Below are 70818 nucleotides of genomic sequence, written 5' to 3' on the forward strand. Positions count from 1 at the left end.
GGTGTGTGGTGAGGGGCTTGGGTGGCTTCAGGGGCCTTGTTCTGCCCGTGGGTCGGAGGCTGAGGGACGCGGAGGGGCCGGAGCTCCCAGCGTCAGCAGAAGGCGGTGCCGGCCCCGGGGCGGGGTGCCAGGAGCTCCCCGAGGGACTCCCAGGTGTCGGGAGGAGGCGGTGGGGGCCGCACGCCCACGGCAGCCAGAGCCGCGGGGGGCGATGCCGGGGCGGCCGAGGGGCGTCCCGCAGGCCGCCTGCGAAGCGGCTCCCCGCCAGGCCGCCGCACGGCCCGGCCCCGCCACGGCGCTCGGCCCCGCCCCGCCAACCGCGCCTCCCGGCGGGCAGCGGGGCAGCGCCAGGCAGGCGCATGCGCCCGCGGGGCGGCAGAGGGGCTGCGCGGACGGTTCCGGTGCCCGGTACCGGTGCCCCTTGCCCCCGCCGCTCCGCAGGTGAGCCCTACGGCGGCCCCCCGCCTTCCCTCGCCCCGCCTCGCCGCGGCCTGGCGGCCTTCCCTTCGCCTTCCCTCGGGCCGGGCCCGGTCGCCGCCTCGGCGTGTCCCCGGGACGGGGGTGGGGGGGGTGCCTGGGGCCGTGGCGGTCTCTGCGGAGCCGCCTGATGGCCGGCCGGCCGGAGGGCCGCTGGAACGCCGCGCTCCACCGGATTTTGTTGTGTTTTTGAGGTACCACAGGCTGAGGGAGTCGCGCGGAACCGGCCCGAACGGCTGCCGGGGCGGCGGGGAGCCCTCCCCTCCCCTTCCCTCCCCAGCCCGCCTCGTCGCTCCTGTTGGAAAGCACGAGTGGCCGCCTGATCGTTCCTTCTTCCCCCGTCCCTCTCGGATCCCGCTCTCCCGGGGCAGCTGAGAGAGGGCGATGGGAGTTCAGGGGCTGTGGAAGCTGCTCGAGTGCGCGGGGAGACCCATCAACCCGGAGACGCTGGAAGGAAAAATCCTCGCCGTTGGTATCCTTGGAAAGTAAAGCGGGGGAACTAAATCCGCGAGGGAGATTCTGTTAACTATTCCTCTTATTTCAAAGTGATTAGCGCTTCCCCCCCCCCCCCCCCCCTTTTTAAGTCATGACAGCGTTTAGATAAGTAGATTTTATGCTTTATAATATGTAGAATACTAAGCTCTCTATTTTTTTAGTATTTTAAAAAAAGGACTTTTAAAATAGGTTCCTTACACAAGTGTAGGGCTACAGGATTTTGTGCTTTGTAAATAAATCCGCTGTTCTCAATAGGGCCATAAGATGAAAAAGTTTAAATATTTTTATGTCAACTTCCCTATCATGCATACTTGGTTAAATGCTGAAAAGCTGTGGAAAGAAGTTACCCTTCTTTTATTCGTAAAAAGAACCGGGCGGGTTACTGCTTGCTGCACACTTGTTTCAACCCTGCTTTTTTGTCCAGGGTGGCAGGGGCAAGAATTTATTCTTGGAAGCTCACAAGTATTTGGATAACCTTGGCTTTGATAAGTCGAGCCTGGGACAGTGGGCAAAAGCCACTCGGTCACATACGTACACTTTAAAGAAACTATTAATATGGTATGTGTGTAGGCTGGCATGTTTTTTTCCTCTTAATGATGCTTTAAGATATCAGTATTTGGTTGAACCAAGCAATAAAAGGAGCCAGAGATCGTGGTGGTAATTCAATACAAAATGCTCACCTCCTCACTCTGTTTCATCGACTCTGCAAGTTGCTGTTTTTCCGAATTCGGCCGGTCTTTGTTTTTGATGGAGAGGCACCGCTTCTGAAGAGACAAACCTTGGTAAGAACCTTTGCTGAGTCATTGCAGTGCAAAACAGGGTGTCTGTCTGCTGATGCCAGTTAGTCCTTTTTGATTTCCTTCTTATTCTGCTTATGATTCTGAGCCATGAGGATGAAGGGCTTGAAGTGCAGTGCTGTGCAGGTGTTCTTTGCAATCCCAGTCTTGGTTAGCTGTTGGAGCATGCAGCTCCCTTTTGAAATACTCGGTGTTGATTTGCATAGAAACCAGATTGCAGAGAGGTAGGTGACCGTGTAAGCCTGAGTCCTGCTCCAGAATGGACCTGAACGTAACTCTTGCAAGCATTTGTACCCAGAACTGAAAACTGTTCCAGAGTCCCATGGAGGGAGCCGTCAGAGAGAGATTTAGAGGACCTGAAGGCTATGTCCCCATTGATGTAGGAGGAGTTGGGAGCTGCTTGTAGACTCGATGTACAGATTTGCAACAAGTATTCACTGGCTGTGTATCTTCAGCATCCAGAAAAATGTAGCTGGTGTTAATCTTCTCTTCACAGGCTAAGCGAAGGCATAGAAAGGAAGTTGCAGCCAGTGATTCCAGGAGAACTACAGAGAAGCTCTTGAAAACATTTTTGAAGAGACAAGTTATCAAAACTGCTCTTACAGGCAAAAGGCAAGAACAAAAATAATTTTCCATTGTTTAGAAGTGGCAGGTAAGTTTTTATGTAGCTATTAATCACTGTTGTGTGATTGGGTTTTTTTTGTTTCCCTAAGCAATGAAGCTTTGCCCAGTATTACACAAGTTCGAAGAGAAGAAATTGATGATATGTATGTGTTGCCTTCTTTACAGGACGAAGAGAAGAACAGGTAGGTAGAATCAAGAAAAATAGCTTAAATGGCTATAATAAACTCAGATAAAACTATAAAACACATTTTTTGACACTGATGAAAGGCCTTTGACACATGAGACCCTATAATATATGAAGTATATTTCTTTAATTTGTATTTTATTTCAGTGTCTCTTTGGAGAGTGAAAAAGTTACAGAAGCAGCTTGCAACTCACGGATTAAATTTCTACACTGGGTTTACATTTAAGGATGAAAATACTACCTCAGTCTCTGTGGCCATATCTATACGGCTAAATGAAACTGATTGTCCAAGCTGGGGTGGCTGATGTGTGGCAGCCTGATTCCGTTTTGCGTCCCCTCATTTAGTAGTGTAGATGTGTTCGGCAGAAGTAGGCTTTGTATTTACTTGTCAAACTTGTGACATCTTCTTAAATAACACTAAGTGCGAATGTGGAGCTGTCAGTTAGATTACTCTTTGCACATCTTCTGTGTACTTTTATTTACTTTAAATGCTGACCAAAGAAGAATTGGGTAATGGTTTAAGCAGCAACAGTTGTCTCAGTCTGGTTTTAACTGCGATAAGTCTGCCTGCTTGCTTTCTGTTCGGATCTTTTTGACTTGTGTGAATATACACGTGTGTGTTTGTATGTATATGCATATGTATGTGTGTACTTTGTTGTGTGTGAATTTTTGTACTTATCAGTGAAGGGGTGACTAATGTCCTTTTGCTTAAAATAGGAATTTTATTTTCCTCAGTAAATATCTACATCTTTTTTTCTGTTTGTGATTTTTAGCTCCGAGGAGGAAGATGAAAAAGAATGGGAAGTGAGAATGAGCCAAAAAAAGATGTTGCAGGTAAGTGCATCCTAATTGGCCTGTTACTGTGAACAATCCCATCATTAATGTGCTATACTTAAAAAAACAACAAAGAGGTTAAAAAAGCCACCCTGTTTGGGAGGTATAGGTCTTACTATAGCATTACTTACCAAGCAAACAAGTTAATTTTAAGTACTCTATGAATGCCTACTAATGAGGAAATGTAAGTGTAATTTTCTCCACTAGAGTACAGCAGAATAGGAATTGCTTAATGTTTTGTTGGGGTTTTTTTTCCCCCCTTCTCTGGAGACATGGAGAACAAATTATTTTTTGTAGTGATACAAGTGGAATGTATGCATTTGTGCACATGTGTATGCACGTGTAAGCATATTGAAACAAAATTCCTGTGCTTCTCCAAATATGAATTGATGTTGAAGCACTTAAGTCCTTGAGTTTTCACAGATAAATTCTGTGTTCCCTTCTGATGTGCTGATCTCATGGGAAGACGAGAAAAGAAATATATAACCTAAGAAGAAGGCGTAATGAATAATAAAATAATCTCTGCTTTTGTCAAAGTATAAATAAAAAAAAAACACCCACAAAAAACCCTCTTGGAAATACTGTTTATCTTTGAAGTAGTTCACATTCAGAAGGAGAACCGCTTTGGAATGATAGTATCAGACTAGCTGAGGCTGTAGGACCTGCTTCTGTGATTTATACTAAACATCTTTTTGAAGAAAGCATAAAACCAAGTTTCTTATATAGTGTACGTCAAGAATTATGTACTTTATTAGGTAGTAGTTACCTCTTTTTTCTTAACTTTTCTTTACAGTATAGGAAGTAACAACAAATATGTTTGTTGTTGTTTGAAATTATTCTCTAAATATTTCATTTTTCTTGCTGTGCTGTAATATAAAATACATGTTTGTTGTTTTCCATTTTTGTAGGAAGAGTTATGTGAAAATCCTCATTCTGTAGATATTGAATCGGAAGATTTCAACAAGCTGCCTCCAGAAATAAAACATGAGATCTTGACTGATATGAAAGAATTCACAAAGCGCAAAAGAACATTATTTGAAGCAATGCCAGAGGTAATACTTAAAACAGTTTACAAGCCATCAGAGTGGAGCTATTGCCATTAATGCAGATGAAGACTATGTAAGAGTAGCTCATCTGGAAAGCTTTGCCCTCTGGCCTATTTAATAAGAGATGTTATCTTGAGGGGAAAAAAACCTAACAAGATAACGGCCCTTAACAGATCCTTCCCATGTGTGTATTCAGAATCCTAGCTCTTGATTTCCACTAAAATTGGTAGAGCTAATTTGTTTCAGCAAGAATGGAAAAAATCATGCTCTGTCATGCCTCATCAGCATTACGCCCAGGACGTCAATTACAAGAACATACTGCTGATGTGGATAAACCAGGCAGAATGAGCGCAGTGTGAATTCCAGACCCTCAGGTTGTTAGGGGAGTTGGCAGCTGGGAAAAGGCTTTTGTAACGTAGGCAGATGTGTTACTAAAGCCTTTTGGAGACAATCAGGCAATCATAAAATGCTTTGGGTTGGAGGGTACCTTTAGAGGTCATCTAGCCCAACCCCACTGCAGTGAGCAGGAACATCTTCAACCAGACCAGGTTGCTCAGAGCCCCGTCCAACCTAGCCTTGAATGTTTCCAGGGATGGAGCCTCCACTACCTCTCTGGACAACCTATGCCAGTGTTTCACCACCCTCGTTGTAAAGAATTTCTTCCTTTTATCTAATACAAATCTAACCTCCCTCAGTTTAAAGCCGTGACTCCTTGTCCTGTCACAACAGGCCCTGGTAAAAACTTTGTCCCCATCTTTCTTGTGAGCCCCCTTTAAGTACTGAAAGGCTGCAATAAGGTCTCCCCAGAGCCTTCTCTTCTCCAGGCTGAACGGCCCCAACTCAGCCTTTCCTTATAGGAGAGGTGTTCCAGCCCTCAGATCACTTTTGTGGCCCTCCTCTGGACCCACTCCAACAGGTCCATGTCTTTCCTGTGCTGAGGGCTCCAGAGTTGGACGCAGGACTCCAGGTGGGGTCTCACCAGAGCAGAGTAGAGGGGCAAAATCCCCTCCCATGACCTGCTGGCCACGCTTCTCTTGATGCAGCCCAGAATACAGTTGGCCTTCTGGGCTGCGAGCACACATTGGTGACTCGTGTCCAGCTTTTCATCCACCGGTCCCCCCAAGTCCTTCTCAGCTGGGCTGTTCTCAATCCTTTCATCCCCCAGCCTGTACTGATAGCGGGGGTTGCCCTGACCTGTGTGCAGGACCCTGCACTTGGCCTTGTTGAACCTCATGAGGTTCACGCAGGCTCCCTTCTCAAGTTTGTCCAGGTCCCTCTGGAAGGCATCCCATCCTTCTGGTGTGTCAACTGCACCACTCAGCTTGGTGTCGTCTACAAACTTGCTGAGGGTGCACAATCCTATAGTGCCACTTCTACAATATGTTTTCAGAGCATAGTTGGATTTTTTTGAAGTGCAATATATGTAAGATCAAATGATACCTTGTGCCCAAGTTTAAGCTAACAACTGTCATCTTAAAACCATCCACATGTGGATGCTAACTGCACTGTTTTTAAGATGGGGACCAGCTCCTTTAGCCAGATAAGTTTTGTTGTTCATATCATTGAGATCTTGTTGTGTTTAGCCAACATTCAGAACTACTTAATGGTACCTTTTAGAATTGTTGTGTGTTACCAGGCTATGCTCAAAGGAAACTATTAAAAGGCTCTCCAGAGGATGGTAAATGAACTTGCTTAAAAAGTGCAGCTAGTGGCATTTTATTTAAATTGACTTGGTTGATTGTATTTTGTTTGTTTGTTTTTTTAAGGAGTCAGATGACTTTTCCCAGTACCAGCTTAGGGGTTTGCTTAAGAAAAGCAACCTCAATCGATGCATAGAAAATGTACAAAAAGAAATGAATCAACAGCACTCGGGTGAAATCCAAACACAGTATGAAAATGAAGGTGGCTTTGTGAAAGAAGTGGAATCTAGGAGGGTAGTCTCTGAAGATACTTCTCACTATATCCTAATAAAAGGTATGTCAGGTCTTAATTTTGTGAAACCTCTTGTTCAGTGTGTGCAATCTGCAGCTGTCAGTTTTAAGAAAAACCTGCAAATTGTTTACAGGTGCACGTAGCTGATACTGTGTATGAAATGTGCATTAGTGTTAGGCATAGTGAACTGATCTGTAAATGTGTAGAAACTCAGTTTATTAACCTTTAAATAACGATGTTCATTATGTAAAATGGAATGTTAGTATAAAGCAGTTTTCTACCAACCAAAAAAAAATAATCAACGCACAAAAACCTTTCAGGTATTCAAGCAAAAGAATCTACAATTAGAGACGTGGAAACTACTGCAGGACCCTCATCAAAGTTGCTTGAACTTATTAAGTTGGATAAAATCAGTGAATCTCCTGCTAATGCAAAGCCGGCTGCATCTGATGGGCTGCAGACAGAGAAAGACAGCGATGTGGTGACAGCACCACCCTCTCCTCGGACTTTGCTTGCTATCCAGGCAGCTATGGCAGAAAGCAGTTCAGAAGAAGAACTAGGGGATGAGGGTACAGGACAATTGGACGTGGACCGCTCTGTAACTGAGGAAGGCGGCATGTCTCCAAGAACAGTGCAGGCAATTCAGCAAGCTCTGAGTGCTGATGATAAAAGGGAGGAAGTTGTTACTGTTAGACCTGATGGAGTGCGACCAGCAAGATCGGAAGTGAAGGATTTTCTGCTTAGTAGCTCAGATGAGGAAGATCAGAATCCTGAAGTTAAGGAAGGAAAAAAAATACCTACAGCTACAATTCATTCGTCAAACCGAGTGATAATGCAAGACACTGAATTTGAACAGAAGAGTCAGGAGTTGGAAAAAAATTGTATTACACACAAAGACACCAGTGTATCCAGAGCTGAAAATTGTTCTTATGTTGACAATATTGGCAATAGCAAAGAAGATGTTGGCAAAGAAGATGTAGACAAAGAAGAAAAAGGTTCCAAAATTGACTTAAATTCTTTGGGAGATAGGGATATAAACTTGTGCATGCAGAAGCCAAGCTGTTCACCTGTACAAATTAGTATAGGGGCTATGATTTGTGCTGAAACAACAGACCTTTCTAAAAATGAGGAAAACTTGAAAATTTCTGAAAATACGGAAGACGTAGTTTCACAGACAGAAGAGGATATGTCTGACGTACAAAAGGATGCTATGTTTTTTCCAGAAGTAAAAAGCGCTGAAGAGGAAATAGAAGGGATATCAGAGTCTGAAGACAGTGATTCTGATGGTATGTGCTTTTTAATTGTGTGAAAAGATAAGAAAATAGGACCTTATTGTATTTGCAGTCAGTTGAAGTTAACCTGTTCTCCTAGTAAGAAATGCTTTAAAATACATCTATTCCTACGTATGTAGGAGGTGGAAAGAAAATCTGATCTGTTTTTCCCCTTGGTGTTATGTTTTATCATTGAAACCTGAGTATACAATGCAGTGTATAAATGGTTAACCGTTTGTTTTCTGTAATTTCACAATCCACCTACCTATTTACTGCATATAGCAAAAAAAAAAAAAAAAAGACTGCCCAAGTTAAAAACGCATAAAAATACTTCAAACAAGGAGCAGGAAGTTGAAATCTTTATTTTCCTTTCAATAGGAAGCTTTATTGAAGTGGCTCCTGAAATCAGTAATGAGGCTGAGCTTCCTACCAAATATGATGAAAAAACGTGTGATGAAACAGCACTTCCAGAAATTGAGACAGACAGATGCGATATTGTCACACAGGACTTGCTGAAGGAGTCTGATGACGTGCAGTTGGCAAACGATCAGGGTGTTGAAAGGGAAGATGATGGTAAAGATGCAGCAGATGAGTGGCAAGACATCAGTTTGGTAACTCCTTGTTATTTGTTTTGTGCTAGTAATGAAGGGCTCTGTCCACAGATAGTTTTTAAGGAAAACTGTTGGACAGCTTCTTACTGTTTCATTGCTTTTCTCATATATGTATTTAATTCTACGGGAACTGATTTTTCATTAATGACAATGGTTAACCATGATCTCTCTGAAATCAGAGGAAAACTTTAATCTTTTAGCACACTAATGAATAGACCTCTTTCTGGTCTTATAATTTACTGCATTAGGGAAGCAATGGCAACTTCCAAGTGTGAATTAAAGGAGCATATACGACTAGAATAATTATAGTTGGAGACTTGGTGCTTTGCTTAACTAAGTATACCTGAATTGTTGAAATGATGAAAATCTTGTTTTATTTTTCAGGAAGAACTAGAAGGATTAGAAAATGACCTTTCTGCTGAGCAGAATATGCTTCAGGCTCGAAAACAGCAGCAGGAACGCGTTGCTGCTTCTGTAACAGGACAGATGTTCTTGGAAAGCCAGGTAGTAATTGTTGAATCATTTTGATTTGCTATAGGATGATGTGGTGTTCCCCCTTCCACCCCAGTCAAATATTTTCTCAAAAGCTGTTAGTAATTTTGCTTAATTGTAGGTAGAGGATATTTAACTGAGGTTAAATAATGTATTCCATAAAAGCGAATTGTGTAAAAATGCATCAAAATACATGTATATTGAAACACCACCCAAACAATGACTGGTCTGCCCACGGTTCCCTGCTTGATGTGAATGTTTCTCATATGCTTTCATAGTATTTTCTGGGCTGAGGTGATGACGGATTTTTATTGTTTGGTTGTGTTTTTTTGTTTGTTTTTAACCTGCATCTGTGTTTCATGGAGCCCACATAGTTGTAGTGCATGGACTTTTCTCCGTGTTAAAGTAGTGATTATGGAAAGCACAATGCTTAAGTATGCTTGTGTAATTAAGATAACAGTTTCTCAAACTGTGTATTAAAAATGTGATCAAGTAGTGCTTGACTTACGTGGTACTATCTGCCTGAGACGAGTAAGTGGGATTTTCCCCTTCACTTAACTATGCTTGGCGTTTTTTAGCGGAAATTAAGATCTGCTATGAAATATTAAATACCTCCCAAGTGTGCATCTGGCAGTTCTGAGTCAAGCAGAAGTATAATAGAAGTTCGTGTTCCAGAAGAAGTAGTAACTGATTTCTCTCTGTCCTACAGGAGCTTCTGCGTCTGTTTGGCATTCCATATATTGAAGCTCCGATGGAGGCAGAGGCGCAGTGTGCTATCTTGGACCTTACTGATCAGACCTCTGGGACAATCACTGATGATAGTGATGTCTGGTTATTTGGCGCACGACACGTTTATAAAAATTTCTTCAGTCAAAACAAATATGTGGAATATTACCAGTATATTGATTTTCAAAACCAGCTAGGTAAGCCTCTGGTATTGATTTGTTAGGTGCAGTCTTTAAGAAGATACTGCTGCCATGTATCTTTTTGAAGTTGTATTTCCAACAGAATTTTGTGTGTGTTATTGCAATGCTTGTTCTTTGGAGAGTCTCTAAAGACTACTATTTGCTGGGTGAACATCAGCATGATTTTTCTGGCATGGTAGGAAAATTATATTCTGATGTCATCAGACTTACAGTCTTCTGGAAATGGAATTTACTTTTGTATGTATTGACACATATTAGAAGAGGATCCAGTGTAGGTATATGGTCTGTTAAAGTTTTTTGATTTAGTTAATACAGCTTTTTTTTCTTCTTTCGGATTGCTCTTGTACCAGTCTAATCAAATTGTTTGTAATTATGTTGAGCTATTGAATTTGTGTCAAGTAGTGCATTAAGGGAAATATGAGCCAGTTTTAACTTTTTCTTAAGCTTTGTTTAAGCAGAGCTCTGTTAAAAGACAGTTTTGACATTTTCAAAGTTGGGAGAGGCTACGGACTTTGAAATAATACATTAATGTCTTCAGCATGTAAAATTTCACATCATTTTTATGTGGCAAAAAATGTCTTTAGTTTCTTCTCCCAGCAAATTGAATGAAATATTTTTTTCCCCTACTTATACCTGTTTAGGTATGCTACTGTAGCTTACTTTGAAAGGATCTCTGTAAAAGCAAGTGTGTGATTTTTTAGCTGTTATTAATATAATAGACCAGATCTTTTATTTTTTTTATTGGGGAAAAATAGTTACTATTGGCCTTCCTGTCGCATTCCTCAGTGACAGTTGATAGATATCCTGAGTGGCATACCAATGGTCTTGATTTGTGTGCTTAGACACACATCCCTCCTCCACTGATTTCTTTTATTTTTTTATTCTTACATTTTAGATCTAAACTCCTAAGGCTAGTCACTGAAAATCAGTCTGGTTGCCTCAGATCTTATAGTGTACCAAGTAGAAGTGGCCAGCTGAGTTCTTCTTTCTAGCTGTTTCAGAGGCTCCTATGGTCTGCTTCTTAACTGCACGGGCACAGATCAAATGGCTTCCACCTTGGGAACACTTTCAAATAGCAGAGGCATTGATATTACGGACTGGCATTCAAAACTGAGGACTGGAATGTTTTTATTTCTAATTTGGGAGTTATAAAATGCAGGTCAGCATTAGATGAGAAAAGGACAGCAACTGGAGAAATATATGTAAAATAATATCTCTTAGCCTTTAGAAACCCTGAATTTCCCAATGGTCTTTATATTGAAACGTTTTAATTTTGACCAGTTGTATTTGCCAGGTTAGTACAACTATTGGTGCTTGAGCTAGTAGTAGCATATTAACACTGCTCCAGAATATGATTTAGAAAGTTCTGATATTGAAGGAAATGTAATTTTACAGAGTTAATGCCTTTGTATTCCTTCTGGGTTTTGTCTTTCAGATAATATATTGGTTTTTAATTAGTAAGAGAACAGATGCTGAATGCAATGGCTTTATTTGGTTTATGCACTTTCTTTTACAGGGTTGGATCGAAGCAAGCTAATTAATTTGGCATACTTGCTTGGAAGTGACTACACTGAGGGTATCCCAAATGTTGGTTTTGTAACAGCAATGGAGATTTTAAATGAATTTCCGGGGCACGGATTGGAACCTCTCTTAAAATTTGCGTATGCTTTGTCATATTTTGCTTTTTTGTCTTTCCATAATACGAGTGTTAGTGAACATATTTTTCTGCTGCTTAAGCATACAGCAAAACATATGACATTCATTAAGGAGACTAAATTAACTGTAAAATATGCGATTTCATTATATCAGTGTTTTAAATGGCTAGTAAATAAGGTGACATGTTGATACAGCAATTATGGTGAGACTAATGAAGACGACAGAACAGCTGTAGAACTATGCGACTGCCTCTGAGTTCACTGCAGAGCTGGATCCCTAGTGGAGTGGAGGTTGTTTCTTCCTGAGTTTGTGAGAAGGTGCTGTAGCTTGCTCATAGAGAAAAAGAGACTTGATGACTTGATGAGTGAGGAATGGATGACCTGGAAAGACAGACAGGTAGGCTGTGGGAAAGAAAAGATTTGAAGAGGGCCAAGTCAGTTCTGTTGGCAATGGCAAGGATGGTTATTCATTTGTTTTTTTCCCTCCTTCTCTTTGTGTACCAAAAATCCTCCCAAAATGATCATTATGTGTGGAATATCCTTCCCAAGTGAGGCTGCTGTTTGGCAGCTTATGAGGCATCCGGGTGATGTTTGCTACTGTGGCTTGCGATGGCTGTATTGACTATGTGTGTTTTGTCTCTTCTGCTTTCAGATTATGTGTCCCTTTGGCCACTTTTATTTGGAAATTCTCTACCTCATCTTGTGTAGTAAATGAAGTAGGGAGACTAAGGCTGTTGAAATTAGTGTGGCGGCTAAACTGTATTTTATGGAGGCAAATGAATACTTTCCTCTGTTTTTCAGTGAGTGGTGGAATGAGGCTCAGAAGAATAAGAAATTGAGACCTAACCCGCAAGATACCAAAGTCAAGAAGAAGCTGCGGGAGCTGCAACTTGCTTCAGGTTTCCCAAATCCAGCAGTGGCAGAAGCATACCTGAAGCCTGTGGTGGACGAGACAAGGGGTTCGTTCACCTGGGGGAAGCCTGATGTTGAACAGATCAGAGAATATCCTTTTACTGTGTGGCAGGACTTGTTAGCTGCAAGTACTCAGGTTGAAGTTCATAAGGCTTGTCAGTGATTCAGTAACGGAGTGTCAGATTCTTAACATCTCATTGGTGTGAGGGGCCCCCAGCACTGTCTGCATGCGCTCCCCCACAACGATACCGGCTCTGGAATGGCAGGGAATGCAGCCATGCATGTGTGGCACTCGGGGCTGCTCTGCCCTGCTGAGAGAGGGGGCTGCTTCACGTCTCTGTGTGCAAAGAGAGTCTCGTAGCTGGGCTGACTAGTTTGTTGTGCTGTGCATAGTTCTAGACTTAGGGTGGGATTGTTTGCATGCTCCTGACGTACGTTCACTGTCTTTCACAACAAAGTTTCAAAGACGAGTCAGAAATGGTGATGCAGTCTGCGCTTTGTCCTTGGGTTAGTCACTGCATTTCTTGCATCCGTTGCAGTTTGAGCTGCAGTGAATTGGTGAAAAGTAGATGACAATGCATGTACAGCTGACAGTGTTTTAAAGAGTAAATGAAACTTCATGTGTGTGCAAGTGCAAAAAAATAAGGTTTATTTATTTATAGGTATTTTGTCTTACAGTAGTACCATATAGCCAAAATGAGTTCTGTCTTCACTGAGACGGGCATTTGGAAATTATGATATTAGAGAAGAAGTTCTGTAACTAAGAGAAATGTAACAGTGTGATTAAGATACATGGTGTAATACTGGAACCATCCACATAAGTCAGCAGTAATAACTTAGAGTATTTTCTCTGGTTTTGTAGTGGCAAAAGCTTTGAAGTAGAGTAACCGTTCTCCAGACATTGTTTATTTGAGGAATTCTCACTTTCTGTGTTTACAAAATACTAGTAATAGCCATTTTGTGAAGCTCCTTATCTTTACTGTACGTTCTGTCAGGATCACTTTGGCTGGACTAGGACAAAGATAGATGAAATCCTTTTGCCTGTGATAAAACAGCTGAACTTGCAGCAGGTAAAGTATAAAACCAATGTATAGTTTAAGGGTAACTGGAAAACTGTAGGAGAAGCATTTTGAAACAAGCAGCAAGGCTTTAATCTAAAATACGTATCTCAGAAATGGGTATTGGGCTGTATTCTTTTAATGTATACATTTTTAGAAGTAATTTAACTTCTTTAGACTTTGTTTCTTTATGATTTGTGTGGACTGTGAGGCTCTCTACATATGTAAATTTCAATTGCTGGTTTCAAATTTTGTTATCCATCAAGCACCTATCTCAAGTCCAAATTGCTGTTTGTTCTGGATGTAGCTGAAACTACACTTAACCTCAAGCACGTTTAGTACTTTTGAAAGACAGCATGCTGTCTCTAAAAATGATGTATAAAAATGCCTGTAAGATTTTGGTGAAGTGTGACTGACCATTGGGTACCACCCATACCCATTGAGGAGGAGTGCAGACTGAACTGTTATCAAGTGTCCGTTGTTAATACTACTCTAAGTTCCAAAGAAGTGTGCTGTCAACTTTAGTAAAAAGTGAATAGTGGTGCATGCTGTGGTACTGTGAAAGTAAGTTGTGAAACTGATCACCTAAGATCAGATTCTTAACTCCTTTTTCTGTAAGCAGGGTAGGCAGGTGTCCTGAACCAGTGTTCTGTGTTTTCTCTGTCACTCAAAGGGGGTACCGAAGGTACCAAAACCTGTAGTTAAGTCCACATACTTTCAGGTTGAGTGGAACATCCGTTGGAAGCATCTGTCTCTCTCAGACAATTTGAGGGAGAATATAGAAGACTGCCCTAGTCTATACAGCAAGCCTAGCTGTAGTTGAGTAACACAGACCCGTTATGCGTGGTTACTACTAGTTCTACTCTTAGATATACTGTAGCAACATGTGTTACAATGAACTTGAGTCAAAAGACCATATTTTGTTGCAGCAGCATACACAAATGTAAAGTGCACTTAGATCATTTGCTTGGTAAACATTGTTACCTAAACAGCTTGAAGCTAAGGATGTGTTTGTAAGGCCATGCTTAAGAGCACTACAGAGATTCTCCGTGTTAGGGTTGAAAATAGCAACGTATGTCTAATCAGCAGCAGCACAATGTTTATAAAATTTCAGTGGAGTTTGCTTATTCTTTAGTTTCTGTAAAGTTACTTGTTGCATAAGTGTAGCTATTACTATAATAGTGCATCCTGTTGTTCGCATCTATTTGCATACGTATTACTTTCATTAGTCCTTTGTCATGCTTTGATTTGGGATGCTTTATAGTGTAGCTAACAACTGAATTCCCATCACAAATGATCCAAAGGTGTTTCTCTGTTTTATTTTTGGTAGACTCAGCTTCGAATTGATTCGTTCTTCAGATTGGCACAGCATGAAAAACTAGCCATTAAAAGTCAGAGACTACGCAGAGCTGTGACTTGTCTGAAGAGAAAGGAAAAAGAAGAAGCCGATGAAATTGAGGAGGCTACTGCTGTTATGGAGATTGAACTTAAACAGCATGAGGAGAGGAAAGGGCAAAGTACTGCAGGTGGCACAAACCGTCAAGCTGTGGCAGCAGAAGTCCGAAGTGGAAAGAGAAGAAAACATTCAGATTCCAGAGAAGAACATTTATATGGAGGTGGTTTTATGGGGAATTTGCATCTTTCAGAAACTTCTAGTGACTCCTCAGTAGAGGAATCGGAAAGCAGAGTTTTAGGCAGGAGCAAAAGGAGTGGACATGTCTCTGCAATGGAGACAGCAGACCATAAAGAGAAAAAGGGGTGCAGTAGCTCGAGTGGTGAGGATGAAGAACTGGGAAATGTAGTCATGGTGACTGCCAAACCTGTGTTTGAGGGCAGAAGAAAGAAATCACAGAGTAAGAGAGGAAGAAAAAAGAAAAAGTCTTAAAAAAGAGAGACTCTGTATGTGCGGTTGTAATGACCTAAGCTTTGTAAATATTCTAATGAATTTTTGATAAAAAATAATAAATTGTCCCTACTTGTCATGCATTTTGTGTCCAGAACTTAGAGGAGGGATTTTAAACAATGAAATAAATAATTTTAGCACATTTACTCATAAAGACCAAGACTGGACCTGATACAAGTTTTCTTTTTTGAGATTTTGAGTTGAGCCAAAACATGATGTCTGTTTGCATTCTAACTGAGGCGAGATAGCTGTTAAAATAGCATGCATTCTTGTTGCTTCCTTCAAACTTAAATGAAATTTTGAAAACTACTTGGGTTATTTCTAGGTGCGGAGAGAAGGAAAATCAGTTCAATGAGTTTTGTTGTCCTTATTCCCTTCACTAAGCCTGTCTTGAAAGTTTTATGCTCAAAGTAATGTTGCTCATTGAACCATCCGTGAGACAGTGCAAGTCCTCGTAAAACCTCATGGGAGATCATACAGCACAGTCAGTCCTTATGTAATCTGATGTGCAGTAATTGTTTGTTCTGAACGAGTATGTCATGTTTCTGGGCTCGGAGTTAAGTGACCATGTCCAAAGACAGAATTTGTCAGCAAAAACGATGTCTGGAGGAATCCACTGGTTGCAGCACTCATGTTTGATTAATTTGTGAGAGAAACAATGTGTTAGGCTCAGACCTCCCCCCCCACCTCACCTGTCTCTGGATGGTGGCAGAATTTATTTATAGCTCCTGGGGATTAAGACAGAAAAGCACTCAATGCTGCCAGTCATGCTTGTGTTCTTACATTACATTTTAGTCCTCATTCTTGCTTCTTTTGTCTTCTCATTTGATATTTCTACTTCATTTCTCGTTGTTCCATTGTTTGAAAGTCCAAGTCCGTACGATGAAGTTTTATGTGAAACATTAGCCTCCCCTAAAAGGATGAAGGGCTGCGGTGAACTGGGTAGGATTTGCTCCCTGTGGTTGCAGAGTCTAACACTTCATGTATAATGTTTCCTGGGGAAACCAATCCCTTTAAGTATTACTTTTGTAAACAATGATCATACTTTAAGCAAGTTCTCAGGCTGGACAGCCAGTTTACAGCAGTGTTTTATAAACTGTTCCTTAGTATTACTGAATTTTGCTTTAAAAGTGTAGATCGGGTCTCAGTGATATGTTTGATAATTTCTAAATGTAGAAGAGCTCCTATTAATTTCTTCTGCCAAGTGTGGTAAAGTACAGAGACTTTCAGTTCTCTGTAGGACTTGTTTAGTGTTCTTGTACAATAATTTATTTTTTTTCAGTGGCCCTCACAAACCCTAGTTGAGGTTGGAGTCTAATTTTGCTAAAAATTGGGTAAAGTGAGAGGCAGTTCCTGTCCATAATTGATTACAATCTAAATAAGAGAAGCCTTAAAGATACCTGTGTTTGTTCCCATGGCAGTAAGGGGTTTGCTCTCTGCTGTCAATGCATGTCTTGCCGATACAGGAGTGGTATGTGTGTATTCATGCACACTGATGTCTGTCTCGTGGGATGAAGTGGGCTAGGGCTGTGGGGGCAGTGTACTTTGTTACGGCTCTGCGTTCCAACACAAGCACCCATTTATGTACCCCTGCCACAAGTGCGGCCCTGCTGCTTTGGGAATTGCCCTCTGTGCTGGGAAGACCCTTTGACTCTGAAGGATGCTGTGTAGCTCCTCAGTTACTTTTTAGTAACAGCAAGTGGTTACTAAGGCTGTGCCACTAGCTTATTTTTGTAAAAAGTATCCCAAAGTTGGTTACTTTGTTGGTTGTAGCTCCCTGGCCTGGGTGCCTGCTGCCGTTATGAAACCTTCTCGCTGGCGCAGGGACGCAGTGCGTGGTGCCGGCTTGGTGTCGGTGCTGCAGCTGTTGGGATTTATTACTGCTGCTGGTGTGGGGATGTTGGCAGTGCGTGACGCGCGCTGCAGAGCACCCTTCTGCCTGGGAGGGAGACGACCCGGCGAATAAGGACTTCTCTGTTTGAGTACCATCTTTGGAAAGCTGCAAGAAATTCAGGTAATGTTGGCTGAAACACAGTGGATGCTAGTGGTATTTTACTTGTCTGTGTATTTTTCTCCAAATTCCTTTGTATTGTTTACTTTAAGCAGCATAACTGGCAAGTGAGCTGTTCTGCACTGTCTGGTTACTTGCAGCACTCCTGAATTAGTATGGTAAAGTCAGACAGGTTGTTGTGGTGTTCAGTGTACTGCAAAGGTTACTTTTAGAAAGGAGAAAAAAAGCCCAACATAGAGGACCAGATAATACAAAAGTTTTTCCTTTTAGGGTGACCTTATAGTGCAGCATTGCTTGTCCTTCAGAATGCCGAGGGACTGGTTATTAACCCGTTATTTTTATCTTCTAATGGGAAGAAGATTGGTCTATTTTATACTTCTGAGACAGATGGCAAGCTGATGGATGTGTGTAACATTTACTGCTTAGTGTCCCAGTAGTTTCTAATGCTGCTTGTTGTTCTGAAGATGCGCACAAAGACTTTGAATCCCAGCGAATGTCTTCTCTGTTCCCCACGTAACGATGTTAGTATTGCTAAGTTCATAGACATAAATAGAATAGCGCTATTTTTGTTCTACAAGTTACAGTGAAGTGTAGAAGCCCTGTAAGTTATTCTTCACCTTCAGATAGGTTAATGGCTGCTGGCGCTGTGATGATAAGGCTGAACATTAAACCTGTTTGCTTTTTGTAGGGTGAAGTCAGGAGACGATGGTGCACCCTCTCTAAAAAGACGGGGCTCTTCTACACTGTCCTCTTTCGTCTGAAGCCTTGGGAGGAAAACCTGCCTAAGGCTTTGCACTGTGAGGAAGTTTTCTTGATATTCAGCATATGTTTTTACTTTGATTGCTCTGTCTTTCCTAATACTTTTTTTTCTCCTGAGTCTGCATGTTCAGTGTTTATATAGGCACGTACACGTTCTGTTCTGCATGTTGTCGTAGCTCCTGTGTCCTACTTACTCTCACCCCCAACCTTTACTAATGGATTGTTTCCTTCCCTTCCAAGTCAATTAATTCAAACAAGATTAGATCTTTTTAGTGCAACTTTTCTTCTCTTTCAGATGTTTGTTGCTACCTTTCCTTTCATTTGTTTATAAGCTTACCAACTCTGATTTAAATTGATTCTGATTTTAAAATGGCATGAAACAGTTTTAAACGTTTATCAAAGCTTTATTTTAAAAAATTTACTTGCTTTTTCCCTTTTAAGAGTAGAACAGTTGAACTAGTTTTCTACTCCTGGTTCTTTTATGCTTTGTATGCTGGTATTAATGTATCTGCATGTCTTTATTATCAATAAAAGTAAATTATAGCATAATTCATGTAAAAATAATTTTAATTATTTTGTGAAGTTTTATGTGGGCCAAAAGAAATAGGTATTTTATTCAGACAGGCTTGTGTTTCTCTGTCGCAGGTTTTGTGGTATAGTATGGATGTGGCATCACCACAACACAATAACCTACAAAATAAACTGATAAGAAAATTGGAAAGACAAGAAGGTAAAATGTTTCTTATTTCACCACATTTTCTTGTGGCACTTAAGCATGTTGTTAAGTACAAGGAACAAGGTGTCTTGCTGATGATGAGCTATCTTCTCATTCATTTTTTCTGAAGAATTGTGTTTACGGCACTTGTACAGAAAATACAACAGATAGCGCTGTTGTAGTATGCTAGCTATGCAGTAAGTATCTGCGCTGCGGGCAGACTCTGATCCCGGCAGTTTCCTACCAGTGCCTGGCATCTTGCCTGCAACTGGTTCCAGGGAATGAAGCCATGACTACGATCAAGCTATTCAGGAGAGGTTTGTTTGTGGGGTGTCAGTTAGGGAGAACTGGTTATTACAAGCTTGGTTTTTGTCTAGACAGCCTCCAAGCTAATCTTCAGATACCTTCAGGGACAGCTGGCAGCTTTTTCTCTTAAGCAAGTTCATGGCTGCACATCTTTTAAGATCTGTGTGTAATTCTAACTTGAACAAAGAGCTCAAGTTGATCGTATGCAAAGCAGCATGATTTTTGGGGGAAGAAATACCTAGAAGTATAAATATTTAATATAGAACTACTAAAGACTGAAATTTTGGTGACTGTCATGTATTCTGTAGTGCAAGAGGGCTGAGCTGAAATTGCTCAGGCATTTCTGTGCTTCTGCAAGCTTGGCTCTCTACTATTGATACTCTTTTCATGCAGCATTCAGAGCAGGGAGGCGTGAATCTGCCTGTCATTTTTTTAGCTTTTGGATTATGAAAATAAATTGAGTTCTGGTACATTAGATCAATGTATGCAAAATTAGTCAGTAGGGCAGAATCTTCAGATCAAATGCAGAAATATGTTCTACTTAGGTAGCAGAGTAACTGTGTTGATAGCAATAGCATGTGGTTCTCTTCCATGTCTAGAAACACTAGTTTAGGAGGATGACAAGACATGGGTGGAAAATGGGATGTCTTTACAGTTTCATGGCCTTGTTGAGCCTCATGAGGAAACTTGGAAACATTAAAGGCCAGGTTGGACAAGGCTCGGAGCAACCTGGTTTAGTTGAAGATGTCCCTTGTCATTGCAGGGGGGGTTGGGCTAGATGACTTCTAAAGGTCCCTTCCAACCCAAAGCATTCTGTGATTCACCTGACACCAGGCTTTGCCATATTGAATTCCATGCCAGGTTCTGGAGGTGAAGGGTACTGAACCTGCTTGCATGGAGACTTAACATACTCTCACCCTGAGCCTGTCTTCCTTGTTCTCATCCTTTTTCCTCTACCGCCTTCCCCATTCCCATTTCATTAACTTCACCTACCCAGTCTCAATCTCTGTTTCTCGGTGTTCTTATTCCAGTTCAGTTTCTCTGCAAGTTCCAGTCTGAGCTCTTTATATTCGGTGCTTTCCTCTTTCCTTCTTAATTGGCTTGCCTCAAGTTCTGTCAGTTAAAATGCCTTACTCTTGTTCATGATTCCCATTGCTACTGGTTCTCGGCTTACAGGTAGGTCGTCACCCAGGCTGATCTTTCCTCTGGTGTCTTCATCCAATCAGTTCTCCATCTCATCTGCATCGTTGGATGTCTCTTTTCTCTCATGATTTCTCTTGATCATTAGCTTTAACTCTCCTTGGCTAAACTTCTCTGAGATCAGATGCTGCCACTCCCGTCTTAATTTCTTGGGATACTAAATTACTTACTTTATTTGCATTATTTAAATTCACTCCAGAATAATTTTATCTCTGAGACAAAAGGAGTAGAGCAAGTTTGCAAAGTGTACTTGTCCTTGACACTCCATCGCCTCGGTTCACTTGGCCAGGGCTCAGTTTTTAATCCATAAATGTCTGAGAAAATGCTAACCTGGTAACCTTCGCATATCTCTCAGCATTTTAGAAGGGACATGCTCCTACTCACCCTGCTTGACAGATGTCCTAACTGATGGCAATTCCTCCCATCAGTTCAAGTCTCTGAGTGGAGTCCAGAGAGGTGCCCTAAATGGAACATAGTTGGAATGGAGGCAAGTGAGAAGCAGCCTAACCCTGTACCTTAGAAGTTAAGATATTCAGCTGGGAAGAGAAAGTGACTTAGTGTCTCATTCCTGTTTCCTGGGTTACTTCTAAAGACACTTCTTACCTTTCTCACTCCTTTCCCCACTGACACTTTTCCACTATAAAATGTGACAAACATCCTGGGACCAGAACTTGGAGCCCAAGTGTGCCTTTTCACAACTGAGTGCCCAATTCATAGCTGGGCTTTTCCTTGCTTATTGTCCTTCTAACATGATTCTTGCTATCCTGATTTCCTGATGGCCCACCTCTGGTGACAGTGGAGGGGAAGCACCTAGTTCTGTAGGGCAGCTGGAATGCTCCCCTTGGGTGAATGAGTTGTGGATTTGAATCCTTCTGAGGAAGGTCCAGCACCCAGTTCCTCCATTTTGAGTGCTTTAATTGCTGAACCATTCTTTATATAGTGGACTTTGCAGTTGACAGTGCTGGTTAAAAAATGAGTCTATTCCTACTGTATATGTGACACTTGTGCTATATCTTCACACCACCTGCCTTCCCTTCTTTCATCTTCCTCTTTTTTGTCTCTTGGCTTTGAATTATGCTTCTGTTTAAAAAAAAGAGAAAGTGACAACCAAACAACCTTTTCCATTAATTCTCATCTCAAAAACATTTAAAAAAACCCCAAACTCATGGAATTCACACCACCAGTTACCTACATTTTTTTTTATTCCCTGCAGGATTGACCTGAGATATTGGAACTCAAGTCCTACTCCTCTTAGGCAACAAGCTGTCTACAAACAAAAAAAGCCTAAAAGAGGTAGTGTGGAATAATACTTGAGTATAACCCAATTAGGAGTGACTAGAGCTAAACTGCACTTTCACGGCAAGCCAGGATAGTCAAAAATACCTCTTCTGTGAATGTACCTCTTGGCTGTCTTATAGCAACTTATCACTGAGCTGTTTTGTTTGAAAGTGGCAGCGTTCAAATACTATAGCAAACATCAGGTGCACTAATTTGAATTAACACTTTTCTGTTCCTTTTCTCTCCCCACAACAAGTAGACCTGCTTTTGCTGAGGATGCTACTAGACTCATATGGAAACATCCTGTATATGGATAGAACAGAAGTTGGAGGCAACACTCAAATAATCAAGCATGCATTAACTCTGTAGAGGAGCCTGTAACATATTCTCCCCTCTCAGCTGTGCGCCTGTCTTTCCTCTTTTCCCATCCTTCTCTTTTGCAGTAGCTGCGTTTCAACAATAAATTATATATTTCTTAACTGCCACATGAGAAAGGTGGTATATTTTCATGGATTAGTAATGTTAGGTTATTTTCAGATCCTTGGCTAAAAGTAGTATCTTAGAAATCCAGAACTATTGGTAGGGGAAAACTGGCAAGCATTTTGTTGAGTTCCTTCTGTTCTGCTGGCTGTGGTACCTGGCATGTTCTGGCATGTCATTACAAGGAAGTAAGAGCTTTCAATGGCTTGAAGCCCTCTTGACCTGGCAAGGTAAGCGATGAGAAAGATTAGACTAGACAATGGCTTACAGTGTCTAAATTACTCATCCAGAGCCTTCCTCTTATCCATCAGGAAATTGGCTGTTGGCCTTTTATGATATACATTAGACAATCTAATTTAAGAAGCAGTCTGCTTTTGTAGTCAAAGGGGAATCATTTAGTTATATTTAGAGATTAAATAGCTGCTGAGCCTAGACCTGAAGAGGTTTTCAATGACAGACAAACATGATGAAGTAACAAGGGAAGTACTTGGCACATATGAATTTATTATGTGCTCATGAGACAATCTGACTATGGTACTTATATTTTCAGGCTTCTACTGGTTTTGGATGACCTGTGACTTGAATGGGTCTGGGATATTTATGGCATGAATTTCAAATTGAAAATGCACCTCTCAAACCTGGGTAAATCCTCACTGGATACTGTGAGCATACTCTTCTTCTGTTCTTGTCTCCTCATGCTCTGAGCTAAGTACATCTTGCCTTTTGGCTGAGAAGAGGCTGCCCGTGGGTGGCAGTTTTGTATTTCTGCATTTCAATGTATAAAGTTTCAAGCATTATATTACCCTGACGTAGTATCTCAGATTAATCAATAAAATATACCTCATCATTGCCATCTCTTCAGCAGGATGAGCTTGTAATAAAGGTACTAGAATGCGCACACTCACTAACATGATCATTTTCCTCTTTGTAGGTATGGATGAAGTGAAGAAAGATTAGCTGTGTAGTTTAGACAGGTGCTGGAACAGTACTTTGCTTTATATTCTTAGAAAGGTGTAGGTTACATCTGACTTCTGGAAAGTCAAGGACATGATTAGATTTCCCTCCTAACCCCTTCCTTTAAGGGTCCTTAGGCTATAATATAATAGAATGAAATAGAAATAAGTGGAACGAAATAAAGATTAGTATCTTGATACCACTTGGAATTTGGGGTCTATTCTGTAGCTCCGGTTGTGTATGTTTCCGTGGAGCCATCTGTAATGCTTGCAAGACCAGGGCTCTAATCCTGAGATGTCAGTAAATGGGTAAAAATTGTGAGACTCCAGAGTCCCTTAGGATTGGGACTTAGTGTAGTTTTGGGGTGAACTTCTTCTAAGCCATTGGAAATACCCAGATGGATTCACAGAGCTACCTTCTGATGATTCCTGTCAGTGTAGTAATGCAACTCTTCTCCAGTCATCTCTACAGAACTAGTTGCAGATCTGTTCCTTACTGACCTTCCTGCAGGTGTCATGTTGACGTTGAGATATATAGCTATTTTTTATATATATGCATATGTAATGTCTGTAAAGTATTTTTTATACATAATATATACATGGCATATATAATATACATCTTGAATCTTTACTTTGGATGACTCCAGTTCCATGTGTCCAGAGTGGGGAGATCTGAAGAGACTCCTGGCTATCATGAATTCTTGGAACTTTCTCTCATGACTTACTCAATCAGTAATGTCAGCACAGGTAGTCCTCCTGTGTTCATCGAACTCAGAGGCAATTGCTGAGAAGTCTTAGAGAAAGCATGTACGTCTTCACAGTTGATACATGGTTCTTAAAGTATTTGGAAGTACAAGTCAAAATGGTAAAGTTTAAACTCTACAGGTGAGAGTATTCTGCTTCTGCAGAAGGGAGAATACATTGCTGTAGGGCTGAACTTCGTCAGGTCAGGTTCATGCTAAAGGCTTGGATTTCATTCCTTTTGCCAGCTGGGGAAGATCCATCAAAGCAGAAGAGAAGCAGAAGGTGGATGGGTCTTATTTCCTTACCACCTTGGGCTGTGACACCATTTGGCCTCAAGAAATTAAGTAGGGTCAGGCCAGCCCTTGAAAAAGACTAATCTGTGTTTTTTCCTATGTCGGTTGTTGTGATGAATCATAGGGTGAAACTATTGTTTCTGTATTAATGCTGTCCTAATCCATTAGCAAAGTACTCGGAGGATGTTTTGTTAATCTGTGTGCTGTTTGTGAAGGAGCCTGAAAATGGAGATATTGACTGCTAGTATATTCTTCATGGCTTTTATGTGGAAAGGTCATTTTACTTTTCTTTTAGCCATGTTTTAATTTGCGTATCAAAACAGTGGTATTTTCTTTTTTTAATATAATTTTAATTCAGCCCCCTTCTCTTTGCTGCTTTTCCTGCATTTAAAGTGCTGTGTAACAGTGCCTGTCTCTGTTCCCTTTTTATTCAGTGGAGAATATGTTAATATACGCAGTATCAGTAGTTAGGCAGTAAGAGATTTAACGTATAATATTAATGATAGAAGATACCCAACTGAATTTTAAGGTTACTGTTTCCTGATGGAGCTGTATACTCGCAAGCATGATTTTGGTGACAATTAGTGTAAAGGGAACAGCTGATCCTGTGGCACATTTCTAAATAGGTACTATTTCTAATCATCTGAAGCAAAAAGTGTACAGATAAAGATAGCCTAAGGCCCATTGGCGTGATTTGCTTCATTGTTAAAGATAAAGATGCTGCAGTTTGCAACTTGTTCCATTCTGACCTGGTCTATCTCCTGTTGTTTTCCTAGGGCCTTCCCTTCCCCACCTGAAGGATTTCTCCAACTCTGTCAGCAGAGCTCATGTCTTTTTCTTTCTTTAGGTTTTGTTCTAGCATAAAATATTTCATTTGTCATTTGGATGTGTCAGCAAAATCCTCTGGTTCCCTACACAAGATTTTGCAGCTTGATGCATGTTTCTCTAACCTGCTACTAACTTCACAACTCTAGTCTTCCACATGATTTAGTATGTCTCTTTGGAAAACTATATTCACATTTTAGTTGTAGTAATGATGATTGCTTTGACTTTGAGAAAGACGTTTACACTGATTTCTTAATGATGTGGTTGATACAGTGCAAGACGTGTCAGCAGTATATGACTCTCTTCCCCCAGCCCTACTATTAACTTAAAATCAAGGGAGTGCAAAGAACATGTTCCAAAAATGTTAGACTTCTATGATAAACCATACTTTACCTGAAATATTTCAGAGAATGCTGTAAGAAACTTAAATACATTCAAATTCTATTTCAAGAAGAATTTGGGGCATCTATAGAAGAGAACTTCTTTGTGAACACAAGTTCAAGACCAAAGGAGTGCTACCTATTTCATTAACAGAAGTTACCTCAATTTCTATATATTACACAAACAGGATCAGACTGTCTCATCTTAATGTAAACCAGGTTGTAGCACCTGGAACTCCAGTGTTTTCTGTCTGTACATGCGCGTTCAAGGAGATGAACAGGCAGAAGAAAGTTATTCTGTGTATATACCACTTCTATGCCTCTCCAAATCACAGAAGAGGAGTGAGGGCAAACCTACCTGGTCAAACCCAGGCAAGGGAAGAAGGGAGGAACCAGTCCTAGCAGAGCTTTAATTTCTGACAGTTTAGTATGGTATGAGTAGTACTGCTGGAAATGCCCATTATGCACTTCCATTCTTACAAGAACTGAAAGCCAGGGCAGTGAAGCCTCCTCTTCTCTTGCCTGACCCTATTCTACCAATGAATCATCTATTCCTGTCTTTATGTCATTAAAATCCATTCACTGGGTCATAATTTCAAGATTTTTTTTTATTCCTGAACAAGAGAATATGGACTAACACAGAGATAAACAATTCCAGGAGAATAACTTCCTATCACCTTTTACATCTGTTTTTTACATCTGTTATCAAGAAACTAGTTTGATCAAAGTACCAGAAGAACTTTTGCGATGTTTGCAGATATTAAAAGACTTGACAAGATCTCACTTGGATTTTGCTTACTCTGATAAGAATTTTCTTGTTACTTGAAAGATTTTCCATTAGTTTGTTATTTTTCTGTTCCAACTGCTCTGAAGGCAGTTACAGAAATATTAATTTCTTTCATGCGGTTCTACAAGAAGTATAGTTATTCTGAAAAATATAAAGCAGAAAATAGAAGAGTGCCTTTTGCAATATGAAAAGAAATTTTTGTGTAAGCAAATAGAACTAAAAGTCTGCACTCCTTATTTTGTCAGCTTTCTTCATCAGAATCGTTAGCAGTCCTGGTCCTGATAATGTTTCTCGTTAGGGTTTTGAAGCCTGTCTACTATACCATGTCCCTGACGAAGCATACACACTTTTTGTTTCTCCACAATAGTAAGATCTTGAGGGGAAGACAAAAATATAAACATGTAAATTTCTCCGGATAACCCACCTGTGGGTTTACCAAAGGCATAAGATGGCCAAAGATTTAAGTGGTGTTATTAATCAGTGGATTTGGGATGCTTCTTTCAAGGGGGTGGACAATTTAGGTAGGGAACAGTTGCCTACAAACTCTGTTAATGTAGGTGTTGTGCAAGCCTTGAGTAGAAAGGTTGCTGATAATGTAAGAAATAGATGGGAAATGTTTATTGAGCAGTAGAGGTGTAGCTGTAATACTGCTAAAGTTTTATAGATCTTCTGGCAGAAGCTTTATAAGTTAAGACTTCTCAACAAAATTGGACCCAAAATAGATGTCAAGGGAGGAAGAATCAAGAAAAATGGTTGTAACTGGGAGGTAATAGAAGGAATAGCTTTTTACTTCCACAGCTAGTACTGATCGCAGAGCAAGATCAGACTGCTCTAAGCACTCAGAGAAGATTAAAAGCAGGCTATATCTGGTGTGCCTGGAAATAGGATGATATATTACAAATATCGCAAGTATATTTAATAAGACAGCTTCATATTAATTCTTTCATAAGAAGAGATTAATTTTGCCCTGGAGCAGCATTTCTCTGGCACTTAACTCATGTTTGTGCAGTGTTCCCGGCTTGCAGGCATGAAAACACATGTGTTTTCTCTCAGCTTAACATTAGAGGCTTGCAGAAGATATAACGGGCTGTCACCTACTACTTATTTCCTAACATGTTAAAATATCATAGTTTCAGTGTTGACTATGTTACCTTTATAAAATTGTACTGTTTATATTTTTTCCAGTAGTATATGCATTATATTGTCTTTAATTTTGCTGTATCCCATGATTAGGGTTCCCCCCCCCTTAAATTCTTGGAGTACTGTGTTTTTTGTTGTTTTTTTGTTTGTTTGTTTAACTTTCAGAATATGTCTTAGTGTCATCATACTAAGATAGAACATGCACATTTTTGCTTTTTCTTCCTTGTTTTTTGCTATTCTCTAGTTTCCTCTGAGGCTTGCAGTAAGTGGAGTTCTAAGCTTATGGCACTGGCTTAATGAGCCTGAGCGTCTTCCTGAAGTGTTTTTGTTTGACCAAAGAAGGAAATGCTACCACCCTTGCTTTTGTTGCTTGGTCCTTCTGTGACAAGCAGGGGAGAGAGACTGTCAATAGGTTAAAGCAATAAAAATACAGAGGTATATAGCAAAGCAAATGACAACACTTGAGGCCATCATGTCCTGTGACTGCAGTGATTTGAGGGGGAAGAAAGCATGAAGAGTCTTTGGTAGACCAATGTGTTTTATGCTGAAGAAAACATAAAAGTTTTCATTTTTAATAGCCATTGGGCCTGCAGTTTCTGTGCAGATCCCAATCTTGATATCTGTGATTTCGATGATAACTGCAGGCTTGATACAGAAACTCTGCTTTGAACAAGATGGTAACCCAGTTATCGAAATCTCCAGTGTGATTTCTAGGAGGTGTAGATCGTAAACATGTTTTGCTTTAGCTAATTTGCCAAGAGATCATAGCTGACTGTGAAAGCAAATTTCCTGTGAAAACCTGAAATGATTCTAGACTTTGCTAAGAAAACGCTCTGCACGGCTTCACTTACATATTTTTTTGTAACATTGTGGTGCAGCTCTGTATGATGATAGCAAAACTGAAACTGGCTTGGCATTCAGCTAGAAAAGAATGAATCCTCTCCTGTTAGAAGAGTTATCTGGGATTATTTTAGCTATCATAAATATCCTTTGCTTAGCAACAGGGATGGCATTCAGGATATCAAGCCAACTGGAAAGAATCCCTCTGACAGGGCTCTGTTGGGGTGGGTGGATAAGCTTTTCTGACAACACTAGTGCTTTCACTCCTCTCTGTCATAATTTATGTTGCTAGGATCTATTTCACAAGTTTGGTGACAGACTTAAAAATTATACTGTGGCTCCTTTTGTTTACTGTCAAAAAGAACCATAATGTGGGGAAGGTGAACAGTTAGAGGATATGGAAAAATCGTAAAAAATCCAGACACATAAGACCATGAGTGTCTATACTGGGGCAGCTGTTCTTGAAGGGAAAAAGAAGTTAAAAAATTCATTTGGATTGCTGAAATGGAAAGCAATATATGGTAATATTCCTCTTCTTTATGTTTTATGAACTTGGCTGCTTCGTCAAAACAGGAAAGAAATTACTTAGTCATAAACTGAAAACTTTGTTTAGAATTCGGGAGACATCCTATCTATTGTGTTAACCGTTTATGGTGAAATGTATTTTTATTCATGGACGTAATTCAGATTCTTTCTTCCAAATCAGCTTTTTGGTATGAATCGGTAGTTTCTGTGATTCTGTGATTCATTATCGGTCCACTCAGCCTGTTTGACCTTTTATACTTTTGCTTTCAGGAGAAAAAGAAGATGAACAGATAGTTGCAGAAATCACGAGAAGGCGTTTTTTTCCTGCTCTTATAACTCATGCAACCTGGGAGGGCTTTCACTTTGCTGGCCATGAGATAAGAATTACAGAAGCCACTGATTGTTACGGGGCAGTCGTCTGGCCATCGGTACAATATTTATGCAGTATTGTCATTTTTTAGTTTCAGAGTCTTCTAGCACTTTTAGTTTGTTTGGTATGATAAATATGTTCTGTTGTATGTTGTAAACCCAAGGGAAATAATGTGTGTTTCTCAGTCTCCATTCTGCAAATCCCACACCTGAATTTAGCCTGGTTTCGTATGGATTCTTCTTTCTCAAAGCATAAATGGTATCTCTTGTTTGTGCCCCTGTCACACAAGATGTGTGATCTTGTGTCCTCTCCTCACCTATCAGTAATTTTGGATCCTGTTGGCTAATTACAAGCATATTTTGAAGGAAGTATGGCAGTCTTATGATGATTACATTTCTGTACATTTTGTAAGTACAGACGGCTGTATAGCAGGCAGATCCAGGTTGTGGAAACAGCTGTGAATTGAGCTCACAAGGTATTAGCACTCACAGAAGCTACTCAACCCACTCATGTGAGAAACAAATTTACCTTGTAAATATGCAGACGTGGGAAAAGGTTCAGCTGGAGCACTCAGTTTCTTTAAGCAGCCGGAAATCTAGTGGGAGAGATCCCTTGTCCATGGCTCTTCATGTAAGAACCATCAACATGCCCACCATACAGAGAGCCCTCTTCAAGGGGTTTTGAATCTGTGCAATGCAGCTAACTGACTGTTTTGAAATAATGAAGAGTGAATGAAATCACTGCGGTCAGCGGGGTGCCACAATGCACCATTGACACTTGGAGCATTCAGAGAACATCCCTGAAACAGAATTGTCTCCAGGAGCTCGTACAAGGAGGGAGAGGGCTAAAACCCAAGAGGGGTGCGTTTCTGTCCCGACAGTATCAGCCTTCTAGGAATGTACTATTTTTAAGAAATACAGCCATACTTCAGCTGAGGAGAGTTAGCGTACTCTGCTGTTTTGAACTCCAAACAATTTTCCTTGTCTTAGCAAACCCGGACAAGTCATTTATACTATATCTCTTGGTGGCCACAGTGCCTGTCTTTGAGGAATGTTTGGCTGACTGTCAATTATTCTCACAAAATTATGAGTTATACTGAAAAGCATTTTTTTTTTTTTTTCCACAGCCAGTTTTGCTGTGGAAGGAAGGGAACCCTTCTGTCTATGTCTCTTCACGCTCTCGCTTCCTGTTCGGTCCAGCAGTATTTGAACTCTTCTGAAAAACATTAGCCCAATTTTTCAACAGGGCAGAAACTTTAAGGAAAATAAAGTTTCTGTGTGTTTCATGGAAAGGAAGACAGACTTCAAAGTTTCCCTAAGTTAATCCACAGAAATTTTGATCCTGCCAGCCAGTTTCTACAGCAGAATATGGCAAAACTCTGAGGGAAGAAATTAAAGGAATATATGGAATTAACAGGATATCTTAAAATAACATGTTTTTAAATATCAGTCAAACATCAGATGCAATCTTTAGGAACCTGGTTTTAATTAGTCCTGGTGCTCACAGACTTATTTCTCCATCAAAGTTTTGTTGATTATGAGTTATATCTAAGTTTGTATAAAAGACCCTACTCTTCTTGGTTTGAATTAAGAGATAGAGAGCAAAAACTTTGTTTGAATTTCTAACATGTCAACATTGGGTCAACAGGCCTCCTGCTCCTATCCTTCTGCTTCTTAATGGATTAAAAGTAATATCAAGAGCATACTTTTGCTATGCCAGACTGAGCCACTCAGAATTGTCTTTCCAAATGGTCATCTGTATTGCAAGAGGATATGGCAACCATTATATGCATTTGTCAAAGGAGACTTAGTAATTATCTAAGTCTGGGAAAAAATGTGGGAGACAAACTGGAAACCATCTTTGTCAGAGAAATAAAATTAGCAATTTCTGTTTCAACAGTGAACTAAAACTCACTGGTCAGTGTGAGACAGGACAGGAAAGCTGAAGAAGCTTCTCAATCACAGTTTAGAAATGTGTACATTAAGATAGATTAAGAAGCTTATTCTGTCTGTTGTAGAGAGCTCTGTGGCTTTGTCTGCTGTAAAGGTTTGCTAAGCTTAACAAGGTAAGCATGGAGAACCTGAAACTCAGTGGAGGAAAAGAAGATTATCAGGAGTAGTCACCATGGATTCACCAAGGGGAAATCATGCCTGACCAATCTGATAGCTTTCTACAATGGCATGACTGGCTGGGTAGATGAAGGGAGAGCCATGGATGTTGTCTACCTAGACTTCAGCAAGGCTTTCGACATGGTCTCCCATAACGTCCTCCTAGAGAAACTCAGGAAGTGTGGGCTGGATGAGCGGTCGGTGAGGTGGATTGGGAACTGGCTGAATGGCAGAGCTCAGAGGGTTGTCATCAGCAGTGCTGAGTCTAGTTGGAGGCCGGTAACTGGTGGTGTCCCCTCAGGGGTCAGTACTGGGCCCAGTCTTGTTTAACTTCTTCATCAACGACCTGGATGAAGAGTTAGAATGTACCCTCAGCAAGTTTGCTGATGACACCAAACTGGGAGGTGTGGTAGACACACCAGAAGGCTGTGCTGCCATTCAGCGTGACCTGGATAGGCTGGAAAGTTGGGCAGAGAGGAACCTGATGAGGTGTTCAATAAGGGCAAATACAGGGTCCTGCACCTGGGGAGGAACAAGCCCATGCATCAGTATAGACTTGGGGCAGACCTGCTGGAGTGCAGCTCTGCGGAGAGGGACCTGGGTGTCCTGGTGGATGACAGGTTAACCATGAGCCAACAGTGTGCCCTGGCTGCCAAGAAAGCTAATGGGATCCTGGGGTGCATTAGGAGGAGTGTGGCCAGCAGGACGAGGGAGGTTCTCCTTCCCCTCTACACTGCCCTGGTGAGGCCTCATCTAGAGTACTGTGTCCATTTCTGGGCTCCCCAGTTCAAGAAAGATGAGGAGCTACTGGAGAGAGTCCAGCGGAGGGCTACAAGGATGATGAGGGGACTGGAACATCTCCCCTACGAGGAGAGGCTGAGGGAGCTGGGCTTGTTCAGCTTGAAGAAAAGGCTGCGAGGGGACCTTATAAATGCTTATAAATATCTGAAGGGTGGGTGTCAGGAGGATGGGGCCAAACTCTTTTCAGTGGTGCCCAGCGACAGGACAAGGGGCAATGGGCACAAACTGAAGCAGAGGAAGTTCTGTCTGAACATGAGGAAGAACTTCTTCCCTCTGAGGGTGACGGAGCCCTGGAACAGGCTGCCCTGGGAGGTTGTTGAGTCTCCTTCTCTGGAGATATTCAAGACCCACCTGGACAAGGTCCTGTGCAGCCTGCTGTAGGTGACCCTTCTTCGGTAGGGGGGCTGGACTAGATGACCCACAGAGGTCCCTTCCAACCCCTACCGTTCTGTGATTCTGTGCAAACAAACAGAAATGAAAGAAAAAGGGTAAATCTATTGATACCTTTTGAATCATTATGGTATGTAATTATTGTTAGAAATAGTTAACTATTGGAAGAGCTTAACGAGGGTTGTTGTGGGTTTTCTCTTACAAGCAGTCCTTATATCAAGATGTCTTTGTGAAGGACGTGTTTTAGGTCAGCCAGAAGTAAGTGCAGTTGTAAGCAGGAATTGCTGACTGGAATTTTATAGCTCATGTTATGCAGAGTGACAGATTATCTAATTGCAGTTGTTCCTGCTGGTTATAATTCTTTGCAAGCCTATATTGAGACATGTTGTGGCATTTGTTTTGTCAGCCTATAGAGCTCAAAGATCATAGTGAGCCGTGATCCTTTAGAGACAGCACTTGAATGAATATTGTTCATTTGAACACATGTAAAAATACAAAAGATTTTTTTTTTGCATGCTTTTGAGTGACAATGCATATTTAGTGAAGGGGTTTATTTAATGTATTCATTCAGTATGTTCATGGATTCCTTCCCCTACAGGCTCTTGTTCTCTGTTACTTTTTGGAAACTAATTCTAAAAAATACAATTTGGTTGACAAAAATGTGATTGAAATTGGAGCTGGAACTGGGTTGGTCTCCATAGTAGCCAGTTTACTGGGTGAGTACATGCCATTGCTCTTATGGTCTTGGAAACATCTCTCAGATGAATACTGGAGGACAAAGGAACTGACTCAACTCCTCTAAAATGCTGTTATTTGATAGCTTCCAAGAGCAAGAAAGTAAATTCCAGAAGACTTGTGTGGAAACCTGTTCTGTTAGGTTTTTTTTTTCTGTAAATCTGTGAGTGTATTAATGCAATAAAGGAGGTCCCAGTAAATAAGGTTGTCATTAACAGTGTTAAACAGGGGACCAAAATAAGAAACTAGTGGCCTTGCAGGATGTCAGTGGCAACCAGATGAAGCCAGATGTAGGTATGACCAATACATCACCTCCCATTGACCAAACAGCTCTTGGATGCCAGGTCACTTTTATTTCTATTTATGTGCAGCATTTTCTTTCAGCAACTGATCCTTGATTTTTCTGCTACAGACACTGTTGCGTTTTCTCTCATGGTAGCCTGTTCTTCTTCTAGAGTAGTCAAAATCAGTAACTTCTGCATTTTAACAGAATCTTAGCTTTCTATAGTGTGAGAAATCTTGGTCAAAAAGAAAGAACCTGAGGCAATGCTTAAATCTCATGCTGAGTTTTTTTGGAGTCAGTAACTGGTATTCTTCAATCCCTAATTGCTCAATGTACTTGTAACCAACGTGATATCAAGCCACAGTAAGTATCTGATTTCTGCTCTCACATCCCCAGCTGCATTTAGATGGCAATCTGTAGAGTAGAACTGCTGGGAACCAAATATTTAGAATAAATGCAATGACTGAGAGCCATTGGGAGCATTTACAGTGTTCTGTTCCCCCCAGTGAGAGCTACCTGGTAAAATCAGTTCCTTGTGCAGTGGCTTTTGTGAAAGGGGTTTTACTCAAGTCTTGGAGTATATTAAAAGGTGACGTTTGTTTTCTCCCTGTCACAGGTGCCCTTGTGACTGCCACTGATTTGCCAGAACTGCTGGGAAACCTTCAGCACAACGTTCTCCGAAATACAAAACTAAAATGCAAGCACCAGCCTCGTGTTAAGGAGTTGTCTTGGGGAATTGATCTGGAAAAGAACTTTCCTAGGTCTTCCTGTCACTTTGACTACATTATGGCTGCTGATGTAGTTTACCACCATCCCTTCCTGGATGAACTTCTCCTGACTTTTGATCACTTGTGCAAGAATGACACTGTTATTCTGTGGGCTATGCAATTTAGGCTGGACAAAGAGAACCAATTTGTGGGCAGATTTCAGACGCTGTTTGACATAGAGGTGGCTTTTAATTTCCCCAGTTTGAACATAACCTTGTATAAGGCAATGAGGAAAGGCAGGATGAAAATCAGACCTTCCAAAGTGACTGTCTGAAACAGAGATATAGGGGTGATAGTTTCAGCTGTTCTGCAGCTTGTTCTCTTTTTAATAATTTCCATGTTAGTAGCCGCTGACACCTGCATTTTCAGAGACAGGTAAAACAAAACATCAGATTCCTAGTGCGTTGCCAACAAGTTCCTAAATTCAATTTGCAATTAGTTTTGTATACAGAAGAAATGTATCTTTGTTTTCTTGACTTTTATGTGCTAAGTTGACAACACTAACAACTTTCACAAGTGTTACCATTAGTGTTATGGGAAGTGTAATGAATATTTCCAATAGTTTTCAACTGCAGCTTTGAACAGTGTATTATAAGATCAGTCATTTAAAACTTAAGACTGTGATAAATCTTTGTACTTAAAATTTGTGGTGTTAAATCTGATCTTTCCCCATTGCCGCTAGTGTGTAAATCCTTCCTTTGAGCAGCCTTTATGGGACATTAGAGTAGCTGAAAAAACCTTCACCTGGGAAATATACTGTCACAATAAAGGGGCAGAAGATGTTAGTTACTCTCTGATTTAATGCTTATGCTTTTTTTCCCCCTTCCATTTTTTAATTTCAATTCAGCGATTGTTGAACAGACAGCAACACAAATGACACAAGAGGGAGTTAAATGTTTTATTGTTTGAACAAAGGTCTAGAATAAGTACAGTACAGCACATCACCAACTGCCCTTTGCAAAGGCCTTAAATTCTTGGAGGTCTGCTCCTCCAAAAATAGATGGTTATCTGGACCTCAGGGAACAGCAATGGAAAAATGACATTGTCCATCGAGAGAGGAGTTTTGCACTGCCGGCTGGTGGTGACTGGAGGTAGAAGACTTGAGCCAGGCCGACACAGTGTGGCTGAGGCATGGGCAGGCTTAGGGTTTTTTTGGTTGATTTGTTTGTTTTTGTATGGGACAACAAAATACTTTTCTCCTAGCTGCTCAGCACTGCATGTTCCTGTTTCAGAGGTCAGATTAATGTCATTGAAAGCCTCTCAGAGAACTATCTTTTGGGAAGACTGATGAAACAATTCATTGGACATCCCAAATTTTCTAATTCTGTTTGCAATTATGTATGAGAGATCTTCGAGTCCCTTATGGGTTAGAAAAGAAGCAAACCCAGCTCATGTGCTGATGACCATGCTGAGTTTTACCACCTCTGCCGTAGCAACCAATCATTATAGTAATAGGAGGGCTCTGGGGGCTGTCAATCTTTATCTTTTTAGCTCCTCTTTGTACTCTCTCCAGGAGTTTTTTTATGTATTGTCAAATTTGAGCATTTTTTTTTTATGGTGACTTCCAGAGCATACTGGTGTTTGCACCTCTTCTTGGGACAGATGCGTGTTGCTTATGTACTCTGCTGCCTGGTGCAACTACGGGGCAGAACTATGCTTAATGACTGGTATAATTGGAATGTACTCTTACTCCCAGCTGAACATTTAGTTTTCTTGGTACAAAGGTGCCCAGCGTTAGAGATGCTGTTGCAGAGAGGAGAGTCTGAGCTGCTAAGCTTTTCCAGTGGGACCTGGGGATCCCATATGTGAAAGGAGGTGGTGAAGAGGATTTTGGGGGGTGGACGGATGAGGACATGGCAGGAGGGATCTGGAGCTGGAGGGAGGATTGCAGAGAAAAGGTAACTGTAGGGAGAAAGTGAGATGGAGGAAGAGAAAGAGAAGAGGTGACAACAGTGAGACTGACTCCAAAAAGGTTTAGGAACTAGAGCACAAGGGTAGACCATCTTTCTTGCTACTGACAGTAAGGTGGGCATCCTTTGTGAGTCACGGAGGGAAACTCTGTGCTAATACTGGAGCAATTGTTATGTCTTGGCCCAGGACAGAAAAATGAGAACAAAGGAAGCCAAGTACATCGACTCTGCTTTCTGGCTTTTCTGCTGGGAGATCACATGTGAGATTTTGGCTTGGAGGTTATTAATGAAAATCTTCTAATCCTCATCAGCTAGTTTTCTGTGACAAGGTTTGTAGGTAGAGGTAGCATCTTTTATTGGATCAACCAGTATAGCTAGAAAATTAGACTTCATGCCAGCTGGTATGGAGTATTAACCTCTAATTGCAGATGTCCTTAGATCATTACAGCTGCAGAAAACCACAGAATGGAAATATTTTTTTTTCCACACTGTGTAATAGAAATAGTTAAATGAATAAAGAAACAAACATGGATCTCTGCCATTTCTAGATTTCCTCTCCCAGCTTCCTTCCCCCTAACTCACTTGCAACCATCAAATCCACTGCAATTGAAACTCTAATCCTTGCATCCCAAAGGGCATCTCTATTTACAAAGGTTCCATGGATAAATGGATTGGCACTGTAATTAATGGGTGATAGCGAAAATATCTTGTGAACTCCAAAGTGACGAAGGCTAAAGAGGAAAAAGATGACTACAGCAAAGTAGTCACTTTTAAACAGCTGTTCTGCTGATTAGCCGTCCTATTTGGGCCGTAGGCTGTGCCCTGTTGAGCTCCTGCTGAAGTCAACAGGAGATGTGTTTGTAGAATGGATTCAGGGTCGGGCCCTTTAGGATCAACAGCCTGTTAATATTTACTGTAATGTAATATTACTCCTCTTTCTCACAAGTCTGTCTAGCACCACTGTGTGAAGCTTCCTGGGAAAGATCTAGGGACTGGCTGCTGTGCTGTGCAGCCACCTTTAGTCCTCTAGTATGATGGGCAGGTTATTAGCTGTTACCAAAGGAGAATGAGGGTGCACGTGGCATTTGCCTATGGAGTTTACTTCTGCTCTTTGAGAAAAAGTCCCACATGAATGTCTAGTGTTACTGACTCTTAAAGTCAGTCATAATTATAATAATCACTTATTCTTTGTTTTAATATTTCAAATAAAGTATAATTCAGTGCATTATGTTGCTAATACACATGGCATTTATATCCATAGTTAGTCAAAGGTGGAGTGAAAAAAAGGTGAGTTAAATTGGTGGGTGAAAGAGCTTCACCTATGAGGAATACCAGAGAGGCTGCCTAAGCTGGTGGGCTTTTACAGTGTCTTACAGAGTGTTATGGTAATCATACTAATTGTGATCGTACTAACTGAAGAAATAAATTGGGATGTATGCTATGGGTTTAATCAATTCCTTGGGTTTTCTGTATTCCAACCTAAGAATAGTTTATTGAGCAGCAATATATTTAAGCAAGTAGGTATTATTTGTTAGATTTTCCACAAAAAATGTGCTTTTCAAATGCTAATGGATACAGGAGTTCTTTTTGTATAAAGTATATATAAAATCATTACAGTCATTTGCTTTGCTGCTTATTATATAACATTTCCACCAAAGGCTTTCACAACTCATTGCCTTTTCCCTCTCAGAATTAGAATAACAAACACTTTCAATGTTGTACTGTTTCCACATGGTCATATTGAGTTTTTGGCTCCATCCTCTTGAATTGTGATGTTGCAGCTCTGAGTCATTTGGGTTCATTTGCATTATTAAACCCTCCAGTCTGGGTTTTTGCCTCTTATAATAGCTGTAAGAAACAGCCGTAGTTGCTGAACATTTAGCAAAAGCATTCAGATGAGAGTACAGATCTACTGTGCAAAACTAATTTTCATTTAGAAGTGGTAAATGAGGCCCAGCCAAAGAAATGCAACTGCCAAAAAATACTCAAATAACTACCGATGGCACAAATGGCTGTTGAAGAGTGAATAGCTTATGTCAGCTATTATACAAGTGCTAGGCAGGGTTAGGTGACAAAGATGACTAGCTGTGTCTCCCTTAATGGTGACTGGCATTAAAGATCCCTTGAGTATGTCATAGTCATCTGATGAAACACTGCATTTACCAAACAGCAGAGGATCCAGAAACCTGAATGGATTTAGAAGACCTCGTTTCAGCTAATGCCCTTTGAACTCTGGAGACCTGAATGGTGCAGGATTTTTTGCCTGCTCATAGCTACTGATACTGCGCTGGTAATCATGAGGTGAGCTCAAATAAATTCAGTGAGAAAGATAGATAGATGCTGTCAAGATGTCATTGCTCTGTGGATTTACTTCAGCAATTAGTATGTTCATTCTTATAATAGCTTTGTGACGTGACAATTGTTACACAGGTGTAAATCCCAGAGGGAACTGCTCTAAATGTCAAGTGATTTAACCTCAGTCACAGTGAAGAGTCCGGTACCAAAGTTCTTTCACAGTAAAAATAACATTTCCTGTGCATTATCTTGTTTGAATTTGCTCACATTAAGGAAAAATTTAATTTAATTTTATTATTTAATTAAACAAAGTTTTTCCGTGACACTGTGAATAAATTATAAAACCCCTCAGAGTATAAGCACTCAGCAACAGGTAAGAATAAAATCTCAGTTTTCCCTTTTGCATAGTTATGTTGACCAACTAAACAGTACAAAATACACAGAGTGTATTGATTCCTTTGGAATTTTGGAATCATTCAGGCTGAAGGGCACCTCTGAAGGTTACCTAGTCCTACCTCCTGCTCAAATCTAGGCCAGATTCAAAGTCTGAACTGGTAGCTCACGTTCTCCAGTTGCTGTGTGAATATCTGCAAGAAAGGAGATTTCACAACATATGTGAGCAGCCTGTTCATTTCAATTCCTGCCCCCCCCCCCCCCCCCCCACTGGAATTTCTTTTGCTGCAACTGGGCATCTGTCTTTTGTCATTATGCAGTGCACTTCTGGCTTCATCTTCTCTATAACCCTCTCGTTAGGTAGTAGCAGACAACTGTTAGATCCACCCCTAATCTTCCCTTCAAGCTGAACAAACCCAGTACTCTCAGCCTCTGCTTCCTTCAGCCCCTTAACCATTTTAGTCCTCCTCCTCTGGATTCTCTCTAGTTTAAGATCTCTTTTACTAGTGGTTCCAACAACTGGACACAGTACTGCAGATGGGGCGTCATGATGCCAGGTAGAGGGTAATCATTGCTTTAAATGATCTGCTGGCACTCTTGCTAATACCGTTGGCTGGCGTCAAGTGCAAGGCTGCACCACTGTCTTTGTTCCTGTTCCATCAGGACCTCCAAGGCTTCTGCTGCAGAGGTGCTCTTCAGCCAGTCAGCTCACGGCCTGTGCTGTTGCATGGTGTTATTCTGTTGGACTTTATGTGGATTTTGTCAGCCTGTTCCTTCAGCCTATCAAAGTCCCTCTGAGCAACAGCTCTGCCCTTACCCCTGTTTAGCATCTTAACAGCATTTCATTTAAATGTATTTAATCCATTGTCCAGGTCACTGATGGAAACGCTTAACGATATCAGTCCCTGTGCTGGTCTCACCTGCATGTCTCCTACAGGCTGCTGGCTGGGCTTTGATGTTTTGCTTACTACCTTTTGAGTCTAATGGTTTACTCATTTTTTTTGACCACTTCGTAGACCATTCATCCAGTCTGCATCTGTACAATTGAGCTGCAAAGACTCTGCAGGAAAAAAAAGTGATAAAATCTATCAAAGAAAAAGCCAATTATATCCATTGTGTTATGCTTATCCATAGGACCAGTCATAGGCAGCAATTAAGTTGCTCAGGTCCTTAGCAAGTTTGTATTGGTTGTTTGCAAACATACGTGCTTGGAGATGCCTTCCAGAAGGGTTTGTTGTGTAGTCTTCCTGGGGACTGAGATAAAGTGGACTGGACTGTAGTTCTCTTGAGCCTCTCTCTAGTTCTGTTTAAATATGGACTAATATTTACATTTTTCCAGCAATTGGCAGCAGTCTCTGACTGCCACCTTTCAGAGCTGATTGGCAGCAATCTTACAGTAGTATCAGCCAGCAACCTTGATATCCTCAGAAGCATTCTGCCCAGTCCCACGGACTTCTCTACATGCAGTTTACTTAAGTGGGCCCCAGCTTGATTATCCTACCCTACTACTACCTCTTTCACCAAACTCTGTCACTAAGCATGGAGATATGTAAATACTGAGAGCTGACCTTGCTAGTAAAGACCAAGGCAAATAAGGCAGGCACTGGCTCAGCCTTTTGCATATCCTGTGTTGTTCAGTTCCCTGCCCCATTCAGTAGTGGATTCATATTTTCCATGTCTTCCCTTTGTTGTTAATGTACCTATAAAACCCTTCACATCACTGTCTTCTACTCCAGCAAAGCCTTGGCTTTCCTAACTCCACCACTGTATGTTTGAGCAACAGCTCTGTATTCCTCCTGGGTAGCCCATCCCTGCTTCCACTTTCTGGTTACATCCTCAGTCAGAATATATCTTTTTTTCATATTACCTTTCTGCAGAGCTCGCTCAGCTTTCTAGATGAGGGGATAGACAAACCTTCTTTGAGGAGGTTGTTCCCAAAGATCAGTTAAATGCTTGGGCCCTCTGCTCTTCAGGGCAGTCCACAATGGGATCCCACCTACTGGTTCCTTGAGCAGTCGAAAGTCTCCTTTCCTGAAATCTAATGTCTTTATTCTGCTACTTGCCTTCCTCACTTTTTTCAGAATCTTCAGCCACCATCTCAGGGTCACCGTAGTCAAGGTAGCCACAGGATGTCATATCCCTGACCATTATTTAAGAGTAGCAGATTCAGAAGAACACTTTCCCTGTTTGACCAGTTCAGCACCTACATCAAAAACATTGACCCCAGAGCACTCCACAAACCTCTTGAATTGCTTGCAGTGTTGCCTTTCTGACATGCATCAACGTTGGTTAAAGTCCATTGTGTGAACCAGGAACTATGATCCTGATGCTTCCTCAGACTGTTTAAAGAAGGTTTTGTCCACTACCTTGTCTCTACCAGATGGTATATAGCAAATGTCCCTGTTGGTCTCCATAAGTTCTTGGCTAGCCCATTGCCTTATAGTTAGCAGGGTGCCATGTGTTTCACAGAATCACAGAATGGTAGGTGTTGGAAGGGACCTCTGTGGGTCATCCAGTCCAACCCTCCTGCTGAAGCAGGGTCACCTACAGCAGGCTGCACAGGACCTTGTCCAGGCGGGTCTTGAATATCTCCAGAGAAGGAGACTCGACAACCTCCCTGGGCAGCCTGTTCCAGTGCTCCGTCACCCTCAGAGGGAAGAAGTTCTTCCTCATGTTCAGACAGAACTTCCTCTGCCTCAGTTTGTGCCCATTGCCCCTTGTCCTGTCGCTGGGCACTACTGAAAAGAGTTTGGTCCCATCCTCCTGACACCCATCCTTGAGATATTTATAGGCATATATTAGGTCCCCTCTCAGCCTTCTCTTCTTCAGGCTGAACCTCTGCCTCACATAGAGTGCAAATCCCCCCACCATCTCTGTCCTCTGTTCCTCTCCTTAAAGACCTGTGGATCACAGCACTGCAATTGTGCTGTTTATCTGAAAGACAATGCTCTAAAATCTACCAGTGTGACTCCATTACTATCTCTGAGGAAAAATGGTAATTGGAAATCGAGAGACAAGTAAGTCAGGATTACTTACTACAGACTCTTAGGATTTATCCAGACACAAAATCTGAATGTGGTGAAATCCTGATTGCTCGTGTTCTGGGAGGTCCATAATTACAGGAGTTTTCTACAGAACATCTTTTGTCAATAGTAAGATATGATTAATCTCTGGTATCAGATTATTGCATTATTGAATTACCCAGATTACATATTATCAGATTATTATTATTATGAATTAGATATAGGCCATCTGTCCTCTGTTTTATTGACTCTACTCACATTCCTTTCAGGCTTTAAAGCAGTTAATGAAAACAGAAGATGTTGCTCTCATGATGTCCGTGGTTATTACACCCATGTGTGCAGCAATGGCTGTTGCACTTCGAGGTGCTCAGCCTTGGCAGCAGAGTAGAAGGGTCATTAGATATTGGACACACTCCTGCCAGGAGTCAATCAGTTTATAGTATCATTAGCACTCCTGTATTAATTAGTAGAAGTGTATGGGCACTCTGGGTAACCGAACGGAATTCTTGATGGTGGAGGAGACCATCTTTGGAACACAGGATTTCTTGTGATTTCTTCTACTTATGTCCCAAAAGAAAATTGTTAGCAATGTCCCCTAAGTGGCCTAATGTTTTGGTTTGACCTGGATAAATGCCAGATGCCCACCAAAATCACTCTGTCACTCCCCTTCTCTGCTGGACAGGGGAGAGGAAACGTGATGAAAGGCTCGAGGGTTGAGACAAGGACAGGGAGAGATCACTCACCATTTATCGTCATGGACAAAACAGACTGAGCTTGGGGAGAAAAGGGAGTTTAATTCATCACCAATCAAATCAGAGTAGGATAATGAGAAAATAAAACTAAATCTTAAAATACCTTCCCTCCACCCCTCCCTTTTTCTGGGGCTCAACTTCACTCCCGTTTCTCTACTTCCTCCCCCACACCCCGAGCAGCGCAAGGGGATGGGGAATGGGGGTTATGGTCAGTTCATCACACGCTGTCTCTGCCTCTCCTTCCTCCTCAGGGGGAAGACTCCTCACACTCCGCCCCTGCTCCAGTGTGAAGGTCCGTCTCACCGGAGACAGTTCTCCACAAACTTCTCCAACTTGGATTCCTTCCCATGGGCTGCAGCTCTTCACAAACTGCCCCAGCGTGGGTCCTTCCCATGGGTTGCAGTCCTTCAGGAACAGGCTGCTCCAGCATGGGTGCCCCATGGGGTCACAGCCTCCTTCAGGCTTCCACCTGCTCCAGAGTAGAGTCCCTTCCACAGGCTGTGGGGTGGATATCTGCTCCACTGTGGACCTCCATGGACTGCAGGGGAACAACCTGCCTCACCATGGTCTTCACCACGATCTGCAAGGGAAGGCTCTCTGTTCCGACATTTGGGCACCTCCTCCCCCCCTCCTTCTTCACTGACCTTGGTGTCTGCAGAGTTGTTTCTCTCCCATCGTCTCACTCCTCTCTCTACACTGCTGTTTCACCACCGAGTTTTTTTCTTCCCTTTCTGAAATGTGTTATCACAGAGGTGCTACCACCGTCGCTGATTGGTTTGGCCTTGGCCAGTGGTGGGTCCGTCTTAGAGCCAGCTGGCACTGGCTTTATCAGACATGGGGGAAGCTTCTTGCAGAAGCCACCCTTATAGCCCCTCTGCTACCAAAACCTTGCCATGCAAACCCATAACACCTGAACAATTGCAAAAATTGGTACCTGTGCGCTGACAGGGAAATCCTGGAATGCTCTGTGTCATGCTGCTGTAAAAGGTAAGAAAGACATGTGGCTCTATTCCAGTTTATTAGATCTTGGACAATGTTGTTTTGATTTACAGTGGGAAGATGGAGATAGATGGTAAATCTAATTTAGAGGATCAGAGACTACAAGCAGCAAGAATATTTTCTTGGCCATTTCTGTCTGATGTGGATGACTGAAAATATTTTAAAGTGCACTCCATAAGCACAGTCTGCCTCTTTCCAGACTGGAGTACTTCATCAAAGCAAGGAAGCTTCTGGGGAGTGTTTTAGTCTGAATGAAGATGAGAAGCCTCATGGTTTCAGAGTCATCTGGGATTTGGGTAGTGACTGTGAATGTCTGAGGAGCCCTGTCTCCCAAGATGGCTGGTACCCAATGTGCTAGCACAGATGCGTGAAAGACTTTGGCTCAGACTACTTGGTGGACAAAGAGTCTTCAGCTTTTGAAATCTGTTTTTCCTAGAAACATGGTAGGCAGATAAATAATTTCAGTCAAAGTGGGTTTGTTGAAACTGGTATGTTCTGCAAAATCAGTGTTTTGTACTGTAAGACAACTTTGTCAGAAGAGTCCCAGCTAATTCTAATTAGGAAAATGCAGTGGGAAGAAATCTGTTGAACAAGCTGTGCAGAAGGTTGCAGAGATAAAAAATCATATGGAAATTATCGTTGGCTATGTAAAATAGCGCAGCTTTATTCAATACTTGTTTTCAGTCTGGTGCCCATTTTTCAGTAAACTCCGAGGAGATAGTCCGTATAGTAGCCATAATAAGCTGAATAAATAGAGACATTGGAAAGTTCATGTAAGAAAAACTGTCTGACACAGCCTGTGAGGAGAAATTTGCCTTTTAATAAGTATATAAGGATCCTCACTTGTAATCTTACCACTATCTATATGGAATGTTTAGAGGCTATCTGGGGTGTAGCTGCAATTTAGTAAGGTCTAGTCAGGGAGAACAAAGGTCTCTTTTGTGAGTCTCTCATTGTTGGTCTCACATCAACACCAAACCATTCCTTTCTCCATAAATGCTTATTTTTTTGTCTCTTCCTCACAGATTGTACAGGTTAAGGAAAAAAAGGAATGACAGAGCACAGAAAGAGGAGGAAAGAATAGATCTGGCATTCTTTTTCATACATGCAGCATTATCCATTTTTTCTGGCTCATAACAGTTTGGTATAAAATGTATCTGCACTTTAGAAAACGGTCTGAAGCCTCCTTGCTGTATCTTACCAGCTGAAAGCCCTTTGTCATTCATGCAGGGTTAAGCTTACCCTTGGGTCTTTGGGGTCTGGCCCCATGACTCCTACTTTCCTGGATGCAGAGCAGTCCAGACTTAAAAACTACAAGGAGATTGTTCCTGCCTAGTACAAGGACGAGAAGAGACCTTGAACTTGAGTCTTCACCTTCTAGAATAAGAGCTGTAACCACTAGACAATAACATAAGATTGTGTACCACCACTTCACAGCCTGAATCACAGAATCACAGAATCACAGAATAGTAGGGGCTGCAAGGGACCTCTGTGGGTCATCTAGTCCAACCCTCCTGCCGAAGCAGGGTCACCTACAGCAGGCTGCACAGGACCTTGTCCAGGCAGGTCTTGAATATCTCCAGAGAAGGAGACTCCACAACCTCCCAGGGCAGCCTGTTCCAGTGCTCCGTCACCCTCAGAGGGAAGAAGTTCTTCCTCACGTTCAGACGGAACTTCCTGTGCCTCAGTTTGTGCCCATTGCCCCTTGTCCTGTCACTGGGCACCACTGAAAAGAGCTTAGCCCCATCCTCCTGACACCCACCCTTCAGATATTTATAAGCATATATTAGGTCCCCTCTCAGCCTTCTCTTCTTCAGGCTGAACAAGCCCAGCTCCCTCAGCCTCTCCTCGTAGGGGAGATGCTCCAGTCCCCTCACCATCCTCGTAGCCCTCTGCTGGACTCTGTCCAGTAGCTCTTCATCTTTCTTGAAGTGGGGAGACCAGAACTGGACACAGTACTCCAGATGGGGCCTCACCAGGGCAGTGTAGAGGGGAAGGAGAACCTCCCTCGTCCTGCTGGCCACACTCTTCTTGATGCACCCCAGGATTCCATTGGCTTTCTTGGCAACCAGGGCACACTGCTAGCTCATGGTTAACCTGTCGTCCACCAGGACGCCCAGGTCCTTCTCCGCAGAGCTGCACTCCAGCAGGTCCGTCCCAAGCCTGTACTGGTGCATGAGGTTGTTCCTCCCCAGGTGCAGGACCCTGCATTTGCCTTTGTTGAACCTCATCAGGTTCCTCTCTGCCCAGCTTTCCAGCCTATCCAGGTCACGCTGAATGGCAGCACAGCCTTCTGGTGTATCTACCACACCTCCCAGTTTGGTGTCATCAGCAAACTTGCTGAGGGTACATTCTAACTCTTCATCCAGGTCGTTGATGAAGAAGTTAAACAAGGCTGGGCCCAGTACTGACACCCGGGGGACACCACCAGTTACCGGCCTCCAACTAGACTCAGCCCTGCTGATGACAACCCTCTGAGTTCTGCCATTCAGCCAGTTCTCTATCCACTTCACCGACCACTCATCCAGCCCACACTTCCTCAGCTTCCCTAGGAGGATATCATGGGAGACTGTGTCGAAAGCCTTGCTGAAGTCCAGGTAGACAACATCCACGGCTCTCCCTTCATCTACCCAGCCAGTCATGTCATTGTAGAAAGCTATCAGATTGGTCAGGCATGATTTCCCCTTGGTGAATCCATGCTGACTACTCCTGATAACCTTCTTTTCTTCCACTTACTTGATGATGGCCTCCAGGATAAGCTGCTCCATCACCGTTCTTGGGATGGAGGTGAGGCTGACCGGCCTGTAGTTCCCTGGGTCCTCCTTCTTGCCCTTTTTGAAGATTGCAGTGACATTGGCCTTTCTCCAGTCCTCGGGCACCTCTCCTGTCCTCCAGGACTTCTCAAAGATGATGGAGAGTGGCTCAGCAATGACATCCGTCAGCTCCCTCACCACTCGTGGGTGCATTCCATCGGGACCCATGGATTTGTGGATGTCCAGATCGCTTAAGCGATCCCTCACAGAGTCCTCCTCGACCAAGGGAAAGTCGTCCTCTTTGTAGGCTTCTTCTCTTACCTCCGGGGCCTGGGATTCCTGAGGGCCAGTCTTAGCAGTGAAGACTGAAGAAAAGAAGGCATTCAGTAGCTCTGCCTTCTCCGCATCCCCCGTCACCAGGACACCCGCCTCATTCAGCAGCGGCCCCACATTGTCCCTAGCCTTCCTTTTGCTGCTGATGTAATTGAAGAAGCCCTTCTTGTTGTTTTTGACATCCCTTGCCAGCTTCAATTCCAGGTGAGCCTTGGCCTTCCTCGTCGCATCCCTGCATGCTCTCACCACGTTTCTGTACTCTTCCCAAGTGGCCTGCCCCTCTTTCCACATTCCATGGACCTTTCTCTTCTGCCTGATCTCCGCTAGAAGCTCCTTTTTTAACCATGCAGGTCTCCTGCCTCCTTTGCTAGATTTCTTTCTCAGGGGGATGCATTGCTCCTGTGCATGGAAGAAGTGTTGTTTAAAAAGCGGCCAGCACTCATGGACCCCCCTGCCTTCGAGAGCCCTGTCCCACGGGATTCCTCCCAGTAGCTCCTTGAAGAGGGCAAAGTCAGCCCTCCTGAGGTCCAGGGTTTTGTTCCTGCTTATCTTCCTGCTTCCTCCACGCAGGATCCTGAACTCCACCATTTCATGGTCACTGCAGCCGAGTCTACCTCCAACCTTCACATCCTCCACCAGTCCCTCCTTGTTAGTTAATACAAGGTCCAGCAGCGTGCCTTTTCTTGTTGGTTCCTCCACTACTTGCATCAGAAAGTTATCATCGATGCTCTGTAGGAACCTCCTGGATTGCGCCTGCTTAGCTGTATGGTCTTCCCAGCTGATGTCACGGTGGTTGAAGTCCCCCATGAGAACCAGGGCCTGTGACTGTGAGGCTGTTTGCAGCTGCCTGTAGAAGGCCTCATCAACCTCCTCCTCCTGGTCAGGCGGCCTGTAGTACACACCCACCGTAATGTCACCCTTATGAACCTGTCCCTAAATTCTAACCCACAAGCTTTCAACTCATTCCTCATTTGCCCCCAGGCCAAGCTCAACGCATTCCACTTGCTCCCTCACATATAGAGCAACTCCCCCACCTCTCCTTGTTGGCCTGTCTTTCCTAAAGAGTCTGTAGCCATCTATGACAGCATGACAGTCATGCGAGTTGTCCCACCACGTTTCTGTGATGGTGACCAAGTTGTAGCCGTCCTGCTGTATAGTGGCTTCCAGCTCCTCCTGTTTATTGCCCATGCTATGTGCATTGGTGTAGACACACTTGAGCTGGGCTGTCAATCTCACCCCTGGCCTTGGCACGCCAAGCCTATGCTCATCCCTAGTGAGCGGGCAATATCCCCTTCCCCCTTCGAACCTAGTTTAAAGCCCTCTCGATGAGCCCTGCCAGCTCGTGGCCAAGAATTCTTTTTCCCCTTTGAGACAGCTGAGTTCCACCTGTCGCCAGCAGGCTCGGTGCTGTGTACACCTCCCCATGATCAAAGAAGCCAAAATTTGACTGATGGCACCGGTCTCTGATGTTAACCAGGTGAGTTTTCCTGCCCCTTTCAGTGCTGTTCCCTGCCACTGATGGGATGGAGGAAAACACCACCTGCGCCCCGATCCCTCAACCAGTCGCCCCAGTGCCCTGAAGTTCCTTTTGCTGGCCTTGGGACTTCTTTCTGTGATCTCGTCAAGAGACACCTTCCTTTTCTTTCAGTGGGAGAAGGAGATACCCAATTTAAGTGGACTAGATCATTGCCAAAGTGCTTAAGTTCTGTGTAATAAAAATGGAGAGATAGAGGCACTGATGTTAAGTGCGTTTGGAGACTCAGAGGATCTCTGGAGGCATAGCCTCTCTGCTAATTGTCTAGGGAGTCTTGATAACAATACTGAAGGGACTGAATTTGACCTTGCGTCTTCAGGCAAGTACCTAATATTTAAATGAGATAATGCCTCAGTCAAGCATGTAAGTTAGGAGAACTGAATTTAATCTTGTTTGTTTGTTTGTTTGTTAGATTTCTCTTAGTTCTTCAAAGAATTTATTCAACCAGTTCTTTTGTTTATTAGTCTTTTCTTCCCAGAAGATCTCTCCAGGTAACACAGCACTTCAGAGATAAGCCCTTAATATTAGAGAGAGTTCAGTCTGCTGTGGTCTGAGTACCCTATCACCACAGGAGATTCAGATTCCTTATTTGTATGAAATAGTTCGTGCCTTGAAATTGCGGCCATTCCAAGTAGATGCAGATACCAGCAATTCTGTTGTTAAAGCATCTTTGAAACCTGATGTATGTTTGGCAGTTCATGTTTATGATATCAACACAGCTCTGCTTTTTTTCCCAGCATAGAGACAAGTGTTTTGACTACTTAGTGATGTTTGTGAGGCTTTTGCTGTGTTACATATGGGCTTTGATATAAGGCAACTGCTGATTAACTGGTACTACTTACAGTGCTGCAAGCCCCATTGGATGTAGACAACACCTTCAGTCTACCTATGTGCTCCTACTGTGATGCTTGAATTTTCTTGGCTGTATGTTTCCAGTCTTCCAAAATGTGTGAAGGTAACCACTGTTTTTTCAGGAAGCAACCCATTTAACTTTCACATGAAGGAGGCTTGTGCTTCTCAGGAAGCTTCCACTCAACATTTGTATCTCCAGACATCCTTATTTTACGTCAACTGAGCTGATCCGTAGACCATCTCAGGTCTTTTATGCTTCCTCATCTTTGTCTTCCCAAAACCATGAAGTTCCCACACAGACTCAACATGGGGTAGGTAATTTGGGTCAAAGCAAGCACTTCAATATATAAAGAGCTGTGAATCCTCTTGTCTTGTCTTTCTCCTCTCCTCTCCTCTCCTCTCCTCTCCTCTCCTCTCCTCTCCTCTCCTCTCCTCTCCTCTCCTCTCCTCTCCTCTCCTCTCCTCTCCTCTCCTCTCCTCTCCTCTCCTCTCCTCTCCTCTCCTCTCCTCTCCTCTCCTCTCCTCTCCTCTCCTCTCCTCTCCTCTCCTCTCCTCTCCTCTCCTCTCCCTCTCCTCTCCCTCTCCTCTCATCTTCACTTTGCCTTGCCTCTCTCTTAGAAAGCTAATTATCACAAAGAAATGCTACACTCTGTGTAATATTCCAAGGTTGTACAATGCTATTTGCCTTTCTGCTGAATCCCAAACCCTGTTCTCCAGTCTCTTTTGACAGAGATTCTTCTTATGAGGGCTCTGAGCAACAGGAGGGCAATACCTCCCCTGGTGTGCAAGAAGTCTCACTTGATCTTGTCTCAGTATTTGAAGTTCATGTCATCCTTCTGCTGATCCTTGCTATCCAGGTTGACAGTGGCAGGTGTCTCTTCCTTCAGCCAGAAAGTTCTCTCCAACTGCCTTAACAGCCTGCGCTCTCCTGTGAAATGCGATCCCCAGAAAAATGTGCTGAAGCTCTGGGAACTCAGAAATGGGAACTGTGCCATCTTTTTGCATGTTCAGAGCCACCTTGTGTCGATAGAGAAGCAGAGCAGCACCATGGGCTGAGCCTTCCCTCTCAGAGGTCAAGGACCCATCCATACAAGGGACCAATACATTGTAAAGTGGGTACGTCTGTTGGCCGTATATTTTCCCAAGACCAAGAGCATGGTAGTGACTGGGCTGAATGATGAACAGAAAGATTGTGGTAACATCTTACAGCACTGGATGTAAGGCGGGCTTATAACAATGGGAGAACAAGGTTGTTCAGAAAGACCCTGTTTGTACCTGTCTGCAGCTGAAAGATCTAGAGGACTTGCCATTTTGATGCAAAGGTGGGGCAAGATCCTTGGAAAACCGATTATGAGAATTAGAAGTGGACTCTGTCACTGTTTAAGAAACTTTACTGGCTCCCTTTTGGACATTTATGCGCTGCTAGCTGGAGCTTTGGGATATTACCAGAACATGTCAGTTTGATGCTGCCAGTGTTGCGTTTGTCCTTCAGTTCTTTATTCAACCAACAACCTTCTTATCCCTCAGGGGCAAGTGCTGCTGGGAATCACCTGCGCGGTGAATGAACCTGTAGGCAAGTTCTTGAAGTGAAAAGAAGTAATATCTACCCTTTTTAAAGAAGTAACCTCTCTAGGTACTCTGATACTTGTCCTATCCTACATGATCCTACATAGACAACAAGACAGGGACTGGGGGAGTAAAGTCGCTCCCATTGTAAGAGAAGATCAAGTTCGTGACCACCTGAGGAACCTGAGTGTATGGTGCCTGACAAGATGCATCCCAGAATCCTAAGGGAATTGGCTGATGCAGTTGCCAAGACACTCTCCATCATATTTGAGAAATCATGGCAGTCAGGCGAAGTCCCTGGTGACTGGAAAAAGGGAAACATTGTGACCATTTTTAAAAAGGGTATAAAGGAGGACCCTGAGAACTACTGACCTGTCAGCCTCACCTCTGTGCCTGGGAAGATCGTGGAACAGATCCTGCTAGAAGCTGTGCTAAAGCACATGGAGGATAGCGAGGTGATTTGAGACAGCCAGAATGGCTTCACCCAGGACAAGTCCTGCCTGACCAACCTTAGTGGCTTTCTATGATGGAGTGACTACCTCAGTGGACAAAGGAAGAGCTATGGATGTCATCGACCTGGACTTCTGTCAGTCCTTTGACATAGTCGCCCACAACATCCTTCTCACTAAATTGGAAAGATATGGGTTTGATGGTGGACTGTTCAGTGGATGAGGAATTGGTTGGGTGGTTGCCTCTGGAGTGTAGAGGTCAACAGCTCAATGTCCAGATGGAGACTGATAACAAATGGTGTTCCTCAGGGCTCCATATGGTGACCACGGATGTTTAATATCTTCATCGACGACATGGACAGCAGGAGAGAGTACACCCTCAAGAAGTTTTTGAAACTTTTTGACAGGGCATGTTGCAATAGGACAAGAGGTAATGGTTTTAAAATAAAAGCAGACAGATTGGATATAAGGAAGAAATATTTTACAATGATTGTGATGAGTCACTGGATCAGCTTGCCCAGAGAGGTGGTAGATCCCTGGAAACATTCAGGGTCAGGTTGGATGGGGCTCCGAGCAACCAGATCTAGTTGAAGATGCCCCTGCTCACTGCAGGGGGGTTGGACTAGATGACCTTTGAAGGTCTCTTCCAACCCAAACTATTCTATGATTCTATAGTTCTGTCAAGGCCTAGAAGGATTCCCTGGAAATCTGGTGTTGAGATGGAGGAACATGATACAACAGTTTTATGGCTGCAGGTTCTTCTGTGGAGGGGAGTGGGAACCTGTGTATGCCCCTGCAGATACTGTAGAAGAGAAAAAAATTCATGCTACCACTGCTTGTAACTATGTACGTGAACTCAATGGCACCACATTGGCAAGGATCAGCTAGAGTTGCTTTTCCACGGCTTGGTATCATCTTAAAATCACAGTTTTTTCATTTATGCCTATCAACAATAGGACTACTGGCTTTATCAGTATAGGTCCTTGAAAACCATTAGCCTGATAATATTTTAGTATCTTGGAAACCATAATGAAGAGTGCCACCAACAAAAATTAGTGCTAGGTAAGATGGTGTCTCCCATCTGAAACCAAGTCTGAGGAGGTTGAACTGGCTGGCTTGGCAATGTGCGTGCATGTAGGTGGCAGTACATGGCAAGGGTTGTTAACAGAATAGGATTTGTCATACTGTGGGCTATTTAAGGGACTACACCGTTACATCCTTTCTCCCACAAAGTTCATCAGTTCAGTGTGGGAAGTGTTTATCACCTGATCAAAGCTGTTGCACTCATCAGAAGCTGAAATGCATACAGTATGTGAACTGTAGTATCAGAAAGTATTTAGCTGCTTAGTGTGCACATTTCCGCATTCTTCTGCCACACATTACCTGTTCATTCTTCCAACCTGAATTTTGCTTTTCCATATTTTAAAAAATTTGATTTTTTAAAAATAAATTATCATGTTTTTCATACTTGATAAGGAGACGTGAAATTTGTCCCACTAAACTCTAAATGCAGAGATGCTGCTAGAAGGATTTATATATAGATAAACAAGCCTTGTTTAATTAAAGAAAAACCAGCTAAAGAGATGGCTGGATAATGAATTCTTTAAACTTCTCTCTTGTGACTTAATCGAGATAACATGGTTAGTCTTCAGCTTTGATCCAGAATTACATGGATTCAATTTCTGTATCCATTTCCAGACCCACCTGTCACACAGAGATAACAATCAGGGATAGTTTTACCTTTCCTAAGAGAAGTTTAGAAGTGTGAAAGGCTCATGTTGGCCACTAGGGGTCACTGTAGATCTACAAAAAAGAGAAACCCGTTAATTAGCAACTGACGAAGGAAAGGTTTGAAGATTGAGCGTTCTGGGACTTCATGTGTTTACAGTGTGAAAACTGTGGGATAAAAACAATAAAATCCTGCTGCAACATGTGACATATTTTGGCACATATTTTTTCAAATGGTGTATGTTTAGGATTTATTTTGAGCAAATAGTGTAGGAGTCCACTTCCCACATGCTCCTTCTCTACGTGCTGTGCAGATTTCGAGTGCTCGGTGTGAGAGAAGAGGAACTAGGCTACTGCCCATCCTCTCATCTTTACACAGGGAAGGGATTTTCCTGTCAAGAAGTATTTCCAGCCTGAAGTGACTGTTATCTGAAGCCTCTGCTTCCCTTAGCTGGCCACCTCTTTGGGAGACCAAAACCAGGAGGAGATAGGAAAGGTAGATTACCGGGTTTTGTGATTTCTTGAAATTTCACCTTCGCCTTTCTCTGTGCTCTCCAGACAGCAACGTGCAACATCTGCCTTCCAGCAGGCAGGTGACATGCTCAGTCACAGCCAGCCCTGCTGCACCCAGGCTCTCGGGGCAGGACCCAAAAGCAGGTCTCATTACTCCCAGTCACTGATGCATAAGCAGCATGATAATGGGCGACAGCTCCTCTGTCACCAAACGGCCTTCACATAAACTTGTTATATGATGTGTGGGTACCAGTGACACCAAGGGAGGCTGCAAAGACTATCTGCAAAGGTGGTTAGACTTTCTGGCCTTAATCCTGCCCTGAGCTCCTTGCTCCTGCAGCAGTACTGCCATCAGCTCTTAAGCCAACCAGTTTAAAACCAGCTCGGAAAGGATGAAATTTTGACAGTAAGTGTTTTCCTGCAGCAAAGCACAGTAGCATATACTCATGTTCAGGCATACCTATGTCCCTGACTTCAAATGGGAAGTAAGAATAGGGATGGAGAATGTAGCAACTTTTTAAAAGACACAGAATTGGTTAAGTTCTTGTACCTGTGTGCTTATGAACTTCCTGACTCTTGTACTCTAATAGCTGCTCTGTGGGGATCTCTTACAGGTAGACATAGACCTTGCCTCAAAAAAGCCTTCAGCTAAAGACAATCAGTCAACAGTTAATATGAACAGTACAAGGGAGAGAAAATGCAGAGGGACTGAGATTCTGTTCTGGTAGATCCACATCTACTAAAAGCACTGAGGTCGAGGTTCATCCTACCCAAGGTAAAAGACTCAGTTTCCTTTTTGCAGTTTAGGTCTGAGGGGATTCCTCTCCGCCTTCGGAGCTTGGAGCAATCCACCCATTTCACTGGGAGTAGGCTTGTTGTAAGCAAGGCAGACTGGCAGACCAAATGGCAGAAAAGGTCACAAATGTGGTGCACTGCAGAGAGAAGCCACAGTCGCTCACATCTCTTTCTCTGAGGGAGGTGTTAACAAGCCAGTTTAATAGAAAATTCATGCACGCTTAAGTGTTAGTTGTTTATTATGTTCATTGACACCTGATAGTTTATGCAAATTACCCTCACGCATGTGTCTGCACACTGATTATACAAAGGGTGGCTTAATAGGTTTGGAAGGCAAGTGTGTTGTGGGTTAAGATAAAGGATGACCGAATCATGGAGTGGAAGGCTGTAGATTCACCTGTCTGCATATGTATTTCTACTGCATGCACTCAGTGTGACATGCCTGTAACGGGCTCATGCAGAGAAACACCTGCAAGGTCTGTGGGGTAGGTATGTAATATGTCTGTTACCGTACTGCAGCTGCTGGTTTTATGTCTGTATCTCAATAAAGAGGCAACGAGTTTTGAAAGGGCTCGAGATTTTAATGTTTCCATTTCAGGTCACGTGTTGCTTCATTTTCCCTGGTGACAGAATAACAGAAAAGCCTCTTTCTTTCCCATTAGAAATGCTCAAAATTATTATGAACAGGGCTTTTGTGTCCACCAGCTCCCCCCCGCCCCCCCAGGAGTACTGCCACTTAGGTCACATATCTTTTAGGCTGAAGTTGTCTGCTAGAGTTGTTTCGTGTCTTCATAGACTTGCACAGCATCTCTCACTCATCTGAGGAGCGGTTGGGACATTAATATTGACATATTTGACTTCTGTATGTGTGTATATGCGATCAATACATCATTAGAATTGAGTCCCAAGCCAGAGTTTGAAGGAGAATAGAGAAGTGCTATTCCAAGCCAGTTCATTGCACGTGTCCCCTGCACAGAAGATAGCTAGTGTAAAAATGCCTGCAAAGACACTTGGGGAAAACAGGAACATAGGGGAATAGGCTCATGGCTGGTGTCATTGCTGGGCTGTGGTACCACAAGATGCACGGACCGTCCAGCACAAAGGAATTACTAAATCCTTGTTTGTCACAAGGCTTGTCTTGACAGGATTATAGACAGAAGGGAGAGGCTGGTACAAAGGACGCCATGTGAAGGTCAAGGTGTGTGCTCTGCTGCTTCAAGCTGGCAGAAACTAGAGAGGTTTAAAATGCTGACTTTGAAGCTTTATCTGATTTACTAGCCTTCTGAGTTTGTTTCTTTGAAAGTCAAGTGTGGGAAGAGACCTTATCTGGGGCTGCAATTTTCCTTCCACTGTGGGAGCCTATGTTTGAGTCACATCAGAGACAAGCAGGGAGTAGTGGCACCGGCTTTGCTTGGAGGGGCCCAGGGAAGGCAGCCGGGAAAAGGTGTCTGGGCTGAATGAAGAGGGCAGACCGAGTCTAGATGCTGTACCTGGGTTTCCCAGACAGATCTGGAGAAAAAGGGACAAAGAAGCTGCCACACGCAGAGGTGATCCCCAGAGGGGGGAGCATGTGCATACACTGGTCTGGGGGGCATGTGCAGTAGGGAGAGTCCCAAGAAGAGGCGGTCGCTGGTGCCCCTGCTTTCTGTTGAGAAACCTCCTCCATTCCTTTCCAGAGAGAAAATGGAAATAATGTGCTTAGCAACTCACCAGCCAAATAATTTTTTTTTTTTCAGAATGTTTTGTGTTAACATCCTTTTTCTCCATTCAATTTAAATATCAGTCGGGGAGAAGGATTTCAGAGGAAGAGAAGGTCGTTTCCAAGGGGCTTACAGTGAGCATTTCACCGTAGGACAACTTCTCAAAGGGAAATTTTTTAGAAAAGTTAATATTTGATCCTGACCTCCAGTGTAATTTGGAAAATCAGCTCTCTAGCTGCTGATTAGAAAGTGTAGCTGACAACTCTATAAAAACCCGCCGTGCTTTGAAAAGGAGAACTGGCATCCGAAAGACATTATCCGTCAGTCTGTCCTTAACACCACATCAGCACCTCCGGGAGAAGCAGGACCAAACACAGGGCGACACACCTGGAGCTCAACTTTGCTAATTATTTGTAACTGGCTGAGTGATTTTGGGCAAGCCTGTGCACTCCTGCCTCTGTTTTCCTGTCAGTCAAATATGATTTTCCTGCTGAGTGCTACAGTGTCTGCCTTCTCTCAGACACTTCAGTAGTTCCAGTCTGTTTGCCAGTTCCTCCCCCTGTTTTCCGGGACTGCTGCTTGACCTGTTGTCGTAGGTTTGAAGGGGATATCTGACAGCCGTGGCATAAGCTGCCTTTCCCTCCTAGATCTCCCTAAGGAGCCTACAGTGCATATCGCTCTCTGTAAGGCCATGTGGCACCTCCAGTTTCACATGGACCTTTGTCCACCGCGGTGGCATGTCTGAGAACAATAACCAAAACCCGATGGGTCTGTGGTTTCAGCCTGCCCGTGGTCTCCCTGCTCATTCTCCCAATACCAATCCTAATGCAACGGGTAACTGTAACTTCTACCCAACCTTTAGCTGGTGGGGATGAGCAGATTAAAGCAAATCATCTTTGCGTACACTTGTGAGCCTGGTTCAGTGAAAAGCTTGTGTTACTATGGGTCATGAAACATAGGACAGGTAGGTGGTAGTGATAACTGGATGCGTCAATCCATGCCAACAGTTTTCCCAAGACCTTTCTTGGGTCCATCGTGGCAGGTTGCCTTCGGAGGAATAATTCAGTCTTTTGCTGTCTTTTCGCCTTTAGTAGGCTCTGTCCTGTGTAACCTGATGTGTTGTTTCCTTTTGTTCCGCTGAACTTTCTGCGAGTACGTTGTCTCCAGTGGGACAATTCGGAAGCACAGGCAGGTTGTGGAAGTGTCACTGTCATCCAGGAGAGGTCATGGTCAGAGCACCGCTCAGCGCCATGGCTCAGGCACATCAGTCACACAGGCTGCATGAAGTCCTCTGCATATCAAAAGAGGTGAGCCATATCTGATGGCTGATGCAGGCGCTCAAAGCATTGCCAGCAAATGTGGGAACACCGTAATGGTCTTTTCAATTCTTCACTCTGCAGTAAGAGTGAACCTATTTCCATGCTTTGTGCTCATGCAGAATTGGGAGGACCGCCCTCCCTTTCTATCAGAGCAGCTCTGTACAGGACAATGGCAGAAGAATATGCCTCACCTCTCCAAACCTGGCTCCCTTTCTGCTGGGATGGACACGCCAGGACAGCCTGACAGCCTCCCTGTTCTCCCCGTTCTCCCTGGCTGCTGGGGCTGTCCCAAAGGTCTGGGGTTTTCCCCAGTCAGAAATGCTCTATTGCATTTGGACCTTGCTCTGCTGGCACTTGTTTCTGCCAGGAGTTTGAAGATGTGGCCATCCTCTGTGGCAACTTGCACATTCCTGTTTATATAATTAGAAATTAGAAAAATATCCCACCCCCAAAAGAACAGTTTGTCAGCTCTGAGCTAGCCACCGGTTAAGACACATCATTCCACCCGCCCAGCTTGACGAGATTTGGCCACGGGGCAGCGGGTGTAACACAGACCCAGAAAGAGGGTGCAGATGGGCACATGCATGCAGTCATTCATGTGCTTATGTCATGTGTAGCTCATTGCTTTGGTGGAAGCTCACTTCCCTGGCTTACCTACCTTGCGCGGGCAGTGGAGGCATTTTCTCTGATTACTCACGGTGCTGTGGGTTCTTAAGTCACCAAGGGTGGGCAATTAGCAGTGCTTGTTTCTCGCTGTTGGGATATTGGTTGCAACATGCACAATTTTGGGCATGCTTCTGAAAGGTCCTCTCTCAGAATTAAAAGATCACAAGGAAATTTTATCTTTTATTTTTATTTTCTTCTTAAAACCAACCAGACAAAAGAAATCTTTCTGTGTTCTGATGAAAAATTGCAGAGGGCTGTATCCTGGACTGCTATTCTCACTTCCCTGTGGCAGATACTACAGTAACTCATGACTATATATATCCATCCCATCTTTCACTACACATTGTACACGGTGAATAATAATTTCTGACTGTGGGCCACAGTTTAGAGAACATAAAGTTGGGCAATTTGCAGTAAAATTTGGATTTAGACACATTACTGCTAGTCTCCATCATTCCCAGTATAACAGACAGTGGAAAAAGACATTAAAATAATAAATTGTCCACTAAAAAAACTATAAATCCAGACTCTGCTATGAATTTAGCACCACAGAACTGCCTTAATGAGCCATGGGCTGCCACCTACTGACATGCTGTTCAGCAGGAGACTGAAAGCAAGAAGGCTGTAATGTTAGAAATGTTACAGCATTCACAGGCAAGCTGCAGAGGTATGAAGAAATAAATAAGGAGGAAAATCATTAGTCTGTTCATGTTCAGAGCAGGAAATAACAGCTGCAGCTCAGGGAGCAGTGTTGTCATACAGTAACTGCTTAAACATCACGTAACTTTGTGATAAAATTTTTCCTTAGGATTTATTTTCCACTGCCCTTCACCTTGCAAAATGGGCATATTTGGCTGGTGCAGTCTCACCAGAGGAATGTGTACTGCAAAGAGAGGAGGCAGGTAGGCATTCATTTGGCCCAGTACAGCTTGAAAGGGTTTGAGTCTGAGTCAGTACGCTCAAAAGCAGAAAACAAGAATAGCCACCACTTTTGCTTTTTAGACAAATCTCAGGATTGTGAGGGCTTGATTTAGCACTGCTGAAATCTTCAAGTTATCAATACCCTAACTGTCCAAGCAATTGAGATGCAACCAGAATTGTTGAAGAAATGGTACTCTGAGCTGGGAATCATAAATGTGTATATTATGAAGGGAATTGTTATTATTTAATATTATAGATGTAATTACCTTGATAAAGGAATAATTAAATAATATACAATATCATTTTGATATTAAGAAGCATTTAGTTTTTAATATTTAGATACTAAAAGCAATGCAAAATTCCCCTGCTGAATGGGCAGTTTAAAGAATTACGCTGGTTATACCTACAGGGGAATTCAGTTTCTGCATGAAAGAACCCAAGCTTTAAACAATACAGCAAATGTGTTTAAAATGCAAGCAAAGGTAAATTATTTTTCACTTCCATTTTATGTCTGCCATTCTGGGAGGTACTGATGAATATATATTTCCCAAAACAATTTCACAGTGTGTGCAGGAAAGAGTTAGATCACTATCTGTGGACTGGGATTTATCTTGCACAGTTTCAGACACTTACATTGTCATCTTCTACATTTTCTGGTAGATAGCAGACCTCCTGAGTGCCTTAAAATAGATGCTTCAAAATGCAATTCACCTATCCTGTTTTAAATGTCTACCTAAGGATGAGATGAGCAGTGTTTCTCGCTGTCGGTGGTGAGGGGAACTGACACAGCAAGTTCAGATGAGCTCACCCCTGCTCTTATCTGAGTCCTGAGAGGAGACACGGTTGGAAACGGCAACAGAACATTTCTCCAAGTACACTACCACTTTCTCCTGCCCTTGGTTTAGAAAAGCTATGCAGAAAGGGAGATTCAGTTTCTCTAACAAGGTCTACATGACCTCTGATGAGCAGCTGTGAGAGCACTTGCCAGCACAAGGTGCCTGCCGGTGCCCAGAAGCTTTGCCTACTTTTGGGCACGCAGCCTGCAGGCAGCTTATCGGGGTGGTGGGGATATCGCAGTCTGCTCTCCTCGTGGGGTGCCCTTTGCTTGGACCCAGGTAGCACTGGCACCTCCTGCCTGTGCAGACTTTGGCTCTTGGTTTAGCTGGTGGTGGGGCAGCTCCCAAACACTGCACAGACATATTCTCCTTCTTCCAATTCTTGAGTTTTTTGTTGACAGGAGAACGAAAAAAAGACCAATGGGGTTGATAGTTCTTGTGAGGAGTCCACACAGTAACCAGGATCCTGACTGAAACAAGCAATTATTTTCCAAGTGAGAACATTTCAATGACAAGCTGCCTTAGGATAAGGGAGCAACAGGAGCAGAGTGGGGGACACAGTCCATCTGGATAAAAATATGCTTCAGAAACTTGCAGATTTCAATGACAAACTAATGAAAATTCAGCCTTAATTTTTTTTCCTATAACCACCCTCCTCACATCTTACAGCTGATCAATAATTTGCTTTGACACCTGTGTTGCAAAAAAAAAAAGGGGAAAAAGGGAAATTCATGGCAATATGCCACCTAATTATATCTACAACACAAAATCACTGCTTCAGCTGTATCTGACAAACCTCAGGGAAGCTTTAAACCTCACTATGCATGAGATTTCTAACAGACTTACCACATGTGTGAAAATTGCCTGCAAAACATTAAAAAGGATAAATTCTACACTTTATTGTGTTCTAATTAAGTAGACAATGAGGCACCGTATCTGTTTTTTTTTTTAAGCCTTAGATACTTGCATACCTCATTATAATAATTAACAATACCACTGCAAGTGAAAATCAGTTTTGAGAGAGCTGATGCCCAACTTGTCATGAAAGAGAACAGTGAGGAGAATTTCTTTCTACTTGGAGAAAAGCAAGCTGTGAGATTTCAAAAATAATTATCATGACTGTGAAAAATCTGCTTGGCAGCTCATTTCATTTGTGTCTTAGGGTTGCCATTCTTTCTTTTCAATGATTTCTTGCTAGGTCTAAATACAGACCTCTAGTCTGAAGTTAATTCTCCATTTCAACTTTTAAGCTCACTTTTGAAAAGAACTGGGAAAGAATTATGTTTGGTGACTTCCATGATACTCGGCGTTTAACTGCACTTCATTTTCACTCCTGGATCTAGACTTCAAAGTGCCACAGAGCTATTAATCCATCCTCCAGTGTTTGCCATATATTCCCACTACAAGTTCTTGTTCTGCTGTGGTTGGCATCAGAAAATGCAGGCCGCCCTTAGCAGGGGCATCAGGAGTGTGTGTCCAAGGACTTCGTAGTCTGAAGTCTTGCTTTTGTGACTGTTTGTGCAAAAGCTTCGTTTCAGTTTCCTTATTAATCCCAATGTATGCATTAAGGTATATTATTTTTTAATAAAAAGGAAAAAATGAAGAACCCTTATAAAGAGTTTCATATGTTAAGCCTTGTTGTAAAGAATCCCTTAATGGTTTATAACATAGAAACAGTGCTCTGCTGATCACATCTAGTGCTTGCCTAGTTTATTTTTAATGCGCTGCTATGGGCAGTGTCAAGGGTATTCCTATAAGGGGGACTGGAATGAGAAGTGCTTAATATGGGCTCCTGCTAGGACTACAGACTTGAAACACAGCTAAATTATGCTCTATTAAATTTGATCTTGGCTCTGCCCCCTGGAAAAAAACAAAGGACCAAAAAACCACGGAGGGTTATAACTCCCCAAAAAGAATGTACTTGAATGGAGCTGTTGTTGGTATTTTTCTAATCTAATTGAAAATGTATTATTTTGTTGAAAACATGATTACGCATTTTTTTCTCCCATGCTGCCTATTTTACTTGCAAAGATTACCTTTTAAAAGGTAATCCTTGATGCCAAATCTCTTCTGAAAACACTCTGTAAGCATGTAAGCTAGGAGTATGGCAAAACATGGTCGAAAGCAAGCACAGGCAGAGGAGGAAGAAGGTCTGCCTTCCCCCAGTGAGGAAGAGGGGAAGAAAAGCACTTGGCAAGATGGGATTTTGGAACAAAAATTGTCCCTCTAGAGCTCTGGTTACAGAACATGACACTTGTCAGAAGAAGACCTCTTTCTTTTGTTGTGTTTCTTGGTCCCACCTCTTTGCTGCCTTCATTCGTCTTTCGCTAACTTGACGGTGAGCTTTCAGTGACAACGACTGTCTTCTTGTGTAGGTGTGTGGAGTAACCAGGTAAGCAGAGGTGGTTGTGATGCCTTCTGTCCTAGCGTAACAGTAATTAATACTGAGATAACTGGCACTGGATGCAGCAGGGATTCTGCCTTACTTTGAAAAAGCGTACTGAAAATTTTACACAAGTATCTGCAGCTACTGTATAATGACAAATTTCGGAGTAACAGTGAAAGTCTCTTTGGTTTATCCAAGACTGGTTATGTCTGTTGACCTGTCCGTAATGGCTCCATGAGGTTTTTTATATTTATATTTGCATAAATATGTGCTGTATACTTTGGAGGTCTTTTTAAAGAGAGGTGACCTTACTCCTGCTATCTTTCCACTTATGGACAGAACTTCAAAGGAAGTTCTCTCCACAAGCATTTATGTGGGATAACGCTCAGCTTTTCCACGTCTAAGTAGAAGGACAGGGAAGATATGACTCTGAACCTTTTGGCCTGGAGATAAAAGATTCCATGGCTTGGTCAATTGCTCAGACTGCCAGCCAGTGGCAGAAAATGAAGGCACTGATCCTTCCTACCTTGCCCTTTTACTGATGGACTCTGCGTAGCTCATGTGTGAAGTCTAGGGTTTGCTGTCCTCAGCTGTGGGGTCTGAATTCCTTCTTGGTGCCCTAGGACTGTCCTGCACCATGTTATGTGGATGGTGACATGACAGCTGCTTTTTTGAAGCAAAACAAACTAAATGTCGCAGAAAGCAAAATTGTCTTTAGAAAACTCTTTATATTCCAATGTACATATCCTAATTGCTGGCTAGTGGATATGAATGTACTGAAAGGAGACCCTGCTTATAACGTCTGAAGGATGAAAGCCATCTCTGGTGCTCAAACTGTGCTGAAACGCTCTTTTCCTTGCTTACAGCTCTGAATCACTCTTCTCTCTTACTACGGTATTCATTGTTTAACTGAGACAAGTTCATTGTTTGGCAAAGCAACTTGGGAGGCAGTTTTTAATAGAAGATATTATATGAAATAAAGTTTATTGTATTATAAAGCTGTATGTTGCAGCTGGAGTGTTACTACTGGCCAATCAACAACAAAACCTAAGTAATGATTTTTACATTCTGCTCTTACCATCAGAAAATGAATTTGGCTTTTTAAGTGTTATACACTAATTTTCCTCCTTGTCACATGCTAGTCAGAAGTAGCAGAGCAGAAAGGTACTGCCATTGCTTTGCCTGGACATTAGAGAAAAATCCATGTACCTACGTACCTCTGTGCAAAGTGTCTATTGAGGCATTAAAGGCCACTGCATGAGTTTAACTGATCCTTTGATGAGTGACTGACCCTGTTGTGGGAAGCAGTGTTGTCGCTGTCCCTCCATTTCTCCTGCCATAGCTCTGCCTCACCTTTTAGACTTTTGTCACCTCATGCCAATCACCAGATTTGGTCACATGAGTCTGTCATTTCAGTAAGTGCAGGAAAAACTCTGACATGATGGACAATGATACAGAAAATGAAGTGCACAGAAATCACACTTTTGATTTCAGCTCTTTTGAATATGTTCTCTCTATCAGCAAAACCAAAATAACCTTTCTATGACTGCTTACAAAAGTTATTGATTCTTTAACCAAAACTTTTTGCAACACTGTAACAATTTGAAACATAAATGTATTAATTATCCATGATTTTGAAATAAATGTGCATCTTAGGACATTGGGAAGAGTAAAAAGGCTTTTCATACACTGCTGAAAAAAATAGTTCATCCATTAAAAATAATCCTTTATTTTTTGCCTTTTTACCACAAGGGTTTTATTTTCCTTACAAACCTGTAGACTTTGTGTGACCACTAAGTCTCGGTTTATTACTTTTATTTCCCCTATTTTGCTGCAGCCAGGAGGATACTGCCACCCCTACGTTTGCTGCCTCAGCTACTGCTCCGTTAGCATGGAGTGCTTCTGAGCCCTGGGCCAGCTGCCTTGGGTTTATCCAGGCAGCGTGGCTCCCCAGAAACCCCTCAGATCCTCCAGCTCTGCTACTTGGCTTCTAGTGTCTGGACTGCAAGTATTTGCATTTAAAATGCACTATCTTCCAATCCTTACAGAAACGGGACAAACAGATGCACAGTTTGGTCCTGAGTTTGAGTATGAAATACTTTTAGCAGCCTAGGCTATAAATCCTTGGGCTGGATGAAAGAGGAGTTTATCAGGGAAAAGATTAAGTTTAAACCCAGCGTTTCCATGTTGATAGCAGCATTATTATTGCTATCAAGAGTATGCACTGCATATCTCACTAGTAAGTAGCTCTAGGATATCATACAGCTTCAAGGTCTGTTCGAAGGATTTTTTTGTTGTGCTCTTGTTAGCTTTGGATTGACCTTGCTTTCTTCCCCGTAAGTTTTTGTTTGTTTGAGAGACAAGTTTTAGGATAATTTTATAGACATTTACAAAGACAAAGTTACATCTACTCAGGCCAGCTCATGTCATGGTACAGAAATACTCCAGCTGAAAAATAAGTTATATTTTAAGTATATATACATATTTTTATATATACATTTAAGAAGGTTACTATTTAATATTTGATTGGTCTTATTTAGGTGTGGCTGTTGCAAGGCGCAGAGCATAATTGTTCTTGTTGACTGAAACTTTGTTGCAAGCAGATACTTATACACTCAGTCATACTTTCCCTTAGCCTCTGCAATTAACCTGATCCAGTTGCCCATGGTGCTTCTTGGTGGCTAGCCAGGGGCCTGGGGTGTGGAGCTGGGCTTCTGTCCAATACCTTTGGATGATTTATGGGTGCACATGCAAAGAATATCCGCAAAACTTCTCTTTTTTCAGATTATACAGTCTGACATCTTCAAGGATTTACATCATGTCCCTTTTTTGCCCTCCAACAGTGCTGCTCTTTCTGAGACTTCTCATCAGTGTCTTCCTCCCTCATCCTTATCAAGGATGACCCCAGCCCCTCCCCCCCGAGCAGGAAAGCGGGAGGTGCCAACGAGCGGCAGCTCTGACTCAGCGGGGGCAGAGTCGAGTGTGACAGCGGCCAAAACCCCTCACGGATAAGAGCAGCCCCCAGGGAGCGCGAGTGACCAGGAGCACGGGCGAACAGAGCCGGCAAACAGAGCCGGCAAACAGAGCCGGCGCAGCAGTTAGCGCGGCAGTTCGAGCGGGGAAGGCAACAGGCAGGGTGCAGCCGCCCCTGCTGGCAACTCAAGTAGTGGGCATCGCCTATCCAGGAGATATTCTAGCCATGGTTACCACTCGCGGTAAAGCTGTTGCTCGAAGGAGTGTGGGGACCCAGACAGAGGCCCCACGCAAGAACGCAGGTGTCCAGGTCTCTGGCTGCCTGAGTGCCTGAGCCTGGCACTCGTACCGGTGGACAGCAGAGACAACTGCTGTGTTCAGTGCGAGCAGGTGAATGATCTGCTCAGCCTGGTGGCAGAGCTGAAGGAGGAAGTGGAGAGGTTGAGGAGCATCTGGGAGTGTGAGAGGGAGATAGACTGGTGGAGCAGCACCCTGCCCTCCCTGAGGCAGAGGCAGCAGGAGGCGGCTCCACGCAAAGCAGAGAAACCCCTACCCTCTTGCCACTGAGCAGAAAGAGGGGACCGAAGAGATGGGGGGGAATGGAAGCAGGTCCCTGCTCGGGGGGGGCAAGCAAAACCCCTCCCGGCCTCCCTCACCTGTCCAGTTGCCCTTAAGCAACAGATATGGGGCTCTGGAATGTGAGGGACCAGCCAAAGAGGATGTGGGTGAAGGTGAAGCTCCATCCAGGGGGTTGCCTAGAATGAGTCAGACAGCCCCACGTATTACGACTGCCTCAGCTAAGAAAAAAAGAAGGGTAATTGTCATAGGTGATTCCCTTCTGAGGGAAACAGAGGGCCGAATGGACCCATCCCACAGGGAAGTCTGCTGCCTCCCTGAGGCCCGGGTTAGGGATGTTGCTAAAAAACTCACTGGTCTGGTGCGGCCTATTGATTACTACCCCCTCTTGGTAATGCAGGTTGGCGGGGACGAGATTGCAGAAAGAAGTCCCAAGGCCATCAAAAGGGACTTCAGGGCACTGGGGCGACTGGTTGAGGGATCGGGGCGCAGGTGGTGTTTTCCTCCATCCCATCAGTGGCAGGGAACAGCACTGAAAGGGGCAGGAAAACTCATCTTGTTAACAGGTGGCTCAGGGACTGGTGCCATCGGTCCAATTTTGGCTTCTTTGATCACGGGGAGGTGTACACAGCACCGGGCCTGCTGGCGACAGGTGGAACTCAGCTGTCTCAAAGGGGAAAAAGGATTCTTGGCCACAAGCTGGTGGGGCTCATTGAGAGGGCTTTAAACTAGGTTCGAAGGGGGAAGGGGACATCGCCCTGCTCACTAGGGATGAGCATAGGCTTGGCGTGCCAAGGCCAGGGGTGAGATTGACAGCCCAGCTCAAGTGTGTCTACACCAATGCACGTAGCATGGGCAATAAACAGGAGGAGCTGGAAGCCATTATACAGCAGGATGGCTACGACTTGGTTGCCATCACAGAAACGTGGTGGGACAACTCGCATGACTGTCATGCTGTCATGGATGGCTACAGACTCTTTAGGAAAGACAGGCCAACAAGGAGAGGTGGGGGAGTTGCTCTATATGTGAGGGAGCAAGTGGAATGCGTTGAGCTTGGCCTGGGGGCAAATGAGGAATGAGTTGAAAGCTTGTGGGTTAGAATTTAGGCACAGGTTCATAAGGGTGACATTACGGTGGGTGTGTACTACAGGCCGCCTGACCAGGAGGAGGAGGTTGATGAGGCCTTCTACAGGCAGCTGCAAGCAGCCTCACAGTCACAGGCCCTGGTTCTCATGGGGGACTTCAACCACCGTGACATCAGCTGGGAAGACCATACAGCTAAGCAGGCGCAATCCAGGAGGTTCCTACAGAGCATCGATGATAACTTTCTGATGCAAGTGGTGGAGGAACCAACAAGGAAAGGCGTGCTGCTGGACCTTGTATCAACAAACAAGGAGGGACTGGTGGAGGATGTGAAGGTCGGAGGTAGACTCGGCTGCAGTGACCATGAAATGGTGGAGTTCAGGATCCTGTGTGGAGGAAGCAGGGCGATAAGCAGGATCAAAACCTTGGACCTCAGGAGGGCTGACTTTGCCCTCTTCAAGGAGCTACTGGGAGGAATCCCGTGGGACAGGGCTATCGAAGGCAAGGGCGTCCATGAGTGCTGGTCGCTCTTTAAACATCACTTCCTCCATGCTCAGGAGCAATGCATGCCCCTGAGAAAGAAATCTAGCAAAGGAGGCAGGAGACCTGCATGGTTAAACAAGGAGCTTCTACCAGAGATCAGGCAGAAGAGAAAGGTCCATGGAATGTGGAAAGAGGGGCAGGCCACTTGGGAAGAGTACAGAAACGTGGTGAGAGCATGCAGGGATGCGACGAGGAAGGCCAAGGCCCACCTGGAATTGAAGCTGGCAAGGGATGTCAAAAACAACAAGAAGGGCTTCTTCAACTACATCAGCAGCAAAAGGAAGGCTAGAGACAATGCGGGGCCGCTGCTGAATGAGGCGGGTGTCCTGGTGACGGGGGATGCGGAGAAGGCAGAGCTACTGAATGCCTTCTTTTCTTCAGTCTTCAGTACTAAGACTGGCCCTCAGGAATCCCAGGCCCCGGAGGTAAGAGAAGAAGCCTACAAAGAGGACGACTTTCCCTTGGTCGAGGAGGACTGTGTGAGGGATCGCTTAAGCGATCTGGACATCAACAAATCCATGGGTCCCGATGGAATGCACCCACGAGTGGTGAGGGAGCTGACGGATGTCATTGCTGAGCCACTCTCCATCATCTTTGAGAAGTCCTGGAGGACAGGAGAGGTGCCCGAGGACTGGAGAAAGGCCAATGTCACTGCAATCTTCAAAAAGGGCAAGAAGGAGGACCCAGGGAACTACAGGCCGGTCAGCCTCACCTCCATCCCAAGAACGGTGATGGAGCAGCTTATCCTGGAGGTCATCATCAAGCAAGTGGAAGAAAAGAAGGTTATCAGGAGTAGTCAGCATGGATTCACCAAGGGAAAATCATGCCTGACCAATCTAATAGCTTTCTACGATGACATGACTGGCTGGGTAGATGAAGGGAGAGCCGTGGATGTTGTTTACCTCGACTTCAGCAAGGCTTTCGACACAGTCTCCCATGATATCCTCCTAGGGAAGCTGAGGAAGTGTGGGCTGGATGAGTGGTCGGTGAAGTGGATAGAGAACTGGCTGAATGGCAGAACTCAGAGGGCTGTCATCAGCGGCGCTGAGTCTAGTTGGAGGCCGGTAACTGGTGGTGTCCCCTCAGGGGTCAGTACTGGGCCCAGTCTTGTTTAACTTCTTCATCAACGACCTGGATGAAGAGTTAGAATGTACCCTCAGCAAGTTTGCTGATGACACCAAACTGGGAGGTGTGGTAGACACAGCGGAAGGCTGTGCTGCCATTCAGCATGACCTGGACAGGCTGGAAAGTTGGGCAGAGAGGAACCTGAAGAGGTTCAACAAAGGCAAATGCAGGGTCCTGCACCTGGGGAGGAACAACCCCATGCATCAGTACAGACTTGGGGCAGACCTGCTGGAGTGCAGCTCTGTGGAGAGGGACCTTGGTGTCCTGGTGGACGACAGTTTAACCATGAGCCAGCAGTGTGCCCTGGCTGCCAAGAAAGCCAATGGAATCCTGGGGTGCATCAAGAAGAGTGTGTCCAGCAGGTCGAGGGCGGTTCTCCTTCCCCTCTACACTGCCCTGGTGAGGCCTCATCTGGAGTACTGTGTCCATTTCTGGGCTCCCCAGTTCAAGAAAGATGAGGAGCTACTGGAGAGAGTCCAGTGGAGGGCTACAAGGATGGCGAGGGGACTGGAGCATCTCTCCTATGAGGAGAGGCTGAGGGAGCTGGGCTTGTTCAGCCTGAAGAAGAGAAGGCTGCAAGGGGCCTTAATATGTACTTACAAATATCTGAAGGGTGGGTGTTGGGAGGATGGGGCCAAGCTCTTTTCAGTGGTGCCCAGTGACAGGAGAAGGGGCAATGGGCACAAACTGAAGCACAGGAAGTTCCGTCTGAACGTGAGAAAGAACTTCGTCCCTTTGAGGGTGACGGAGCACTGGAACAGGCTGCCCAGGGAGGTGGTGGAGTCTCCTTCTCTGCAGATATTCAAGACCCGCCTGGACAAGGTCCTGTGCAGCCTGCTGTAGGTGACCCTGCTTCGGCAGGAGGGTTGGACTAGATGACCCACAGAGGTCCCTTCCAACCCCTACCATTCTGTGATTCTGTGATTCTGTGAAGGGTGACGCTCTTTCTTAGTCTACAAGCAGCCTTGCCGTTGTTTAAGACCAATTGTACACTGCAGCTGTTTTTCTTATCACATGCTGAAGGTCGAAACTATTGGACCTCTACAAAACTATCGTTCTTTGGTCGATTCCACAGATTGCACCTGGTCAATATGCACAAACAATCTTCCTTCTACTTGTTCAATATCATGTGCTAATGATTTGTGCACCTTATGATCAAAGCACATTCGCCTTCATCAGCCGCATAGTGTTCCTAACAAGTAGAACATGCTGGAGCAGTCGTAGATTAATGAAGTTGTTTTAAACATAACACCTGGGTTGTGTTTTGATATTCCTGAACACAGAAGACCAAAAGAGTAGTATATTTGCATAAAGCAAATCAATGAAAATCTTCACAGTCCGTCTTCTTAATTCCTTGTCAATCTTGGTTGGTCTTGGTAAAGGGTTCGAAGAATATTGCCACAAATCTCTGCATCTTGGGTTTTTATAATCTGGCAGCCTTAAGTGACATACTATGTACCTTTAAATTATTGTTATTCTTGCTTGCTTGCAGCCCTCCAGCCATTTCCTACAGGTATTTCAGCTGTATCTGCCTCTCGCCTGGCCTCAGAATTACACAAAGGAGGGATTATCCTGGGATCTGAGTTTAGGTATCTATTAGAATTGCCCAAATTAGGAATCAGCATAGACAGTCCGGGGAAAGAGTTCAGAAGCTGCTGCTCTATGCATACAGCCTAGCTTTCCAGCTCAGACACCTGCCTTAGACTCCTTAAGCTGGTTCGTGTTGCCTCAGGATAGGACTGTTCACTGTATGCTTTGAAACTACTTAGTGGTTGAACACGTTCAACTATACGTCATTATCTACTGAGTGTAAATCAGGTGAACAGCTTTCCATTGTGCAAATAGTCTGTCCTATCTTGCACGTTTGTTTAAATGAAAACCTGCAATCAGGATGAGAGACTGTTGCATTTTCCTTGGCAAAATCTTGGTGATAAACTTTGGTGGCCAGTGTTACAAGTATCATTGCAGTCATATAGAATAATAAATTACCACTTGAATTGAAACTATATTTGCTAAATGATTTTTCTTCAATACGTGGGACTTCAGATGGTTTGAAAAATGGACTGAAATTGCTCTTGGTTGTACAACAAAATTGATCCTCATAAGATGAAAAGCCTCTCATATCTTCTTTTAAAAGCCTAGTGTTTTGCTATAAAATGAATTGTTTCATACAAATGTCTTAGTTCTGTGATTAATGATAAAACATAAGAATTTTTTTTATGATACGGGAAAATGTTTAGCTCTATCCAAGAAAAGAAAAAGGCAAGAATATTTGATAGAGAACAATTTCATGGTGACCAAAGATTACAGTTTTGCAAATCCTGCTTTTGCTTTGGTTGCTTGTCTCTATATAATGCTCCCATTAAGTGTAATTTGTATAACTGTGATAATGTCAGTAGGTGTAGAATGAAGAGTGCTGCAGAAAAGTCAGTTTTGTGCGTAAAAGTGTGTGATAGCTTTATGACTCCATGTATGTTGGGAGTGAGTTCAGGCAAAGAGTTTGACACATGAGCTTTACAACGATAGCGTCTGAGGAATCCCCTTGCAACACAGCAGTGCCTCACTCCAGAAGAAGCGAAGCTTGGCACCTGGGGCTTGCTCTGCGGCAGGTCCCTCATGCCTCTGCTCTCTCTTAGCCTGCCCATGGCTTCAGCTCTTGCCACTCCTGCTGCTCTTCACTAGCGGCTACAGCAGTGCCCGAGCGGCCTGGGCTCACCTTTTATGACCCGAAGCATGCAGAAGTGGTTACGATGCAACTCCTAGGTGCCATCTGATATTCTACTGCGTACCTGAGACACCTGCCTAGGCCTGGCAGATATGTCATGGGACTTAGGAGAGATCTGTGCTCTTCCGAAGAGGCAGGTGCAGGACACGTGTGTACTCTGGGT

The 70818-nt window shown here is 43.2% G+C and overlaps 2 protein-coding genes across 4 annotated transcripts; both read left to right on the forward strand.

Moving 5' to 3' along the window:
• Positions 1 to 358: 358 nt before the first annotated feature.
• Positions 359 to 15946, forward strand: ERCC5 (ERCC excision repair 5, endonuclease). 3 transcript variants are annotated; one of them, XM_075424430.1, is made up of 16 exons: positions 359 to 441; positions 672 to 949; positions 1579 to 1754; positions 2266 to 2381; positions 2483 to 2575; positions 3351 to 3411; positions 4320 to 4463; positions 6224 to 6431; positions 6710 to 7675; positions 8039 to 8271; positions 8656 to 8775; positions 9473 to 9686; positions 11206 to 11350; positions 12146 to 12346; positions 13242 to 13326; positions 14645 to 15946. In XM_075424430.1, the coding sequence occupies exons 2-16, from the start codon at positions 862 to 864 to the stop codon at positions 15197 to 15199; spliced, it is 3405 nt and encodes a 1134-aa protein (XP_075280545.1). In that variant the 5' UTR covers positions 359 to 441; positions 672 to 861; the 3' UTR covers positions 15200 to 15946. The 3 variants fall into 3 exon arrangements, with proteins under 3 accessions (XP_075280545.1, XP_075280561.1, XP_075280554.1); XM_075424446.1 differs by having other exon boundaries at positions 376 to 441; positions 849 to 949; XM_075424439.1 differs by having other exon boundaries at positions 377 to 441; positions 681 to 949.
• A 1168-nt stretch (positions 15947 to 17114) lies between these two features.
• Positions 17115 to 37428, forward strand: LOC104328445 (protein-lysine methyltransferase METTL21E). The gene is made up of 6 exons (XM_009933469.2): positions 17115 to 17231; positions 17917 to 18025; positions 18633 to 18717; positions 28724 to 28881; positions 32721 to 32838; positions 33757 to 37428. The coding sequence occupies exons 3-6, from the start codon at positions 18648 to 18650 to the stop codon at positions 34179 to 34181; spliced, it is 771 nt and encodes a 256-aa protein (XP_009931771.2). The 5' UTR covers positions 17115 to 17231; positions 17917 to 18025; positions 18633 to 18647; the 3' UTR covers positions 34182 to 37428.
• Positions 37429 to 70818: the final 33390 nt, after the last annotated feature.

This window comes from Opisthocomus hoazin, chromosome 1, assembly GCF_030867145.1.
Source record: "Opisthocomus hoazin isolate bOpiHoa1 chromosome 1, bOpiHoa1.hap1, whole genome shotgun sequence".
Classification (NCBI taxonomy): domain Eukaryota; kingdom Metazoa; phylum Chordata; class Aves; order Opisthocomiformes; family Opisthocomidae; genus Opisthocomus; species Opisthocomus hoazin.

Excerpts from the sequence above, each read along its gene's own strand:
- ERCC5 (XM_075424430.1), top strand. The coding sequence starts at position 862 with ATGGGAGTTCAGGGGCTGTGGAAGCTGCTCGAGTGCGCGGGGAGACCC. Across the intron at positions 2,382-2,482 it reads ACTGCTCTTACAGGCAAAAG|CAATGAAGCTTTGCCCAGTA; the intron begins GCAAGAACAAAA and ends TGTTTCCCTAAG. Across the intron at positions 6,432-6,709 it reads TCACTATATCCTAATAAAAG|GTATTCAAGCAAAAGAATCT; the intron begins GTATGTCAGGTC and ends AAAACCTTTCAG.
- LOC104328445 (XM_009933469.2), top strand. The coding sequence starts at position 18,648 with ATGGATGTGGCATCACCACAACACAATAACCTACAAAATAAACTGATA. Across the intron at positions 18,718-28,723 it reads AAAATTGGAAAGACAAGAAG|GAGAAAAAGAAGATGAACAG; the intron begins GTAAAATGTTTC and ends TTTTGCTTTCAG. Across the intron at positions 32,839-33,756 it reads CATAGTAGCCAGTTTACTGG|GTGCCCTTGTGACTGCCACT; the intron begins GTGAGTACATGC and ends TCCCTGTCACAG.